General features: G+C 43.3%; 2 protein-coding genes across 3 annotated transcripts; one reads left to right on the forward strand and one right to left on the reverse strand.

The window, feature by feature from the left end:
* Window positions 1-30,032: 30,032 nt before the first annotated feature.
* Window positions 30,033-44,886, forward strand: slc10a1 (solute carrier family 10 member 1; the record flags this gene model as incomplete). Its single annotated transcript, XM_033026842.1, has 5 exons — window positions 30,033-30,274; window positions 34,033-34,234; window positions 38,019-38,197; window positions 42,112-42,298; window positions 44,860-44,886. Coding segments are annotated over exons 1-5 (837 nt in total), but the record flags the coding sequence as incomplete, so codon positions are not given.
* A 3,951-nt stretch (window positions 44,887-48,837) lies between these two features.
* LOC116976854 (serine/arginine-rich splicing factor 5-like) lies at window positions 48,838-60,623 on the reverse strand. Of its 2 annotated transcripts, none has more exons than XM_033026843.1 (8): window positions 60,510-60,623; window positions 59,266-59,409; window positions 58,840-58,910; window positions 58,639-58,755; window positions 57,727-57,796; window positions 55,585-55,658; window positions 50,165-50,275; window positions 48,838-49,347 (listed from the first exon to the last, which is right to left on the reverse strand). In XM_033026843.1, exons 1-8 carry the CDS (start codon window positions 60,543-60,545, stop codon window positions 49,128-49,130), a joined length of 843 nt encoding a protein of 280 aa, XP_032882734.1. In that variant the 5' UTR covers window positions 60,546-60,623; the 3' UTR covers window positions 48,838-49,127. The 2 variants fall into 2 exon arrangements, with proteins under 2 accessions (XP_032882734.1, XP_032882735.1); XM_033026844.1 differs by lacking the exon at window positions 60,510-60,623 and adding an exon at window positions 60,295-60,382.
* Between the last annotated feature and the right edge of the window lie 325 nt (window positions 60,624-60,948).

The raw sequence follows: 60,948 nt of genomic DNA on the forward strand, positions 1-60,948 counted from the left end.
AATGTGCCTTCTTTGCTGGGCATTGATGCTTGTAACGACCTGGGTCTGGTCACCTTCAGTGCATCTATTTGTCAACCGTCTACAACATGTGGCTTCACTCAACAAATCCTGACACAATACAAGCGTCTGCTCGACGACAAGTTGGGCAGGTTGCCTGTCAAGTACACAATTACAACTAACCCCGATGTACTCCCAGTTGTCCGTCCAGCACACCAGATCCCCCATGCTATATGGGACCGTGTACAAGGTGAACTCGACAGAATGGTGGCTATAGGTGTGATTGCCCCCGTCACTGACTCCCTCGGATTGGGTCTCGATCATGGTTGTAGCAACAAAATAGAATAAGGATGAAATACAGATTTGCATCAATCCTAAGGATTTAAACACAGCCATTAAGCGACCACACTATCCCATGCGCACAGTGGAAGAGATTGCAGCGCAGTTGGGCAAAGTGACTGTATTCACAGTACTAGAAAGTAGGCATGCAGGTGCAGCAGGCAGTAAAGAAAGCGAATGGTATGTTGGCATTCATAGCAAAAGGATTTGAGTATAGGAGCAGGGAGGTTCTGCTGCAGTTGTACAGGGTCTTGGTGAGACCACACCTGGAGTATTGCGTACAGTTTTGGTCTCCAAATCTGAGGAAGGACATTATTGCCATAGAGGGAGTGCAGAGAAGGTTCACCAGACTGATTCCTGGGATGTCAGGACTTTCTTATGAAGAAAGACTGGATAGACTCGGATTGTACACGCTAGAATTTAGGAGATTGAGGGGGGATCTTATAGAAACGTACAAAATTCTTAAGGGATTGGACAGACTAGATGCAGGAAGATTGTTCCCGATGTTGTGGAAGTCCAGGACAAGGGTTCACAGCTTAAGGATAGAGGGGAAATCCTTTAGAACCGAGATGAGAAGAACATTTTTCACGCAGAGAGTGGTGGATCTCTGGAACTCTCTGCCACAGAAGGTAGTCGAGGCCAGTTCATTGGCTATATTTAAGAGGGAGTTAGATGTGGCCCTTGTGGCTAAAGGGATCAGGGGGTATGGAGAGAAGGCAGGTACGGGATACTAAGTTGGATGATCAGCCATGATCATTATTGTTCTTCTCATCTCGGTTCTAAAGGATTTCCCCTCCATCCTTAAGCTGTGACCCCTTGTCCTGGAATTCCCCAACATCGGGAACAATCTTCCTGCATCTAGCCTGTCCAATCCCTTAAGATTGGCGGCGCGACTCACCCGTTGCAGTGGCCCCTACAGCCTGTCTGTCTTTTTTTTATTTTTTGTCTAGTTAAATGTAGTGTTGGTGTTTTTTAATACTGATTTTAAATGTGTATATGTGGGGGGCGGGGGGGGGGAGGGGAAAACGGTTTAAAATCTCTTCCCTGTCTGGGAGACCCGACCTTTTCCCTGTCGGGTGTCCGTTGTCGTTGGGGCCTAGCACCGTGGAGCGGCCTCCAACCTGAACGACCCGGGGGCTCGGGAGACTGCGGAGCTGCGGACTACTCACCATCGTGGGGCTGGCCGGCCTCGGAGCGTGGGGAGCGGTGGTGACTCGCTGCTGCGACTCGACTCCTGGGGCTCGGAGGCTCCAGCAACGCAGCCGCAGGTCCGGTGGACTGGGACATCGGGAGCTTGCAGGTCCGGGGGGAGAGACCGCTTCCCGGAGCTCCCACAACGCGACTTCTCCAGCCCGTGTCGCAGGGTTGGAACGACCCGGAGCGGGGACGTACATCGCCCGGCACGGCTTCATGGCCGTGGGACATGCCAGCGCCCGCCAGGGGCTCCAACATTGTGATTTTTAGACCGGGAGCGGGGCCGTAAATCGCCCGGCACGGCCTAAAATGGCCGTGGGACTTAGCATTGCCCGCCTGGGGCTTGGACATCGGGAGAGAAATGGAGAACAGGGGAGAGAAAATACTTTGCCTTCCATCACTGGGTTCACTGTGATGGATGTTTGTGTGAATTAAATTGTGTGTATGTCTGTAGGAAATTGTCTTTGTTTGTATGGCTGTGGAAACGGAATTTCGTTTGAGCCTCACTGAGGCTCAAATGACAATAAATGGTATTGTATTGTATTGTATATTGAATGGCGGTGCAGGCTCGAAGGGCCGAATAGCCTACTCCTGCACCTATTTTCTATGTTTCTATGTTTCTATGTTACTGGATGCCAAGAGTTCATTCTAGCAGATTGCTCTGGAACAAAACTCCTTGTCCTTCGGTTAATTACCTTCAGCATACCATTCGGACGGTACAAATTTCTTCGTAAACCATTCGGCATAAGCTCTGCTAGTAAAGTATTTCAACACGCTATGGAACAATTGTTTGCAGGCTACCCATGCTCCATTGTGGTTGATGATATTCTTGTTGCTGGACAAACTATTCAAGAACACAACGCAAATTTATAAAAGGTTCTGGACTGCGCTAAAGAAATCAACCTCAAGTTAAACCCTCAAAAGTGCAAATTCAGAGTAAATGAAGTGAACTACGTAGGCCATGTGTTCACTAAAGACGGCCTCAAAGCTGATCCATCGAAAACCATTGCTATCAATGAGTTACCAGCACCCACAGACGTGCTCAGCCTGCAGAGATTCCTTGGCATGATAAGCTACTTGGGGAAATTTATTCCTAACTTCAGTGAAATATCGGCCCCACTGCGTGAGCTGACCCACAAAGACACTGTTTGGTCTGGCATGAGCAACAGCAGAGGGCGTTTGACACTTTTAAACAGCAGATGTCTTGTGCCCCCACTCTCGCCTACTTTAATTCTAAATTACCGGTCACACTGACTTGTGACGCCCCACAGTACCGTCTAGGGACAGCCTGTCTCCAAGATGATGGTAACAGCAACAGGCCTGTTGCCTATGCTTCGCGCACCATGACTGACACGGAACAACGCTACGCCCAGATTGAAAAGGAGCGGCTAGCGGTCGTTTCGCATGCAAGAAGTTTAATGACTTTATCTTCGGAAAAATTGTCACGATTGAAACTGACCACCAATCCCTGATCAGCATCTTGAACAAACCAATACATGCCTCTCCAGGGCACCTTCAACAGATGTTACTACAGCTTCAGAAGTATGACATTGTTTTGATCTACAAACATGGCAAGGACATGCACCTGGCTGACACCCTCCTCAAAAGACCTGCAAGGGTTCATCCACACCAAATGACGGTTTTGCGGTAATGACTGTTTCCTTTATTCCCTCGTCCTGTTTGGGGGGCCTGGTTACCCACACTGCTGCTGACGATGCCCTACGTTCACTCTCCTCCGTCATTAAGCGCAGCTTGCCTGACAAGCAATACAATGTACCACTTCCAGTTCGGTCCTTCTTTGCCGTCCGTGATGAACTAGTACTACAAGATTGCATTATCGTAAAATGCCACAAGGCTGTAGATCCTGCCTCTCTACACAGCAGGTATTTTGCCGCTGTCCACGCGGGACACCCAGACACCGAAGCAGTGGTCCTACGAGCTAAAAACATGTTTTACTGGCCTGGCATGACTGATTACATTTATTAGAAAGTGGAATCCTGTGCAGTGTGTAACAGTTTGGCACCACATCAACAAAAGCAACCACTTCTTTCACACCCGGTTCCTGCCCTTCCGTGGTCCACAGTGGCAAATGACATATTTGACTGGCATGGCAAGCAGTACCTGGTCCTTGTTGACTCGTATTCTGGTTGGTTTGACATCGATCTTCTTAGTAGCTCCACTTCTCACGGGGTAGTTCTAAAGCTGGCTCGCCATTTCTCAGACCACGGAGCTCCATGTCAACTATTATCTGATAATGGCAGTCAATTTACCAGCCAGCACTTCAAAGACTTTGCTGCACACTGGGGCTTTTGTAACATCACCAGCAGCCCTGAATATCCTCAGTCAAATGGGCTGGCTGAACGTGCTGTCAGGAGTGCCAAACAATTAGAATAGTATAGCACAGGAAAAGGCCCTTCAGCCCACAATGTCTGTGCAGATTATGACACCAAGATATACTCCTATCTGCATTATATGTTGGTTTGAAGGTGATGGAATTTGCTGCCCTGCCCTTGTTCATTCTGGCCAAATTGGAGCTGCCTGGACACTAAAATTGAGTAAAGGCTTCTGGGCTGCTAGGCCATTTGGTCAATTTAATTGTGCCTTCTGCAGAAATGGGACAAGCTGCAGAATGGTGCCAGCTTGTCGAGAGCCTGGATAAGAGTTGCAGGAAGAGAATGGAACATCTGCAGATTCTTACAATTAGGTGTAAATTGCATGAAACGGATTGGGTGAATGCAAACCAGACATACACATTGTAAATATTGTTGCAAAGCTTTACTTTGCTAGATGTTGATTGGGTTAAGTGTTGAGCCTTGTCTGGGTTTCTTGAATATCCAGGCACATGTTGCATAATTCATCTCTGTTAACTTGCATCTAGAAACTTTGTCAGATACATTGTATTAATAATATAATATATCTTTTATTGTCATTGCACAGAGGTACAACAAGATTTGGAATGCAACTTCCATCCGGTGTAATAACTTAATTAGCTAAAAATTTAGACACCCAGAGAAACAAGATTAAAAAAAACAGTTAAAACAGTATAAAGTGCAAACAGGTCTGTGCCGGGTCAATGTGCGACGTGACCATCCGAGGGAGACAGTTCATGGGGGGGCACTCAGCAGGGTCGGTTCAGAGCAGCTATAGCTCTGGGTATGAAGCTGTTCCTGTCTGGAGATGCGGGCGTAGAAGGCCTTGTAACGTCTGCCGAATGGTAGAAGTTCGAACAGACTATTGCAAGGGTATGAGGAGCCTTTATGAATGCTGATGGCCTTCCTGAGGCACCGTCACTGTATTATTGGGTTAGGATTCTGTGATAATCGATATCTGTTATTGGACTGTATAGAGACCACCCCCATGTGCAGGGCCGGCCTTAGGATGTGCGGGGCCCAATTGGGAACAATTTTGGTGGGCCCCAGGTTCCCAGCCAAGGTGTGTCAGCCCTGTTATTTAGTATATATTATAAAATTGTACACTAGGTGCTAAGGATTCTACACTGTGTGAATCTCTCCTGCTCCCTCCCGTTTGACTGTCAGTAGCTCCGCTGGCTTCCAACCTTTACCGTAGCAGCTAATTACCATAAAACTGCATTATGTGATTGGACACAATGACCTTGGAGACATCGGTTGATTGGACGGGAGGAGACCGAATTGTTGATTGGACGGGAATTGTGGGGCAAGCTGGTTGGTGATTGGACGGGAATTGTGGGGCAAGGTGGTTGGTGATTGGACGGGAAATTTAAGGCAAGCTGGTTGGTGATTGGACGCAACCCCCTTAGAGACAGCGGTTGATTGGCCACCAAATAATCGGGCACAAATTGACAAATAGGAAAATAATAAAATCGCTGGTCGGTGCGAACTCAGTAGACCATCTGTGCTGTATCTCCAAACTAAACAGTATAACATGCAGGTACATTCATTTAAAATACAATTCAGTGATTATTTCACATGATTTCTCATTGTATCTGACCAATCTCTGTTTAAGATGTTTGGTCTGCCTTCGGCATTGACTCTGAACTAAAAACCTAAACCAGACTCAATTGTATCGTCACATTGGTCTCAGTAAACTCACACATCTCTGCATTCAAGAGGCTGCCATGGTTGGAATCACCGGCTCTGAGACCAGAGTGGGTAAAGCAACCTGAGATCAATACATAAGATGATAGCTCTTCTCAATTTAAAAAAAACAGTGAAGTTTTTCACTCTAACCATGATGGCTAGAGCTTCTTGCAAGGTGATCTATGACCTCGGTAAGTAAATATTGTCGTAACGCTCAATGGAGGTCAAATGAAGAAGATATTAACCAGATAACCATATAACAATTACAGCACGGAAAGAGTTTTAAGAAATTCTCTATGTCGTCAATGCATCGATCTAAATTCCTCCGTGTTATTGTGTTTGACCAAGTATTAATGACGTCGCGTTCCTTTGAATAAAATTCACAGGGCGTCATTAATACTTGGTCAAAACACAATTCCATTTACTGTGGAATGTGGATCGATTAATTGATGACACATTGTATAACTACGTGTTAACTACTGGCTGTTGACGTGCTAGTAGGAAACACATCGTTTTTGTCTGATAGCTGGTGCAGTGGTTTTTATCCATGTTCGTTTAAAAAAAAATCCGTATTTAACAAGTCGATTGTTTAAAAAAAAAACGGTATTGAGCAACGCGAATTCGTATTTCCATACGAAATACGGAAAATTAGTGCGGGCCCCCCATTGGCGCGGGGCCCAGTTGGGAGCAATCGGTCCAAACGGCTTAGGGCCGGCCCTGCCCATGTGGTTCGGCCCCTCAAGGTTCGGGGACCTATAAACAGCCGCTCCCACGAGGTCCTGTGTCAATCTTCTGGGAGAACACTTAGGACTGCGTGACCTTCTGGAGTGTCTCTGCTTGCACGAGGCTAAGAGGGCTTGGCCAGGCAGATATAAGGATCGAACCCATGGTGGTTAGGTATAGTAGTGGGGAACTGTTATTGTGTTTTTCCAAAATAAAGTTTAGATGAGCAAGTGCTTGACTCAGTATCTTATTGACTGAAACTAGACTGGGGGGGAAGCTTAGAATGAGCTATTTACACCCTCTCCTAGACACATCCTGCATTATAAATGCCTCCAACATTCAGAACCATTTAAAACAGTTGAAAGCAATTAAAATGCTTTTAAAATTATTATTTTTAAAATATGTTATAAAAAATGGTTTAAAATGCATTATGCTACTGTCAATTACTCTCAACAAAAATATATAGAACAAACCAAGAAAAAATGCTTCCGTTATTTCCTGAATGGTGGTAAAGTAACTGGGTTGCTGCTTGCACCATTTAGAAATGCCGCTGCATTCAGCAAGAAGTTCTGGGACAGATGATAACTGACCGGCCTCCAGTACATTTTGTGCCGCTGCAGAGTGCACTCTGTACAATGCCCCAGAGCAGTTTGACCAGGATGTTCTTGGGATGGTGCTTTTCAGTGATGAGGAGTGACTGGGGAGTCTGCGTTTGTTTCCCGTGGAGCAGTGTACTGAGGGGGCAACCTGACGAGATATACAAGATGGTGTGGGCCAGAGTTAGAGTGAGCAGAAGAAACATTTCCCTGTGGCAGAGGTGTCGAAAACTGAATGTGTCGGAAGGAACGGCAGATGCCTGTTTAAACCGAAGATAGACACAAAATGCTGGAGTAACTCAGCGGGACAGGCAGCATCTTTGGAGAGAAGGAATAGGCGATGTTTCGGGTGGAGACCCTTCTTCAGACTGAACTGGAGAACATTGGTTTAAGTTAGAAAAGATTTGAGAAATATTTTTTTTCACCCAGATTGAAAAATCCAAAATGCACTGCTGGAGGCAGAGATAGATCCTCACAATATTTAAGATGTATTTGGACAAACACTTGACTTACCAGTACATAGTAAGCTATGAACCAATGCTGGTAAATGGGGTTAGTGCAGATAGGTCTTTAACAGTCATTGTAGTTGTGGTAACTCATTGGGTCCTTGCCAGGTCCCAGGTAGTCAATAGTCTCAATAATAACAACAGTCAACAAATACATGCTTAGTGGATATTTAGGACTTGGCGAAGATTAAGGGCATGGGTTCTGTTTGTGCAGAGAGAAGTTGTGTCTACAATCAAGATGTGAACACTATACTGGGCACAAAGCAAATCACTGAGAGGGCATTGTAGGCTGAACAATCTCGACTGATGTATGGACATTGTAGATGGATCATTTTGTTTGAATGGATATAAAAATGCTTCATGACTCACTATCAGCTCTCTAAACAATCAAAGTCGGCATTACAGCCCTTATATCTGCCCCGTAGTTCAGTTCAACTTAGTTTAGTTTGGTTTATTACTGTCATGTGTACCGAGGTGCAGTGAAAAAGCTGTTTGTTGCAAGCTATGCAGTCAGCAAAAAGACTATACCAGGGGTGTCAAACTATCGGCTGAAGAATGGGTCCAATCCGGCCCGCGGGATGATATGGGGAAATTAAAAATACATTCACGGCCATTCATTTACTAGTCCACGTCCCCAGGGGTGCAGTGCTGCCAGATCTCACAGGAGCGCTGCTCTGGCACCTCTGTAAAAAAAAATGCCTAAATAAACAGCGGGGAATTTTAATTAGCAGGTGTGTGGTCGGGGTAACCTGGTTAAAAAAGGGGTTCCCTGTAGGATGGGGGGAGCAGTATGACCCAGAGGAATCAGACCACGTGCTGTTTGCATCGTGGATGTTGTGGGCCTGGAACTCTGGTGAGGTGAAGCCTCCGGCCCGCTGGTGGCCGGTGGAAAGGCGAGGGTTGGCGGAGTCGTTGGTGGAGGCCCGTGGGGGGCTGGAGTAGACATACGGGTCGGCGGCAGCAGCATCGGTGGCCCCGGGAAGACAGTGAAGGTCGCCGACAGTGGCGGTGATCCCGGGCAGGTGGTGAGAGATGGCGACAACAGCGGTCTCCCCAGGGAGACGGTGAGAGTTGGCTCCCGCGGCAGTTTCGTTGGTCCGTGCCTGGGTTTGGCCGGGAAGACGGTGAGGGTCAGAGAGGCGGTGGATGGCCATCTCGGCCTCGTGGTGGTCGGGCAGGCGGCGGCGCGGTCCAGCGGTGGAGCTCCGGGCCCACAGGCGGGCAGTCAAGTCAAGGAGTGTCGGTGGAAGGACGGGTCTGGAGGCGGGCAAGCTCGTGTCCAGGTAGGTGTGTGCATGTGTGCGTGTGTGTGAGTGTGGCGGTTTGTGTGTGAGTGAGTGTGTATGAGTGTGTATGATTGTGTGCGAGTGTGTGCGAGTGTGTGCGAGTGTGAGTGTGTGTGAGTGTGAGTGTGTGTAAGTGTGAGTGTGAGTGTGTGAGTGTGTGAAGGCCCAGAGCTGCAGGAGAGTCAGGGCGAGTTGGTGCCGGGCCGGCACCTCTGTAAAAATAAATGATTGGCGTCTTTTTCTTTACTTGCTTGATAATTATATTTCATGATAATTAGTGAGTGCAACCGTGCAGTATTTTGTAATATTATTAAATTAAGTATTTTATGTTTTATTATACTACTTATACACTGGGATGTAGTGATAGGCTATAAACTTGTTTGACCCTCTTGGGAGACTAGCTTGCCCCTTCCCAAGCAAAACCTGAATGATGCCCCGTTTGACAGCTCCGGCACCTAAAGAATTAGCATTGTAACACTGAGCAAGGCTGAGACTGTTTGCTGCTGTGGTTCAAAATGCTTTCTAAGAAAAGAAAAGAAAAGTTGACATCGAAGGTCGGATATTCAACGATAATTGGGAAGTTCGTTTTTTCTTCTGTGAGGGCAACGGCAAACCTGTGTGTCTGATATGCTCGCAATGTGGCTGCGGCAAAAGAGTACAATATCTAACGACACTATGAGACGTCACATGGAGAAAAATATGACAAGTACGCAGGATGACTCAGAACACAAAAAGTAAACGAGCTTGAAGCAGCTCTGAAAAAACAGCAATCAGTGTTCACCAAAAGTCGAGAGACTCATGCTGGAGCTGTCAAGGCCAGGTATATTATTGCCAACAAAATAGCTGCTGCATCGAAGCCATACTCAGAGGGGGAATTCATCAAAGCAGGCATGCTGACGGCGGCTGAGCTGGTGTGCCCTGAGAAGAGACAGGCTTTTGGTAATATCAGCTTGTCAAGAATTACTGTGGCAGAGAGAATCGGGGACCTTGCAGGAGATTTGATCAGTCAACTAAAGACAAAGTGAAGTCATTTATTGCCTTCTCTATTACAATTGATGAGAGCACCAACGTGACTGATGTAGCTCAATTGGGAATATTTATTCGTGGTGATGATGCATCTTTGACCGTCACCGAGGTGTTTATGGAGATGGTGCCCATGACAAACACCACAACGGCGAGTGATGTTTTCTCCAGCCTCGTCGAGGCCTTGGACAGACTGGGGGTTGACTGGAATCACCGTCCATGGTCGGGAAAAAGCCAGGTGTTGTTGCGAAACTCAGAGAGAAAGTTCAGACAGAGAATCGAGAGCAGGAATCCTGGAATTTTCATTGTATTATACACCAAGAGGCGTTATGTTCCAGGAGCCTGAAAATGGACAATGTCATGAATGTAGTAACCAAAATGGTTAATTTTATTAGATCCAAGGGACTCGACCATCGGCAATTTGACACTCTTTTGTCCGAAAGACATATTGAACACGGCCTACCCTACCACACTGAAGTCCGCTGGTTGAGCAGAGGGGTTGAGCTCAAACATTTTTTTCAATTACGTGTGGAAATTGTATTATTCATGAACAAGAAAGCCAGTGGCAGAGTTGGATGACCCAGACTGGCTTCATGATCTTACATTTTTGCTGGATATAACAGAGCACTTAAATGTGCTTAATGTTAACATGAAAGGCCGCTACAAACTTGTTACGGAATACTACGACAGCATTCGTGCCTTTCAAATTAAACTAGGCCTGTGGGAGATGCAACTATCCCAGAGCAGCCCAACTCATTTCCCCTCTTTGCAGTCTGAGCGTGTCGCTCATGGGAATAATGACAACATGGACAGGTACAAGGACAAAATATCACGGCTGTAAAGTGAGTTTCAGAATCGTTTCCAAGTCTTCACTCAGCTCGAGAAGAAATTCTCACTATTTTGCTCGCCGTTTGCCGTCAATGCAGCATCAGATGTGCCGGAGGAACTCCAGATAGAACTAATTGAAGTTCAGTGTAACTCGGCTTTGAAATATAAATTTGAGATAATGGACAATAGACAATAGACAATAGGTGCAGGAGTAGGCCATTCGGCCCTTCGAGCCAGCACCGCCATTCAATGTGATCATGGCTGATCATCCCCAATCAGTACCACGTTCCTGCCTTCTCCCCATATCCCCTGACTCCGCTATTTTTAAGAGCCCTATCTAGCTCTCTCTTGAAAGCATCCAGAGAACTGGCCTCCACCGCCCTCTGAGGCAGAGAATTCCACAGACTCACCACTCTCTGTGAGAAAAAGAGTTTCCTCGTCTCCGTTGTAAATGGCTTACTCATTATTCTTAAACTGTGGCCCCTGGTTCTGGACTCCCCCAACATCGAGAACATGTTTCCTGCCTCTAGCGTGTCCAAGCTCTTGACAATCTTATATATTTCAATGAGATGCCCTCTCATCCTAAACTCCAGAGTGTACAAGCCCAGCTGCTCCATTCTCTCAGCATATGACAGTCCCGCCATCCCGGGAATTAACCTTGTAAACCTACGCTGCACTCCCTCAATAGCAAGAATGTCCTTCCTCAAATTAGGGGACCAAAACTGCACACAATACTCCAGGTGTGGTCTCACTAGGGCTCTGTACAACTGCAGAAGGACCTCTTTGCTCCTATATTCGATTCCTCTTTTTATAAAAGCCAACATGCTATTCACTTTCTTCACTGCCTGCTGTACCTGCATGCTTACTTTCATAGACTGATGTACAAGGACCCCCAGATCCCGTTGTACTTCCCTTTTTGCCAACTTGACGCCATTTAGATAGTAATCTGCCTTCCTGTTTTTGCTACCAAAGTGGATAACCTCACATTTATCCGCATTAAACTTCATCTGCCATGCATCTGCCCACTCCCCCAAGTCACCCTGCATTCTCATAGCATCCTCCTCACAGTTCACACTGCCACCCAGCTTTGTGTCATCTGCAAATTTGCTAATGTTACTTTGAATCCCTTCATCCAAATCATTGAGGTATATTGTAAATAGCTGCGGTCCCAGCACCGAGCCTTGCGGTACCCCACTAGTCACTGCCTGCCATTCTGAAAGGGACCCGTTAATCCTTACTCTGTTTCCTGTCTGCCAACCACTTCTCTATCCATGTCAGCACTCTACCCCCAATACCATGTGCCCTAATTTTGCCCACTAATCTCCTATGTAGGACCTTATCAAATGCTTTCTGAAAGTCCAGGTACACTACATCCACGGGCTCTCCCTTGTCCATTTTCCTAGTTACATCTTCAAAAAATTCCAGAAGATTAGTCAAGCATGATTTCCCCTTCGTAAATCCATGCTGACTCGGACCGATCCTGTTACTGCTATCAAATGTTCGGCTATCTCATCTTTTATAATTGACTCCAGCATCTTCCCCACCACCGATGTCAGGCTACCTGGTCTATAATTCCCTGGTTTCTCTCTCCCGCCTTTCTTAAAAATTGGGATAACATTAGCTACACTCCAATCCACAGGAACTGATCCTGAGTCTATAGAACATTGGAAAATTATCACCAATGCATCCACGATTTCTAGAGCCACTTCCTTAAGTACCCTGGGATGCAGACCAGCAGGCCCTGGGGATTTATCAGCCTTCAGTCTCATCAGTCTATCCAACACCATTTCCTGCCTAATGTGGATTTCCTTCAGTTCCTCTGTCACCCCAGATCCTCTGGCCACTACCACTGTATATCAGGAAGATTGTTTGTGTCCTCCTTAGTGAAGACAGATCCAAAGTACCTGTTCAACTCATCTGCCATTTCCTTGTTCCCCATAATAAATTCACCTTTATCCGTCTTCACGGGTCCAACTTTGGTCTTAACTAATTTTTTCCTCTTCACATACCTAAAGAAGCTTTTACTATCCTGCTTTATATTCTTGGCTAGCTTACCTTCGTACCTCACCTTTTCTCCCCGTATTGTCTTTTTAATTATCTTCTGTTGTTCTTTAAACATTACCCAATCCTCTTGCTTCCCGCTCATCTTTGCTATGTTGTATTTCTTCGCTTTAATTTTTATACTGTCCCTGACGTCCCTTGTCAGCCATGGTCGTCCCTTTCTCCCCTTGGAATCTTTCTTCCTCCTCGGAATGAACTGATCCTGCACCTTCTGTATTATTCTTAGATTCCTAGAGATTGTGGGTCTGGACTCATTCTATGAATACCTGGGACCGATGTACCCCAAGATGACAGACTTTGTCTCAAAGATCCTTTGCATGTTCGGGACAACATATCTCTGTGACGTTCTCCATAATGAACATTAACAAATGCAAACTGCGCTCACGGCTGACACACAGACATCTAAATGCATTATGAAAATCACAACTGCCCAGAAACTGGTCCCTGATGTTGACAGGCTGGTTAAAGTCAAGAGATGTCAGGTGTCTGGAGGCAGCAAGTGAAAAATGAGTGTCACTGTTCGATGCACTGCAACATGTAAGCAAAATGCATTATGAAATATTGAGTGTCATAATATTGTGATTTATTCATTTTCTGACTAGTCTATTATTGTAAATGTGATCACTTCAATACAAATGTGAGGCTAACTGTATTCATTGTCCGAGTTTGATTGCTGGAATCAGGGTAATAAAAATTAGATGCAGTTGTGTAGCCTACATTTACAATTTGTTTAGTTAGGTCGACATTTGTGTCTGCTAATGTTCGATTTCAAATGGTTTATTAATGGCAAGGGTGTGGCTCCCGAAACAATCTTAGCCAAAATAGCATTGTTTTTTCTAACTCTTATCACAACTTTCTTGTAGCCTACGACTGTAAGTTAATATCAATCATAAAAGTAATACTTGCTCGGCAATCTTCTTCATAAGAAACAAAATTCGTAAAGTGAAACATTTTGTAGTTATAGCAGAGACTGAGACATATAACCATATAACCATATAACAATTACAGCACGGAAACAGGCCATCTCGGCCCTACAAGTCCGTGCCGAACAACTTTTTTCCCTTAGTCCCACCTGCCTGCACTCATACCATAACCCTCCATTCCCTTCTCATCCATATGCCTATCCAATTTATTTTTAAATGATACCAACGAACCTGCCGCCACCACTTCCACTGGAAGCTCATTCCACACCGCTACCACTCTCTGAGTAAAAAAGTTCCCCCTCATGTTACCCCTAAACTTCTGTCCCTTCATTCTGAAGTCATGTCCTCTTGTTTGAATCTTCTCTTTTCTCACAGGGAAAAGCTTGATCACTTCAACTCTGTCTATCCCTCTCATCATTTTAAAGACCTCTATCAAGTCCCCCTTTAACCTTCTGCGCTCCAGAGAATAAAGACCTAACTTATTCAACCTATCTCTGTAACTTAGTTGTTGAAACCCAGGCAACATTCTAGTAAATCTCCTCTGTACTCTCTCTATTTTGTTGACATCCTTCCTATAATTGGGCGACCAAAATTGTACACCATACTCCAGATTTGGTCTCACCAATGCCTTGTACAATTTTAACATTACATCCCAGCTTCTATACTCAATGCTCTGATCTATATGGTTAGCATACCAAAAGCTTTCTTTACCACCCTATCTATATGAGATTCCACCTTCAAGGAACTATGCACGGTTATTCCCAGATCCCTCTGTTCAACTGTATTCTTCAATTCCCTACCATTTATCATGTACGTCCTATTTTGATTTGTCCTGCCAAGGTGTAACACCTCACATTTATCAGCATTAAACTCCATCTGCCATCTTTCAGCCCATTTTTCCAAATGGCCTAAATCACTCTGTAGACTTTGGAAATCCTCTTCATTATCCACAACACCACCTATCTTGGTATCATCTGCATACTTACTAATCCAATTTACCACCCCTTCATCCAGATCATTGATGTACATGACAAACAACAAAGGACCCAACACAGATCCCTGAGGCACCCCACTAGTCACCTGCCTCCAACCCGACAAACAGCCATCCACCATTATCCTCTGGCTTCTCCCATTCAGCCACTGCTGAATCCATCTTGCTATTCCTGCATTTATACCCAACAGTTTAACCTTCTTAACCAACCTTCCATGAGGAACCTTGTCAAAGGCCTTACTAAAGTCCATATAGACAACATCCACTGCTTTACCCTCGTCAATTTCCCTAGTAACCTCTTCAAAAAATTCAAGAAGATTAGTCAAACATGACCTTCCAGGCACAAATCCATGTTGACTGTTCCTAATCAGACCCTGTTTATCCAGATGCTTATATATATTATCTCTAAGTATCTTTTCCATTAATTTGCCCACCACTGAAGTCAAACTAACAGGTCTATAATTGCTAGGTTTACTCTTAGAACCCTTTTTAAACAATGGAACAACATGCGCAGTATGCCAATCCTCGGGGACTATTCCCGTTTCTAATGACATTTGAAATATTTCTGTCATAGCTCCGGCTATTTCTACACTAACTTCCCTCAATGTCCTAGGGAATATCCTGTCAGGTCCTGGAGACTTATCCACTTTTATATTTTTCAAAAGTGTCAGTACTTCTTTTACTTTGAAACTCATAGTATCCATAACTACTCTACTCGTTTCCCTTACCTCACATAATTCAATATCCTTCTCCTTGGTGAATACCGAAGAAAAGAAATTGTTCAATATCTCCCCCATCTCTTTTGGCTCTGCAGATAGCTGCCCACTCTGTTTCTCCAATGGACCAATTTTATCCCTCGTTATCCTTTTGCTATTAATATAGCTGTAGAAACCCTTTGGATTTACTTTCACCTTACTTGCCAAAGCAACCTCATATCTTCTTTTAGCTTTTCTAATTTATTTCTTAAGATTCTTTTTACATTCCTTATACTCCACAAGCACCTCATTTACTTCATGCTGCCTATAATTATTGTAGATCTCCCTGTTTTTCCGAACAAGATGTCCAATTTCCCTTCAAAACCAGGGCTCTTTCCAATATTTACTGTTTCCTTTCAACCGAACAGGAACATAAAGATTCTGTACTCTTAAAATTTCCCCTTTAAATGTCCACCATTTCTCTTCTACATCTTTCCCATAAAACAAAATGTCCCAGTCCACTCCTTTTAAATCATCTCGCATCTCATCAAAGTTAGCCTTTCTCCAATCAAAAATCTCAACCCTAGGTCCAGTTCTGACCTTCTCCATAATTATATTGAAACTAATGGTATTGTGATCACTGGACCCGAAGTGCTCCCCAACGCATACCTCCACCACCTGTCCCGTCTCATTTCCTAACAGGAGGTCCAGCACTGCCCCTCCTCTAGTAGGTACCTCTATGTATTGCTGCAAAAAACTATCCTGCACACATTTTACAAACTCCAAACCGTCCAGCCCATTTACAGAATGTGTTTCCCAGTCTATGTGTGGAAAGTTGAAATCTCCCACAATCACTACCTTGTGCTTACTACTAATATCTGCTATCTCCTTACATATTTGCTCTTCCAATTCTCGTTCCCCATTTGGCGGTCTATAATACACCCCTATAAGTGTTGCTACACCTTTCCCACTTCTCAGTTCCACCCAAATAGCCTCCCTAGATGAACCCTCCAATCTATCCTGCCAAAGCACTGCTGTAATATCTTCCCTGACTAGCAATGCAACACCTCCACCTCTTGTCCCTCCAATTCTATCACACCTGAAGCAACGAAATCCTGGAATATTTAGTTTCCAACCACAGCCCTCATGCAACCATGTTTCACTGATCGCCACAACATCATACTTCCAGGTGTCTATCCAGACTCTAAGCTCATCCACCTTTCTTACAATGCTCCTAGCATTAAAATATGCACATTTAAGAAACCCCCCGTCACTTCTTCTCTGTTTATTTCCTTTTTTTTCTTTCTCCTCTTGTGTCCGAGTGCTTCCCTTTTCTGCTTCCTGTCTCCCATTCTGTCTACTAGCTTTCTCTATTTGAGTCCCTCGCCCCAACCATTCTAGTTTAAAATCTCCCCAGTGACCTTTGCAAATTTCCCCGCCAGGATATTGGTCCCCCTCGGGTTCAAGTGCAACCCATCCTTTCTGTACAGGTCCCACCTTCCCCAAAAGAAGTCCCAATGATCCAGAAACTTGAATCCCTGCCCTCTGCACCAGTCTTTCAGCCACGCATTTATCCTCCACCTCGCTCCATTCCTACTCTCACTGTCGCGTGGTACAGGCAGTAATCCTGAGATTGTTACCTTTTTGGTCCTTTTCCTTAACTCTCCTCCCAACTCCCTAAATCCTCCCTTCAGGACCTCTTCACTTTTTTTACCTATGTCATTGGTACCTATATGTACCACGACCTCAGGCTCCTCTCCCTCTGATTTCAGGATACCTTGGATGCGTTGAGACACGTCCGTGACCTTGGCACCAGGGAGGCAGACCACCATCCTGGTCTCCCGACTGCGTCCACAGAAACGCCTATCCGACCCCCTAACAATAGAGTCCCCAATTACTATTGCCCTCTTCTTTTTTTCCCTACCTTTCGGAGCAACGGGGCCGGTCTCTGTGCTGGAGGCCCGTCCGCTGTTGCTACCCCCGGGTAGGCTGTCATCCTCATCCGTACTCAAACAGGAGTACTTATTTGCAAGGTGTACCGACATTGGAGTACTCCCTCGTTCCTGCCTCTGCCCCTTGCCCTTCCTTAGCGTGACCCACATGTCTCTCTCCCGTGGTTTTGGAGTGACCACCTCCCTATAACTCCCCTCTATGACCTCGTCACTCTCCCTGACCAGACAGAGGTCATCGAGCTGCTGCTCCAGGAACCTAATACGGTCCCTTAGGAGCCCCATCTCTCTGCACCTGGTGCAGATGTGGACGTCTGGAGGGCCATCCGACACCATGACCTTCCACATCTGACATCCAGAACAGTACACTGCTCTGACTGTCATTCTCTCGCCTTACCCTGGATCCGATACCAGTATAATACAATAGAAACTGCTGGGAGAAATCAGCAGGTATCTGACACAAACAGCTGCTCCCTCTTGCCCTTTAAACTGCACCTTTATTATATAAACAAAAAGCACTGTACCTTTACTAAAGCATTATACCTTTAACCAGAAAGCAGAAATGCTAACCTGAGGTTGCACCCAATCAGCTGCTTCCTCTAGTCTGCTTCCGCCAATCAGCGGCTTCCACCAGAACCCTCCCTATGGAGTGTGGAACGTTACAGACTTTGGTAAGCCCTGACCCTCCTCCACTGTCTCCAACGGTCCCGGGCCTCTGTGAAAACAAGCCCCGCGCCCGATATGAGAGCAGGTTGAAAAAACGAAGGCAACAAAAGCTGTGGGAGCATGCGCGCGTGCGTTTGCGTGTGCACAACTGATCCAGCCCGCATGAAGTCGCATTTTGCCCAATCTGGCCCGTGACCAAAAATGAGTTTCACTATACTGTACATGATTACAATCAAGCCATTCACAGTGTACAGATACAGGATAGAGGGTATTACATTTAGTGCAAGATAAAGTCCAGTAAATTCTGATTAAAGATTGTTCGAATGTCTCCAATAATGTAGATGGGAGATCAAGACCACTCTCTAGCTGGTGATAGGATGGTTCAGTTGCCAGACAACAGCTGTGAAGAAACCGTCCCAGAGTCTGGAGGTATGTATTTTTAAACTTCAGTATCTCCTGCCTGATGGACGAAGCAAGACATCTTGCTGACATTGAAGGAGAGGTTATTGGAAACAAGGAATTGCAGATGCTAGTTTATACCAAAGATAGACACAGAGTGCTGGGGTAATTCAGCGGGTCAGACAGCATCTTTGGAGTAAAGAGGATGGGTGATGTTTTGGATTGACCTGTAGGAGCGGCACAGCGGCGCAGCGGTACAGTTGCTGCCTTACAGCGCCAGAGACCCAGGTTCGATCCTGACTTATGGGTGCTTCAATTACGGAGTATGTACGTTCTCCCCGTGACCTGCGTGCGTTTTCTCTGGGATCTCCGCTTTCCTCCCACAATCCAAAGACGTACAGATTTGTAGGTTAATTGGCTTGGTATAATTGTAAAGTTTCCCCTAGTGTGTGTAGGATAGTGTAAGTATGCGGGGATCGCTGGTCGGCACGGACTCTGTGGGCCATAGGGCCTGTTTCTACGCTAACATTATTTGATCTCTGTTCCACTACGATCGTGTCATCAGCAAATTTGTAAATTGAGTTGGATGGTATTTGGCTGCACAGTTGTGGGTGTACAAGGAGCAAAGAAGCGGGCTGTAAACACAACCTTGCAGGGCAAGTGTTCAGGATTATCGTGGAGAATGATTGGTCACCTATCCTGATTGATTGTGGTCATTTGGTCAGAAAGATGAGAATCCTTATCAGCTCAATAGTAACTTTATTGGGCGCGACTCACCCGTTGCAGCGGCCCCTACATAAATTGTATTGTATTGTATTGTATTGTAATTTCTCGAGAAAGGAGGGGCAGCAAAGTTCACCTGGCATTTGGTGTAAACGGGCCAGTGTATTTACATTGCAGTTGCAGTTGAACATGTTTTCCAGCAGAGGGTGTCACAGCTTCAGTGATGCTCAGGTATAAAGTCATTGCAAGTCATTTCCATTGCATTCATTCTGCCTCAGAAAAGAATGTCATGAAGTCAAGAGTCAAGAGTGTTTTATTGTCAAATGTACCGACAGCAGAATAATTAAATCCTTACTTGCAGCAGCAAAGCAGGACTATAAACACAATACACATAGATAATATCTAATAAACAAAAATCAATTAATTCAGTAAAGGTTGAATTATACCGAGAGTCTGAAGAAGGGTCTCAACCTGAAACGTCACCAATCCATGTTGTCCAGAGATCCCGCCTGCCCTGCTGAGTTACTCCAGCACTTTGAGTCCTTTTGTGTATTAAGCAGCCTCTGCAGTTCATTGTTTCTACTGTTTATAAAGTAATAATCCCTTACTCAGTTATAGTGAACAATTGGCAATAACGGACAACTTTCCCACTCCTGCTATGGTCAATCTGAGACCCTGGAATTTTCACTTTTCACTTAGGGCGGCACAGTGGCACCACAATAGAGTTTGCAGTGCCAGAGGCCCGGGTTCGATCCTGACTACAGGTGCTCTTTGTACGGAGTTTGTACACACTCATTGTGACCACGTGGGTTTTCTCGGGGAGCTCGGGTTTCCACCCACACTCCAAAGACATGCAGGCTTGTAGGTTATTTATCTTCTGTAAACTGCCCCTAGTGTGTGTAGGAAGCAAAATTGGGATAACATAGAACTAGTGTGCGGGTGGTCATTGGCCAGCACAGACTCGGTGGGCATAAGTGCCTGTTTCCACACTGTATCTCTAAACTAAGCTAAACTAAACTAAATAGGATGAATGGGATAATTCTGGGAGCTGGTATGGACCTAACTGGTTGAATCACCACTTTCCATGTTGTATTTGTAAGCCAAATAACAAAACAGAAAGCAAACAGAAACAAGAGCAAGCACAAGTGCTTTTGATTAGTCAGTTGTATAGAGAAAGGGAAGTGGGGAATTATGACAGAAATACTTTCTGAAGAAGATGTTTTCTGATCCAGTCTCTCCGTCATTCTATTTGCTTCCAACAAGAACTGTTCGAGGATGCAATGTTTTAAAATGTAAGCTTTGATCCATCTGTTACATTTTTTAGAGTGGTTACAATGTCACAATTGTTGAAAACTGTCCTGCTGTCCTGAGTATTATTCATTTCCCAGGAATTCACTCTGAAGTTTCTGCAAGATCCATTGCCCAATTTTAGTATGTCTTTGTAAAATTGGCTTTGTACTCGAGACATATTTAATTTGCTGTAACTGTTTATGTTGCAAACTTAACAGCAACTCCATTAGAAAGAGTTCAGTCTATTAGAACAGTACAGCACAGGAACGGGCACTTCAACCCACTATGTTTACACTGAACTTGATGCCAGATTTAAATTATCAAAAACCTCTTAAGCCCCACTATCGCATCTGCTTCCACCACCCCTCTGGCAGTGTGCTCTAGGCACTCATCACTCTCAGTGTAAAGCCTTGCCTAGCACATCTCCTTTAAACTTTTCCTCTCTCATCTCAAAGTTGTGCCCTCTAATATTTGACATTTCCACCCTGAATTCGTTTTGAAGAAGAAAATCAACATACTCACATTAGACACAAAAGGCTGGAGTAACTCAGCGAGACAGGCAGCACCTCGGGATTGAAGGAGTAGGTGACGTTTCGTGTCGCGACCCTTCCTTCACCCATTCCTTCTCTCCAGAGAGGCTGCCTGTGCCGCTAAATTACTCCAGCACTTTGTGTCTATCTTCGGCTTAAACCAGCATCTGTAGTTCCTCCCTACTCATGTTACTCTGCTCATCTGCCACTTTTTTCACTTTCAAATACTGACCAAATACTGTTCCAATAAAGTCCCTGTAAAGCTACAGCCAGTAAAAATGTAACTGTTCCATTTCCGGTTCTCATGACAATTAAACACTCTTTGCCCTTGACTACAAATCTCTTTTAAGGTGCCAACAGTCTCTTCCTTCACCACCTTGTTAGGCAAGGCATTCCAAACACCAACCTTTAAATACAGTCTGTGAAATAGTATTCTTCATGTCACCTTTGCTTCTTTTACCAATCCCTGGTTCTCAATGCTTCCACCTGATGGTGCACGGGGCGGCACGGTGGTGCAGCGGTAGAATTGCTGCCTTACAGTGCCAGAGACCCGAATTCCATCCTGACAATGAGTGCTGTCTGTACGGAGTTTGTACGTACTCCCTGTGACCGCGTGGGTTTTCCCCGGGTGCTTCAGTTTCCTCCCACCCTCAAAAGACATACAGGTTTGTAGGTTGTTTAAGAAGGAACTGCGGATGCTGGAAAATCGAAGGTACACAAAAATGCTGGAGAAACTCAGCGGGTGCAGCAGCATCCATGGATACTGCTGCACCCGCTGAGTTTCTCCAGCATTTTTGTGTACCTCAGGTTTGTAGGTTAATTGGCTTCGGTAAAGATTGTAAATTGTCCCTAGTGTGTTGGATAGTGTTAGTGTATGGGGATTGCTGGTCGGCGCAGACTCGGTGGGCCAAAGGATCTGTATCCACGCTGTATCTCTAAACTAAACTAAACTTTCAAGCGTCTACATCTTCTGACTGATAGAGGAGGAAAGAAGAGAGAATGCCAGGGATGGGAGTGGCCCCTAATTATGTTGGCTGCTTTTCCGAGGCAGCATGATGAAACAGTGGGTCAATTTTACCTTCAAAGATGGTTGAAATGGACAACCCAGCAACAAGATACCATGCAGAATGGTTTTACATTGGTGGTTAAAGTTATTGAACTGAGATTACTCTGTTGGAAGATTGAAGTGCAAATATTCCCTTTGGGGATTTAGCAAAGATGCCGACAACTAATTAAGCTGTTCAGTGGCAGCTTACATTAGCTGCGGTACAGTGGTACAGCTGTTGCATCACAACACCATGAGACACAGGCTCGACTTTAGATTTTAGACTTTAGTGATACAGCATGGAAACAGGCCCTTTAGCCCACCGAGTCCGCACCGACTAGTGATCACCCCCCCGGGGGAGGATCTACTATGAAACTAACGAAGCTTAAGCTTCAGAGCCCCTAATCCCAGAGGGGCCCCAGAAGCGACTTTAGTCCAGATATTCTTCCGATTTAAATCGACATAGTCGACATCTTCGGCCACCCCCCGGACAGGGATGGGACACTCGGGAGGGGAGGGGACGGGAACGGTCCAGTAGCAATTCCACATCGTTTGCAGCGCCGGAGACCCAGGTTCGATTCTGACTACAGATGAAACGCAGGTCTGTATACATGCAGCAGCACAGCTGCCGAGAATGTTTATCGCGAGTTACCTGTGACCTGGGCATGCACAGTCGGAATACCAAACTTGCTTATTGGCGATGACAATATTTATAATTATATGTTTTGGAGATTTCGAGATCTTGTGAAAAATAAATTGTGCATCATTATGACATAAGTTTTTAGTTTTTGATTTTATTGATACAGCATGGAAACAGGCCCTTCGGTCCACAAAGTCCACGCTGACCATCAATATACTTTCACACTAGTTCTATGTTATCCCACTCGTTACACATTCGGGGTGATTTACAGAGGCCAATTAACCGACAAACCCAGAGGGCAATTAACCTACAAACGTGAAGTCTTTACGATGTGGGGGAAGCCAGAGCAATTGGAGGAAACCGATGTGGTCACAGGGAGAACGTGCAACTCCACACCGACAGAATTAAACCCAGGTGAGGCTCTACCAGCTGTGCCACTGTGCACACAAGTTTGAGGAAATGGAGTTTCACATTTTTCCATATTTTCTTACAGCGTAGAGCGTGGCTGAATCATCCAATGAAGTCATTGCTGGCTCAAGACCCATCCCATTTTCCTTGTAATCTACTCTCCCCATATTCCTGTCAACTTCACCGAAATTCTGGCACAATAAAGACAATTTACAGAGGCCAATTTGACCCACTAATCCGCACGTCTTTAGGATGTGGGGGGAAATCAGTGCACTGGGAGGAAACCCACCCAGTTGCAGGAAGAATGAGAAAACTCACAAACGCAACGCCGGAGGTGAGGATCAATCCTGGGTTGCTGAACATTGAAGCAGCAGCTGTAATAGGTGTGCCACTATATTGCCCAGCCAGTCCTGATTGAAAGTTTCTGCTGGCCGGGAGTTGAACCCATCTATAGCTCTGGAGTGGTGGGGGGGTGGGGAGGGGAGGGGGTGTTGGTACAAGCTGCTTCTACAGAGGATCGTGAGCATAAATGCACACAATATGAAAGCAAACTGGGAATCATGTTCCAGAAGTAGAACAGCGATGACTGAAGGCCTTGCAGCAGCCTGGGGCTCGACGAGATTAGGTGCTGCTCCAGAAGACCAAGCACTGAGCTGGACTTTGAAAATGGCGCCGAAACCCAATCACTCTTGCATGCAGTCTCAGTGGACTATATACACTTATGATCATATGAACTTATGTCCTCCTCTGGTTCTGAGACAAACACACACAAACACACACACACATTGCTAATTGGGGATTGTGCTCATGTATGATTCAGATTCAGATTGACAGTACTTTACTGAACTATATGCAAAAAAAAATCACTGTGCGTTTGCACATGATTACACCATTGACTATTTTGCGTGTGTTTGTGTGTTTATCATAAAATCATAAGTTCGAGGAGCAGAATTAGCCCATTCAGCCCATCAAGTCCACACTGCCATTCAATCATGGCTGATCTATCTTTCCCTTTCCTGTCTTCTCCCCATAACCCCTGACAACCCGACTAATCAAGACATGTCCCTCCCATTCCATTGGTATTATACTTGATCCGGAATGAGAGGTGTTACCGGAGAAAATCAACAAGAGCGGAAGAACCCTGAGCTCATGCAAAGGGAATATTCATCAAAAAGCAGAACAGGACAAGACAGGCTGTATAATGTAGCAAGTTAGAGACAAGATGGCCGGAGATGATTGGGCAAGACGTCATAAAAGTAGTGTCAGATTTCGTTTACTGTCTTGTTATTTCTTCAAGGAAATGTGTGTCACTGAATGTGCAGCCCACTCAGCTGTCCTGCCATTGGAGGAAGAGGCGAGATGTAGCAACATTCAGCCAGATGCTTCACAAATCCATAACTTCTGCCGTCTGATCCACTGGCCTGTTCATGGTGACCCCTTCAGTACTTCCTCCCTGCCTGTGTAGGACATCAGAGGTACGAGAGGAGCCGAGAGGAACTAGTTTGTCTCTCAGGAGGGGTTTCACTGACAAAGGCACTAACCTTCCTTGAACAGCAGTTTTATATTTTAGAAACAAGGAACTGCCGTTCTCCAGTTCCTCTGGTTCGTAAGAATCCTGAGCCAGAACGTCAGCTATCCACGTTCGCCAGAGATTTACCCCAGGACTTTGTTTAGTATAATTTAGTTTGGTTCAGAGATACAGCGAGGAACAGGCCCTACGGCCCTCCGAGTCCACGCCGCCCAGTGACCCCTGCACACTAACGCTACCCTACACACACTAAGGACTTCTTACACTTATACCAAGCCAATTAACCTACAAACCTGTACGTCTTTGGAGTGTGGGAGGAAACCAAAGATCTCGGAGAAAACCCACGTGGTCAAGGGGAGACGCACAAACTCCATACAGACAGCACCCATAGTCAGGATCGAACCCGGGTCTCCAGCGCTGCAAGACTGTAAGGCAGCAACTCCACCGCTACATCACCTGCGTGTCCAGTTTTATGTTTTCTCTGTTTCGACGCAACAGTTTTGATACAAACTGAGTGGTTGCTAGGTCATATCAGAGAACTGGATAACAGTCAACTACATTGTCGCGAGATAAAAAACAAAAAAAATGCTGGAAATATTGCAGATACTCTGAATCTGAAGTAAGAACAGAAAATGTTGGTAATACCGAACTGGTCAGGCAGCATCCGTAGAGGGAGAAACGGGATTAACATCTCAGGACAATGACCTAACAACAGAACTGGAAAATGGGATAACGTACATGTTTAAAGTTGCAGAGAGCACAAGAGATAAAGATAGAGAAGCAAAGAAGAATTTTGTTTAATGCCATGGCTTACATGTCTTTGAATTTTACTTCCAGCAAAAAATAAATAATCCTTGTTGGCCTGGCCATGTGAGAATGATGCAGCATGCACAACTAACTGGAGACCATCGGACTATCTTTCAACAGACTTTACTGGAGTTTATCTTGCACTAAACATTATTTTCTTCATCCTGTATCTGTACACTGTGGACAGCTTGATTGTAATCATAGTTTTGATTGTAATTACAGTCTTTCTGCTGATTGGATAGCACACAAGAAAAAAGCTTTTTACTGTACCTTGGTACATGTGACAATAATAAACTGAACCAAACTAAACAAAACATAAACAACACTTCCTGTCAGTGAAGGCAGCAAGTAGAACACAGAAACCCCACGTGATGTTTCCAATCTGCTCTATAACTGGGTATTTTTGCACGACTTAAAAATCTACAGGCATTCTCTCATGGTTCTGGATGATTCCCAGTTAGTTTACTTTGCCTGCCAGATTCATCGTTTTGTTTCCTGTAAGTAAAACCGGTTGGAGTTGCCTTTTCTTATGCCCCAGGGGACAGAACAGTGAAGCACTGTCAACCAGCCCCACAACAAATTTCAGGCCAGAGACGTAACCTGGCCTGCAGCACAGTCCGGCTCAAAGGCATTCTAAATACAAAGAGACTGCCCACACCAGGAATAACCCCTTTAAAAATCAAAGCCTTCACAAGTTCTTCCTGACTTTAATATTGTGATGTCTTCCTAATAGAGTGGAAACTTTTATACGTTCACATAAATGTCTGGTGATCACTTTGCTTTAAACAAAGGTCTTAAACAATAGTGCCATACACCAATGCATTTCACTGTCAGATTTTTTTTGGTATGGTTCTTTATTTGTCACATGTGCCAAGGTAGGGTGAAATTAATTTTATTATACAGTTCAGTTTGTTTTATTATCCTTTGGATTATTCTTCATCTGTTACCAACATTTTCCTGAAGATTCTGTGGGGCTGATTTCTAACTTGCCGTCTGAGTGCACAAGCACATGCTTTGGACATCCTCTGAATTCATAGCCAACCTGGTTCTGAAACTTCCTCCAGCCCTACAACCATATAACAGTCCCAGGGAGCAGTGGAAGCAGAAACTTTAAATATATTTAAGACTAAAATAGATGGTTTTTTAGCTGCCAAGGGGATAAGGGGCTACGGGGAGAGGGCAGGGATATGGACCTAGGTATGGTTAGTATAGTAAGACCTGAGTGATCTCCTGGACAAGTGTCGATCGCCTGGATTGGGGTCGGAGAGGAATTTCCCGGATTTTTTTCCCGAATTGGACCTGGGTTTTTATCCGGTTTTTTGCCTCCCCCAGGAGATCACGAGGTTCTTGGGGTGGAGAGGGGTGATAGCGGTATAAAGGGGAGGGTAGTGTCTTGTGTTCTGTGTCTTGTGTCTACTGTTTGTGGGTAAGTGTGTCTGTTTAGTGTTCAGCCATGAGCGAATGGCGGTGCGGGCTTGACGGACCTGGTGGTCTACTCTCGCACCTACTTTCTATGTTTCTATGTTTCTATGTAACAGTCTAGAAATTGCTTTCCTGTCTTTTAGTGGCATTAATATAGCCTCAGAGGTCATTCTGATGAAACATACTGAAGCGCCTTGACAGGATGGATGTGGAGAGGATGTTTACTCTTGTGGGTGGCACAGTGCACAGCGGTAGAGTTGCTGCCTGGAGCCCAGCGCCAGGAACCCAGGTTCGATCCTGACCTCGGGTGCTGCCTTTACAGAGTTTGCACGTTCTCTCTGTGACCTTGTGGGTTTTCTCCAGGTGCTCTGATTTCCTCCAACATTCCACAGACATGCAGGTTTGTAGGTAAATTGTCCCTAGAACGTAGGATAGAACTAGTGTACGGGTGATCGCTGGTCAGCTTAAAATCGATGGACGGAACAGCCAGTTTCCACGCTGTATCTCAAAACTAAGCTGATGAAACCCGAACTAGGAGTCGCCGTTACAAGATAATGATCACTCACTTTAAACAATGATGAGGGGAGATTTTTTCTCACGTGATTTTAAAGAGTTTCCTCCTCAAAGGATGGTGGAATAATGTACAGCACACAAACAGGCCCCTTTTGCCCACCTCATCCATGACAACCATGATGCCTATCTATAATCTCATTTGCCTGCATTAGGACTATATGTTTCGACACCAGTGTGCATAGAAATTTCTGGAATTCTCTGCCCCAGGAAGTTATGGAGACTAGAACACCAAAAGTCAAGAGTGAAGAGGAGGAGCCATCTTGGTGAACGGCTGCTAGCCAGCAGCCGTCCGTCTTAAATTCGTTTTTTTTAATAGTTTTTAGTGAGTCCTGTTTTTTTGTTTGTAGGGGATATGGTCTTTTAATGTGGGGGGTAGGTGTAACTTTATTTATAGGTCCCTACCTGGTCGGTGTGGCAGCCTTTTTTCCGGGCTGCCCGTCGACCCGTCCTCGTGGCCTACCAGCGGGCTTGGAGCGCCGTTTCTTGGCGGGAACCACCCAGCACCTCGGCCTGGGTGGCGGCACAGCATTGGAGCGCTGGAGCGGAGCGGGCGATGCCTTGCCTGGGTCGCCGCGCTGGAGCTCTGGCGAGCTGGACCGCCGTGAGCAACATCTCCGGGCTGCGGGTTTGCGGAGCGGAGAGGCGGCAAGGCGGCAGTGAGGAGAGCGGGCGCCGACTTTTTCATCTGGAGCCTGGGAGCTCCAAACCGGCGCGGCCTTGTCGGCTTCGGCAGCCGCGGGCTCCAACCAAGAAGCGGCCGTTCCAGGTGGCCCAGCCGCCGAAAGGACTCTCCCGACGCCGGGGCAAGACCACCCGGTGAGAACGGCCAGGGACATCGGGCCTCCGTACAGGCAATTGCGGTGGCCTCAATAGGCCTGACTTTGGGGTGATCATGGGGTGGGGACTGGACATTGTGCCTTCCTCCACAGTGCTATCCACTGTGGGGGGATGATTTTTTTTGTCTAATTGTAGTCCTGTAGGTCTGTGTCCAAGATGGCTGCCGTGAAGAGAGAGTGGACGCTGGCGCGCTTTGGCTGCCGCTGCTCTCTTTTCACACTGTGTTTTTGATTTTCTGTTTTTGGATTGAATTCTGTTTTTAATTTGTGTCTCTGTGATGTCTTTATTACTTGTTATATTCCGATTATATGTTTTTATTCTGATTACTATGTAAGGTGTCCTTGAGATGTATGAAAGGCGCCCATTAAATAAAATTTATTATTATTATTAAGAGTGAAGAAAGTCAAAAGTGTTTTGCCATCATATGCACCGGGACCTGAGTAATGTGGATCTGATGTGTCGGTAGACAAATTGTAATGGATCCAGATCATTACTAACGCAGCAATTGATTTGCATTGTCACCAACATCATGAACCACTTCACCACAATGGACATGAGTGGTAGTGGTCGGCTTTTCACTTTGCTCTTTGTGGGCACCGTTTTTATGGATGTCCTTTTGAAGCTAGTGACAGCCTCAGACCTTAGTAATGAGAGGTTGAAGATATCCACGAAAACTCCAGCTACTTATTCCACGCAGGTTTTAAGAATGCGACTTGGAACCCCATCAAATGTGACATCAAGGTACAATTCTGGAAGTACTTAAAGTGAAAGTAGATACATTTTTAATAATCATAGTATGAAGGCTCTGGGAAATGGGCACTGAGGAATATTTGAGGTCTAAGGTAGATGAACCGTAATCATATTAGAAGGTGGGGCAGGTGGCTTACTCCCGCTCCCATTTTCTTATGTTCTCATATCTTTGCATGAAACCAAATTGGCAAATGTATATAAAAGATGAGCATAGATTCCCAGACATAAAATTCCCCAACAGAGTATAGGAAGAACTGATGCAGTAGAGCAGTCATGTATTGAATGGTGTAATATGCTCTCTCTCCTATTTTTATTTTCAAAACAGCCTAGTGTGGACACTGAAGTTAAAGGATAGTGTGCACACTTAGTGTCATGCCCCAAACACTCTCAGTGACATATGTCCCATTATGGGCCAAGTCCCAGTATGGATCAGTTGATGTCCAAGTGTTGTCCAAGATATGCCCAGAAAGAGCTGGAAGACATGGCTTAATGTGGACAAGTAGACGTGGGTCAGTGTGAGTGAGTACTGTAGTTATGTCCCAGTGAGGACTCAATGTCCCAGTGTCGACTACGTTTCGCATTGGAAATTGAAGGAAGAGGAAAAAAAGAATGTTCAAATCTAGAATGACTTGCAAAATTGTTGACAAAAATGTTCTATTTCGTTCCCTGGCATTTTGAGTCATGTGTGCAATGAATTTGATTTGTGGCAGGTGAATACAATTTTTTTGTTTTCCATGCCTTTCCCAATTAATTAAATTGAAATGTTGCACTTAAGAACAGTTAAGTGGGCATCCAAACACAAAAGCTGAATAACTGGTCCTTTGTTACTATTCAAACACTAGACTGAATGGAATTTCTAAAAGACTCTCATTAGTACCCTGAGCCTGAAGTAAAATAAAACATTACCATAGGAACCTCATTCAGCCAGAGTTTAGAAGAAGACTTCCTGCAAATACTTGAAGGAGATACCCTGAAAAACCAGCCCTTAATGCTGTTTATGTTCTGAATACTTCATATCTGGAGGGCATTAGCTTCTCGGCTACCAAGCAGGAAAGATTTTGGAATAATGCTAGAATTCTTGGAGTCAAAATGAACAACACCGACAAGGAGTACTTGTGGAAGGGAACTTGCAATGGCAACTCAACACCTGGTGTAAACATAACATTGGAATGGATGGACGGAGCCATGGGAAAGGCAATAGATCAAGTCATCAGTGTCATTTCAGTCATCATTTTGTTCATCACGATGATCTCCTTGGGCTGCACCATGGAAATATCAAGGATCAAAGTTTACATCTTAAACCCAAAGGGAATCCTGATTGCATTGGTTTCTCAATACGGGATTATGCCATTAACAGCCTTCAGCCTCACCAAGGTATTCAAACTGTCTCCCATTGAAGCTATCTCAGTCCTGATCTGTGGCTGCTGTCCCGGTGGAACCGTTTCCAATATCTTCTCACTTGCATTGAATGGAGATATGAATCTCAGGTAAGAGTTAGTTAATTTTCAAAGATTTTGTGGGCATGTAACTAATTTCTGGCAAAAACAGAATATTGGGAAACGATGTTGCATCAGGTGTTTTGCAGATTTTCTACCTTGCTTTCACTGAAGACCTGTTTAACCTGGAAATCCAAAAAATGCAGCAGATGTAAGAACTCTGAAATAAAAGCAGAAAGTGCTGGAGCATCTGTGGGAGAGAAACTACTAATGTTTCAGGTTGAAGGCTGTCAGATTTAAATGGTGCTGTCCATTTGACTTCTTGCAGCATTTATCTTTAGTCTAAAATAATACTCATAGTGATATAGCTTATGGGCGGCACAATGGCGTAACCTTACAGCACCAGAGTCCCGGGTTCGATCCTGACTATGGGTGCTGTCTGTACGGAGTTTGTACGTTCTCCCCGTGACCTGCATGGGTTTTCTCCAAGATCTTTGGTTTTCTCCCACACTCCAAAGACGTACAAGTTTGGAGATTAATTGGGTTGTATAAAGTTAAATTTGTCCGTAGTGTGTGTAAGATAGCATCAGTGTGCAGGGATCGCTGGTCGTCGTGGACTCGGTGGGCCAAAGGGCCTGTTTCCGCACTGAATCTGTAAACTAAAGTAAACTAAAACAAGCTCTTTGCCCCACTGAGTCCACGCCTAATGTTATATTCATTGAACCTCCCCAGACTCTATCATTCACGTACACACTATCTGACTACCCATTTGGAAATGCAACGACTTAGTTTAACAACACTTCTGAAACTATCTTCATATGAACAATCATTTAAAAAGCCAGCTTTTCTTATTTTATTTATAACTTTGTTGTAGTTTGACATAATCCCCCATCACCACGACAACAAAAGCATGATTATTTTGTTTGATCGTGGCATCGTTGTTGTAACAAATGAAATACTTGCTTTTCCTCAACCTCAATGTGTAAAATATGCCAAATATAATTTTTCATGGGACACCGTGTCACTTTAAAATTCAAACACTTGCTAAAGACAGCATTTAACAATAATTGACAGTCAAATTAACCACACACCACACAGCAGCCCTGCGCCTGATGATGGAAAACGTCAACAGTATTGCACAGCAAATACCATACCATTAAATTATCACTTAGTGTCTTGAAGTAATTTTTGTTTCCCCTCTATTGCCCACTGTTTTAAATGTAAAATTGGATTCATGTATCGTCCCTGTGTAAAATGGAATAACAGGATAATAATGAGAACTTAATTCGATCCTAGTCTTAGAGATTCACTCCGTTTCTTCTATATTTTAATGTCCATTTTAAATTCCCAAGTCCACATTCATCATGAAAATTGCCAAGATAAATTTATTGCATTGTACTTACTATTCCACCTATACGCACAACAATGCCCCTAGAGTGAAGGTAGACACAAAATGCTGGAGTAACTCAGCGGGACTAGCAGCAACTCTGGAGAGAAGGAATGGGTGATGTTTCGGTTCGAGACAACTTCTTCAGACAAAGGATACAAAGGACATTTATTATCACGTACAGCCATTGGTGTAGTGAAATTTGACTTTGCAGCACACGAATAAAGATAAGACACAACATTAAAGAATTTACAGAATTTAACAATAAACATAAAAACATCCCCCCACAATGGTTCCCACTGGGGGAAGGCAGCAAAAGTCCGGCACCATCCCCTGTTCACCCATAGTCGGGCCTATGGAGGCCTCCGCAGTGGCCGCTACGGCAGCCCGATGTTTCAGGCCCTCTCGCCGGATGATGTAGTTCTGGTGTCGGGTGAACACTATCAGCGTTTTATTCTTCCCAGATTCTCATTAACCCTCCCCACATTCTGCCACTCACATAAGCACAATCCTACTGAAGAAACAAGGAACTGCAGAAGCTGAATTACAAAAGAAAAAGACATAATGTGCTGGAGTAACTCAGATTATAGAGTCATAAAGTCACAGTCATAGAGCGTGGAAACAGGCCCTTCAGCCCAACTTGCCCAAACCGACCAACATGTTTCATCTACACTAGTCCCATCTGCCTGTGTTTGGCCCACATCCCTCTAAACCTGTTCTATCCATGTACTAAATATTCTTAATGTTTCTTAAACATTGCGATAGTCCCTGCCTCAACTACCTCCTCCGGCAGCTTGTTCCATACACCCACCACCTTTTGCGTGAAAAGGTTAACCCTCAGGTTCCTATTAAATATTTCCCCCTAAAGATGTCATAGTCATACGGCTTGGTAAATAGGCCCGACAGCCCAATGAGTGCGCACCGTCTATCAGGCACCCATTTACACCAATCCTATGCCAATCCCATTTTATTCTACCCACATTCTCGTCAATTCACCCTAGATTTTATCACACAACGATTAACCTTAATTAACCTACCAACCTGCAGGTCATTGGGATGTGGGTGGAAATTGGAACACCAGAGGGTAAATCCATGCAGTCAAAGGGGATAACATGCAAACTCCAAGGAGACAGTACCAAAGACCAAGCTTGAACTTGGTCACTGGTGCTGAGTGGCAGTGGGTCCAATATCTGTGTCAATGTGCCACCAAGGGTCCAGATATAGTGGTGTCCACATGACATTTGAGGAGCTTGATTTGCAAATACCAACCAGTAAGGTCCTCATTTAAGACAGATGGTTTAGATTAGTTAGTTTAGTTTATTGTTTATTGTCACGTGTACCGAGGTACAGTGAAAAGCTTTTGTTGCGTACTAGCCAGTCAGTGGAAAGACAATACATGATTACAATCAAGCCATCCACAGTGTACAGATACATGATAAAGGGAATAACGTGAATAACCTTTAGTGCAAAATAAACTCCAATAAAGGCTGATCAAAGATAGTCCGATGGGGACATGACTTGAGAATTAAGGGACAGAAGTTTAGGGGTAACATGAGGGGGAACTTCTTTACTCAGAGAGTGGTAGCTGTGTGGAATGAGCTTCCAGTGAAGGTGGTGGAGGCAGGTTCGTTTTTATCATTTAAAAATAAATTGGATAGTTATATGGATGGGAAAGGAATGGAGGGTTATGGTCTGAGCGCAGGTATATGGGACTAGGGGAGATTATGTGTTCGGCACGGACTAGAAGGGTCGAGATGGCATGTTTCCGTGCTGTAATTGTTATATGGTTATATGGTTATATATATGGTCTCCGATGAGGTCGATAGTAGCTCATGACTGCTCTATTGTTGTTGGTAGGATGGTTCAGTTGCCTGCCAACAGCTGGGAAGAAACTGTCCCTGAACCTTTAGTTCAGTTTAGTTTCGTTTAAAGATACAGCATGGAAACAGGCCCTTCAGCCCACCAAGTCTGCGCCGAGCAGTGATCACCTGAACATTAGTTCTATCCTACACACTAGGCACAATTTAGAAGCCAATTAACTAACAAACCTGCATGTTTTTGGAATGTAGGAGGAAACCGGAGCACCTCGATAAAGTCCTCGCGGTCACAGGGAGAACGTACAAAATCTGCAGAATGTTGACCTAGCTAGTCTAGCACAGAGAAGGTTAAAGTAGCAGTCGGTGGGAGTAGAACTGAAACCTTTTGGAAAATAGTCAGAGGCATAAAAGGCACTGGTGGATTGACTTAAAAGCAATTATAGGCTCCTTCTAAATCTACGGACTTGTATCAAATAAATATTACAGGAAGTAGTCCTGTAACACAGATTGCACTATGAGTGAATAGATAAACCTTACCCACCATGTACTTTTAGAACCAACTATATTGTCTTTGCTAAGCTTTTCTGATGTTGTTTTCCTTGCAGTATTGTGATGACCACATGTTCTACTACACTGGCGCTTGGCATGATGCCCCTCCTTCTTTATCTCTACTGCAAAGGCCTGTCATTAGTTAATAAAGTGCCATACAAAGAGATTTCCATAACCCTCGTCTCAACGCTCATTCCTTGCAGCATAGGCATTTTTCTCAATCACAGATATCCGCAGTATTCAAGGACCATAACCAAGGTAGGATATTGCCATATTTATCACTTTGGTTTATTTTCTGTAGCTTCCCAAGATTCCTTGGTTTTCAGTTGATCTTTTTGGTGGCCCTTTCCTGATTTCTTGGTGCCTATGAATGTGTGACTCTATGACTCAGTGACTCTTGCCATGTATTAGATTAGATTAGATTAGATTAGATTAGATTAGATTCCTTTATTGTCATTCAGACCTTTCGGTCTGAACGAAATTTCGTTGCCTGCAGTCATACATAATAGTAATAAATAACAAAACATACAATAAACACAAATTAACATCCACCACAGTGAGTTCACCAAGCACCTCCTCGCTGTGATGGAGGCAAAAGTCTTAAAGTCTCTGCCTCTTCACTCCTTGTTCTCCCTCTGCGCTGAGGCGATCCAGGCCGAAGATGCCGCCCTCCAGTCCAGCGGACGCAGCTGTAGTTGCGGGAGCTCCGGAAACAGGTCACCAACCCGTGACCTCCCGGTCGTCCACTGGGCCCGCGGCCAAACCTCCAAAGTGATGTCGCCGCCGCCTCAGCTCCGAGTCGGGCCGCTGCCGAAAGCCGGAACGCCACCGCAGCTCCGATACATACAGTTCACAGAACCATAGCAAAGATCAAGGGCAATCGGCTCAACCAGCCCTTGTTACCCGCAATATCCACTAATCAATCCACTCACTCTATGCACCTTTTACAGTATCAAGTCCCTTCAGCTCATTTCCATTTATCCTCATTTCGTATGCTGTTTTGAATTTTTGCATGCTCTGCCTTCAGTCCTCAATACCTGGAAAGTAACCCTATTTTCACACAATTTCTTCTGAAAAAAGTGTTCCCTGTGCCAATTGTTTTATATCTGTCACCATTAAAATCTTGACTTTGCAACCATTGGAAATGGCCTCATCTTATCTTTCAAATTTTTTCCACGTATTAATCGTGCAGTACTTTGTGGCTTTCTGAAAGTGAGTTCATGTTTTCATTTCTTTCTTTGCTATACCTACATGTCATGCTGTATCTCATTGAATCTGCAGTGAAGCCTCTCAATGGCTCCTGCATTCTGCCAGTCCATACACCACTCCAAGCCCTTTTCAAATTAGATATATAATTACTATCTTGATTTCAACTTCTTGAATTTTTTAAATATTTTGTACCTTTCAGTTTATTATTGTCACGTGTACCACGCTACAGTGAAAAGCTTTTGTTTGTATGTCGAAAGACAGACTATATACATGAATACAATCAAGCCCGTCCACAATGCAAAGACAAACGATAAACTGTACAATATTTAGTGCAAAGATAGAACTCTAGTCTGATAAAGTTCAATTAAGAAAGTTCAAAAGTTTCCAATGAGGTGTATAGGAGGTCAGGACCGCACTCGAGCTGATGAGATGACCGTTCAGTTGCCTTATAACAGCTGGAAAGAAATTGTTCCTAACTGTCTAAGTATATACTTAGAATTAAATTAGCAGCTCCCTTCACAACCTTCCCAGCTCAAGCTGTTGATGTACTTTGAGTTTTGTGTTCTTAGAGTTTGGATATGTATTGTACTTTGTGTACTATTTACAAAATGTGCTGCAGTTATTCATTTAGGCCACTCACTCCCAACCCACAACTTTACCACCAAGATCACAGCAGGTTTGTGATAAAAATCATATTCATCTCCAAACCGCAAACCATTCTGAAGTGGAAATCTATCGCTGTTGAAGCATTGTCAGATCAAAAACTTACAACTCCCTAAACAACAGTGCTTGGGAAGAGTTGCAATGGTTCAAGAAAATAGCTCACCACCAACTCCTCAAAGGCAAATGGAGATCGCCAATGACTGCTGTTTAGTTTAGTTTAGAGATAGAGAGTGGAAACAGGCCCTTCGGCCCACCGAGTCCGCGCTGATCAGTGATCCCCCACACTCTAACACTATCCTACACACACACGAGAGACAATTAACAATTTTACCAAAGCCAATTAATCTACAAACCTGTACGTCTTTGGAGTGTGGGAGGAAACCGGAGCACCCAGACAAAACCCACGTAGATCATGGGGAGAATGTACAAACTCCGTGAAGACAGCACCCTAGTCAAGATCGAACTCAGGTCTCTGGCGCTGTAAGGCAGCAACTTTATGTCTATGTCTGTATGGGTGCAACGGTTATCACCTTGAATGGGGGTACAAACATACATCACCATAACTAACACTTCAACGGCAGAGCATTGACAAAGAGGATTTTTATTTTTTATTTTTAAATGTTGCTGAAAGAAAAACTAGATAGAGATAGATACAGCATGGAATCAGGCCCTTTGGCCCATCAAATCCACACTGACAATCAGCTGTACACACAAAATGCTGGTGTAACTCAGCGGGTCAGGCGGGATGCAAGATAAAGCCTCCACGTGGCGCATCCCGGGCAATGCCGACGACAGAAACCGTACCACAGTGACTGACTGAAGTGGCCAATTCTGCAACCACCGACCGTCAACCGTCACTGACCGACCGGAAAGACGTGATATAGAAGATGGCCGTGCACGAGGAAGATGAAGAAGCGGATCAGGCAGCATCCCTGGAGAAAATCGGTGACGTTTCGGGTTGGGATCCTTCTTCAGATCCCAATGTGTGGCTGACTATCAGCCACCCATTTACACTAATCCTACACTCATCACTATTTACTCCATAATGTTATCAATTCTGCCCAGATTCTACCAGTCATCCACACAATTAACAGCAGCCAAGTAACCTATCTACCCTAAATGTCTTTGGGACGTGGGGAGAAACAGAGCACCCGGTGAAAACTCACGCGGTCACAAGGAGAACATGTAAACTCAAACAGCGCTAGAGGTCAGGATCAAACCAGGTCTCTGGAGCTGTGAGGCAGCAGCTCTACCAGTTGCTCCACAGTGGCGCAGTAATATTCAGTCATTTTAAGCCCGCATTAGCCTGTGTTAGCTCTCATCTGCTACTGGACCCATTGGACATAAAAAAGTATAAATTTCATCCCACCAATTACTTCCAAAACTTCAAGCAGAAAACTCACTTATATATATAAAACAATGATAGTGCACAGACAAAAACAATGCCTCAAATCTATGTAGTTCAGAGCTTATTTGGAGGTTGAAGTGTTTAATAGCTGATGGTTGTGGGGAAGAAGCTGCACCAGGAAGTTACAGTTTTCAGGCTCCTATACATTCTTCTCGATGGCAGAAGTGAAATGAGAATGTAGCTGGGATGGTGTGGGTCTCTGGTGATGATGGCTGTTTTTTTGAGGTAGCAACTCTTATAGATCCGTTTGATGGTGGGGAGGTCTGTACCCATGATGGACTCGGTGTGTTCACAACTTTTTGCAATCTTCTTCGATACTGGGCATTCAAGTTACTGAACCAGGCTGTGATGCAACCAGTCAATATGCTCTCCATTGTGCACCTGTAGAAGTTCAAGAGAGTATTTGTTGACATACCGAATCTCCTCAATCTTCTAAGGAAGTAGAGGTGTTGATGGCTTTCTTCATGATTTCATCAATGTGCTGGGACCAAAACAGATCTACAGAGGTATGCATGCCCAGGAATCTGAAGTATCGAATCTCATTCACATCCACAATAGCAGTTTTAAAATTTAATTTTTATTCCTGTAGTGGTGAGGCATTGTAGAACTTTCAAAGTTGATCAAAAAAGTTGCAGAACTCATTTGAGTTGAAATCAGGGACTAATTATGGCAAAGATATTACTAAAGATGCAATATTGATATCTGAGACTTTGGTGTATTGATTGAATTTTATTGGAATAATCTCACTTCTTTCTTTTTCAGACTGGCCTGTTTATTCTTCTCATTGCTGCAATAATAATTGCCATCTTGTCAGCAATGTCGATTGGGGATATTTTGTGGACACTTTTCTCTCCTCACCTAATTATCACCACAGTACTGATGCCCATTATTGGATACACTTCAGGATATGCTCTTGCGACCTTATGCAGATTACCTGAAAGGTAACACGTGTTACTCATTGCAGTACAAATAGTTTAGTCACAACAATTGAAATGGTTGTTTCTAATGGCATCATTCTTTACAATTCAACAACCAAAATGTAAATACAATATTACATGCATAAAAATTATAGTGGAAGTACATATTAGAGGCAGAAACAAAAAGCTGGAGTAACTCAGCGGGACATGCAGCATCTTTGGAGAGAAGGAATGGGTGACGTTTCGGACCTGAAGATCAGTCTGAAGAAGGGTCTCGACCCGAAACGTCACTCATTCCTTCTCTCCGGAGATGCTGCCTGTCCCGCTGAGTTACTACAGCATTTTGTGTCTACATTCGATTTAAACCAGCATCTGCAGTTCTTTCCTATACATATTAGAGGCTTTGCTATGCTGTTTGTATATATTGGGTATGCAAGCAAATAATTTCACTGTGCCTTGTCACATGTGACAATGAAGTACTCCATTCCATTAAGAGATAAAAGAGAGATAACCATTGTAATGTAGAAACTATTGTATGGCAGTGTTCATGTACAACATACTGAGGTGTCTGCAAAAGGGTCTTGAGCTAAAGGTCACCTATTCATATTGAGTCTGATGAAGAGTCTCAACCCAAAACATCACCTATCCATAGGTACACAAAATTGCTGGAGGAACTCAGCGGGTGCAGCAGCATCTATGGAGCGAAGGAAATAGGCGACGTTTCGGGCCGAAACCCTTCTTCAGACTGGATCACCTATCCATGTTCTCCAGGGATGCTGAGATACTCCAGCACTTTGTTTCCTTGTGTTTTAAAATAACCAACTCTGAGCACCTGATGATCGAGAACGTTCTGACTTTGTATAAGGAAGAGACAGATATCTCAAAATTCATTTTGACAAAGTAGGCCATTCAGGCCATTGGATCTATGTTGGCTCACTGAACAACCCCATCACTTCTATTTCCCCTCCTATTTACCTGCAATCTTCCCTCCTCTCTCACATGCCCACCAATTCTCAAGCCACCTATAGTACATTAGGGGAAATTTACAGAAACCACTTAATCTTCTAATCATTTCTAAATTGTTTCCAAAAATAAATCACAATCACTGGTAGATAGATGGTCTGTGTGATCATGAGTGGAATTGCTGTAATCCTAATCATATAGCCACGCATACAGATGGTATCAAGTTAGGAATCATAGCCTTGGAATTTCTCCATAGCATTGAGTTTGGATGCAATATCGGTAAAACTGTATATTTTTAAGTGAAAGGTTGCGGATGCGAGGGAAAAGAGATTTAGTTGTCTGACTCCACAAGCCCTTCATGCATAGATATGAGAAACATTCAAAAAGTCACTAGAATCATGGCTTTTAGAAAATGGAAGATGCCATGCCTAATAATTGCTATTGTTTTCAGTGCTAAGTAATCCAAAATGGAGTAAATGACCACATCCTACAGTGCCCTCCATAATGTTTGGGACAAAGACCCATCATTTATTTATTTGCCTCTGTACTCCACAATTTGAGATTTGTAATAGAAAAAATCACATGTGGTTAAAGTGCACATTGTCAGATTTTATTAAAGGGCATTTTTATACATTTGGTTTCACCATGTAGAAATTACAGCAGTGTTTATACATAGTCCCCCCCCATTTCAGGGCACCATAATGTTTGGGACACAGCAATGTCATGTGAATGAAAGTAGTCATGTTTACTATTTTGTTGCATATCCTTTGCATGCAATGACTGTTTGAAGTCTGCGATTCATGGACATCACCAGTTGCTGGGTGTCTTCTCTGGTGATGCTCTGCCAGATCTGTATTGCAGCCATCTTTAGCTTATGCTTGTTTTGGGGGCTAGTCCCCTTCAGTTGTCTCTTCAGCATATAAAAGGCATGCTCAATTGGGTTCAGATCGGGTGATTGACTTGGCCACTCAAGAATTAACCATTTTTTAGCTTTGAAAAAACTCCTTTGTTGCTTTAGCAGTATGTTTGGGATCATTGTCTTGCTGTAGAATGAACCACCGGCCAATGAGGTTTGAGGCATTTGTTTGAACTTGAGCAGATAGGATGTGTCTATACACTTCAGAATTCATTATGCTACTATCATCAGCAGTTGTATCATCAACGAAGATAAGTGAGCCAGTACCTTCATCAGCCATACATGCCCAGGCCATAACACCCCCACCACCGTTTCACAGATGAGATGGTATGCTTTGGATCTTGGGTGGTTCCTTCTCTCCTCCATACTTTGCTCTTGCCGTCACTCTGATATAATCTTCGTCTCATCTGTCCACAAGACCTTATTTTCCAGAACTGTGGTTGGTCTTTTAAGTACTTCTTGGCAAACTATAACCTAGTCATCCTATTTTTGTGGCTAACCAGTGGTTTGCATCGTGCAGTGTAGCCTCTGTATTTCTGTTCATGAAGTCTTCTGCGAACAGTGGTCATTGACAAACCCACAACTGACTCTTAAAGAGTGCTTCTGATCTGTCGGACAGGTGTTCGGGGATTTTTCTTTTTTATAGAGAATTCTTCTGTCATCAGCTGTGGAGGTCTTCCTTGGCCTGCCAGTCCCTTTGCGATTAGTAAGCTCACCAGTGATCTCTTTCTTCTTAATTATGTTCCAAACAGTTGATTTTGGTAAGCCTGAGGTTTGGCTGATGTCTCTAACAGATTTATTCTTGTTTCTCAGTCTCATAATAGCTTATTTGACTTTCATTGGCACAACATTGGTCCTCATGTTGATAAACAGCAATAAAAGTTTCCAAAGGTGATGGAAAGACTGGGGGGAAAACTAGCTGAGAGCTCTCTTATACCTGCATTAAGGAGGCATTTAAACACACCTGAGCAATTACAAGCGCCTGTGAAGCCATGTGTCCCAAACATTATGGTGCGGTGCCCTGAAATGGGGGGACTATGTATAAGCACAGCTGTAATTTCTACATGGTGAAACCAAAATGTATAAAGATGGCCTTTAATAAAATCTGACAATGTGCACTTTAACCACATGTGAGTTTTTCGATTATATATCTCAAATTGTGGAGTACAGAGGCAAATAAATGATGGGTCTTTGTGGTGGCGCAGCGGTAGAGTTGCTGCCTTACAGCCAATGCAGCGCCGGAGACCCGGGTTTGATCCTGACTATGGGTGCTGTTGGTACAGAGTTTGTATGTTCTCCCTGTGACCTGCGTGGGTTTTTCTCCGTGATCTTCGGTTTCCTTCCACGCTCCAAATACGTACGGGTTTGTACGTTAAGTGGCTTGGTAAAATGTTTTTTTTAATTGTCCCTAGTGGGTATAGGATAATGTTAATGTGTGGGGATTGCTGGTCGGCGCGGACCCGGTGGGCCAAAAGGGCCTGTTTCCGCGCTGTATCTCTAAACTAAACTAAAAATTATGGAGGGCACTGTATCTGGCTTTGTAGCCAGTACTCATAGTTGTGTCTTGCTATCTCGTGCAGTAAATCAAATTGGCTGAAGATTGATTTCTGTGATGGTGGGGATTTTGGGAGAAAGCCAAGATGAATCGTCTACTTGGCACTTCTGACTGAAAATGGTTGCAAATTATAGCAAATGTGCCACTGTAGCTGACTCATAATTGTTGTTACAATTACAAATGGACATTAAGTGCTGGCATGCTGTAAATGGTTTTCTAAAAAATATCCTCCCCTGTAATTTCAATGGAAATGTTAAGTTCTTTGATGAGGGCATCACTGACATTAATTTGTATGTTGCTACTTTTTTGAATTCTCCCTGTTTGGAAGCTGAATGCCCTCACATCCGCGCCATTTCATCTGCAGCATATTTGCTGAACCTTTATTGCTCCACTTGCCCCATCTGTATACTTACTTCACATCGTTATGTTCAAGCCACTGGGAGAACCATTAAAAAGATCGCCATCTTGAAACCCGCTTTCAACATGTTTCCCCTCCTATTGCAGGTGTAAACGGACTGTTTCCATGGAAACTGGATGCCAAAATGTTCAGCTGTGTTCCACCATCCTGAAAGTTGCATTCTGCAGAGAGGAGATTGGTGCTCTTTACTTATTTCCATTAATCTTCTTGGTGTTTCAAGTTTCAGAAGCACTAATTCTTGTTGTGATCTATCGAAGCTATGAAAGGATAAAAATGTATCAGCAAAATGGTGAGTAAAACCAGTCGTCCATCACTGATTCAATGAACTTGGCTTTCATAAAGTAATTCCCCTTCTCTACTCTGCTTGCAAGGTAACACCAAGTCAAGGTGATGCTCTTTCCACACTTCAATGAGGAATAATACCTGTGTTCACTGGCACACTTGCTGTTGAATCAATTAACATAGTCTATTACGGTGCCTATTACTCTTAGGAGGTAGTGATAAGATATATATCCCTAATAGCACTGATTGCAGAGGATGCCTTGGATGAAGTGATGGAAGCTATTGGTCAACCAGACAAGGAAACCTGATAGAATCCAATAGCAAGGTCAGAAAGCTAAACCTAAATAAACTACCTTGATACCATCAATTCAAAATATTTGGAGGCACAGACTGCAAATGCTGAAATCTTGAGCAAAAAAACAAACTGCTGGAGACACTCAGCAGGTCAGACAGCATCTATGGAGGGAAATGGACAAACGGCATTTCAAGTCATTACACTTCTTTAGTTAGGAAAGATCATGACCTGAAATGTCAACTGTCCATTTCCCTCCGCAGACGTTGCCTGACTTGCTGAGTTCCACCAGCAGTTTACTTTTCCTCATAATTCAGCTAAATTCATCAACAGGTGTCAGACTTTGCAAGATAGCTTTCAGCACCATATTGGAGACGTCTTTACATTGTTATGTTAATGCTAATACCTACTTGTGAACACAAAAGAATAAACCTGCCACAGTTGCACAGATTTATTGTGTATTTTTCTAGGTACCAATAGGATTTACCTAACTGCAGCGAAGACAACAGATCAACTTCCCCACCCTGAATTTGAAAACCCTTGTGACTCAACAGAAACCGTAAAAATCAATAACATGGAGATCTCCATATAAGCATTGCGAGAATTCACTTAAACTATTTCACAAAATGTGTTTATATATATACTGTATAACCTAGCACATAAAAGATAAGACATTTACAATGTGGCTCGTGGCCCAGATTTTAAAAGATAATGAATTAAATCAAAATAATTCAGACCTGTGTGGTGTGCGTGCATATTTATATTGTCAGATTTTTACACCTTTATTTTCTCCTTTACTTGTCAAAGCAGGTTGATTCCTGCAAATGGGAGGGGAGATGGGGAGATTGACTTGGCCAATAGCATTTTCAAATAATTTAGAATGAGAGATGATTTCCTTGAAATGCACACATTTTATTATCATGTATGATAGGGTGGATGCAGGCATTTATTTGCCATGGCTAGTGCCAAGGACCTAGCAGTCATGATCTCAGAATAAGTGGTCTACCTTTCAGTTTTGGGGGTGGGGGTAGTGAATCTTTGGATTCAAGAAGTTGTGGAGGCTCAGGTGCAATATTATAATGCACTTTATAAAAAATCGAGTAATCTAATAGTTAATTTCATAAAATGTTCCATGAGGATAATTCAACATTAAAATATGATGGAAATGTTTCATATGGACTCAGATTGTGATTAACTGAGGATAAAATGCTAGAGTAACTTTTTAAAAACATCATAATTTTAACTAGTTTCATTTTAATGGATTTTAAATCTCTTATTTTCAAAACCATTGAATAGCCATGGCAGCTTTGACATTGTCAAAGTTGGGGTGTGTCTTACCATCTGTGGGAACTCAGCGGGTCAGGTAGCATCTCTTGTGAAAAAGGATGGGTGACATTTCAGGTCAGGACCTTACTTCCGACTGCTAGTAAATAGGTGGTAACTGGAGGTAAGAATAGGCCGGAACAATGCAGGACCAGCCTGCATGATCAAGGAAGGTTGGAGCCGATAATGGCCCATTGTTGGCTGGGGAAGGGGTGATAACTAAGGGATGCAATAACTAATACAGATTTGCTTAGCATGCAATACTCCTGCAAGTATTGGAACCAACTGAATGAATTAATAAGTTTATTGGCTAAGTATTCACATACAAGGAATTTGCCCTGGTGCTCTGCCCACAAGTGACAACATGACATACATTGACAGTTAGGAATGACATATAAAACATTAAACATTAATAATAAAACATTATCGATTAAACATGTGAATTAAATAAAATACCAGAGCAAAAGGAGGCTACAGATTTTTGGTTATTGAATAGAGCTACTACTCGTGTAAAAAAGCTGTTTTTATGTCTAGCTGTGGCAGCTTTAATAGGCCAGAGTCACCTTCCAGAGGGAAGTGATTCGAAGAGTTTGTGGCCAGGGTGAGAGGGGTCAGAGATGATCTTACCCGCTCGTTTCCTGGCCCTTGTAGTGTACAGTTCGTCAATGGAAGGAAGGTTGCAGCCAATAACCTTCTCTGCTGATTCGCTGCAGCCTCCAGGTGTCGTGCTTGGTGGCTGAGCCAAACCAAACCATAATGGGGAAGGTGAGGACAGATTCTACGATGGCAGTGTAGAATTGGACCATCATTGCCTGTGGCAGATTGTGCTTCCTCAGCTGCCGCAGGAAGTACATCCTCTGTTGTGCCTTTTTGACTGTGGAGTCGATGGTAGCCCCCCACTTAAGTTCCTTGTAGATGGTTCCCAGGAACTTAAGACTCCACAGATGCGACTGTGGTGTTGTTGATGGTGAGTGGGGTGAGGGGAGGGGGCGCTCTCCTAAAGTCTACAATCAATTCCACTGTATTAAGAGCATTGAGCTCCAGGTTGTTGCGATGGCACCAGGACGCCAGCTGTGTCATTTCCAGTCTGTGGCAGATTCCTCCCCATCCTGAATCAGTCAAATCAGGGTCGTGTCGTCCGCAAACTTGAGAAGCTTGACAGAGGAGTCATTGGAGGTGCAGTCATTGGTGTAGAGAGTAGAGGGGAGATTACACAGCCTTGCGATGCTGCTATGCTGAGGGTATGCGGGTCCGAGATGTGCATTCCCAGCCTCACATGCTGCTTCCTGTCTGTCAGGAAATTGGTGATCCACCGACAGAGGGGTTCAGGCACAGTCAACTTGGAAAGTTTGGACTGTAGTAGCTCTGGCACAATGGTGTTGAATACAGAGCTAAAATCAACAAACAAAATCCTCACATAGGTCCCCTGGCAGTCTAGATGCTGGAGGATGAAGTGCAGGCCCATGTTGATTGCGTCATCCACAGATCTATTGGCCCGGTATGCAAACAGCAGAGGATCCAGCAGGAAGTTTGTGATATTTTTCAGCTTGGCCAGCATAAGCCTTTCAAGGGTCTTCATGACTACATAGGTCAGTGCAACAGGCCTGTAGTCATTAAGGTAATCCTTGCCTTTTTTGGGTACAGGGACAATAGTGGAGACTATGAAGCAGGCAGGGACAGTACAGGTTGTTCGGCACAGAGCTTGAGAGGAGGGGGAAACATTGGCTTTTCTGTCTTCAGAACAGCCTCTCCACCTCCTCTATTTTTATTGTTGAGAGGTGATGTTGCGCAGCACGGAGGGAGTGCGTAGTGGACAAGGACGTAGTCTTTTGCAGTCAAGGACGCAGTCTTTTGCAGTCAGGCTGTAATTGGGTGTTAAGCGGTGATTGGAGAGAGGTGGGTGGGAAAGGGTCCAGTCTTTTCAGACTGGAGTCTTGCTTTAAGTAGGTGTGAAGTGGTGATTGGGGAGGAGTGGGTGTAGAAGGGTCCAGTCTTGCAGACTGGGGTCAGGCTGTTAGTGGGTGTGAAGTGTTGGTTGGGGTGGGAAAGGGTCCAGTCTTTTCAGACTGGAGTCTTGCTTTAAGTAGGTGTGAAGTGGTGATTGGGGTGGAGTGGGTGTAGAAGGGTCCAGTCTTGCAGACTGGGGACAGGCTGTGAGTGGGTGTGAAGTGTTGGTTGGGGTGGGAAAGGGTCCAGTCTTTTCAGACTGGAGTCTTGCTTTAAGTAGGTGCGAAGTGGTGGTTGGGGAGGAGTGGGTGTAGAACGGTCCAGTCTTTACAGACTGGGGTCTGGCTGTGTTGGTTGGGGAGGAGATACCAGGGTTATGTTTCTGCTTGTCAAACCTACAGAACTCATTCAAGTCGTTGGTCAGCTGACGATTGTGCACATGAGGCTTTCCTCTTGTAGCTGGTGATTTCTTACAAGCCCTTCCAAACTGAAGTCACTAGCTGAGAACTTGCTCCTCATCTTCTCAGAGTACCTTTCCTTGGCAGCTCTGATTCCTCTTCTCAGCTTGTACTTTGCCTGCCTATAGAGGTCTGCATCCCTGCTCCTGTAGGCTTCCTCTTTGGCTGTATTGTTGACATCAATGGATAACACTAATGCTGCAGTTGTTATTTTGACACTGGTTATTTCACTGCTTATAGGTGTGCAACAGTGCACCAACACTTCTCTGCAGCATTTCTTAATTGAATAGTTTAATCAGATCTTGTGTAAGTTCATGTGTTCCTTTAACCAACTGTTAAAAAGCAAAAACAGAAAATGCTGGAAATATTCTGAAGGTTGGGGAAGGACAGTATTATATTATTAATTGCAACCGCAAAGTCCCATTCACCCATCTCCCCAGTATTCCCTGGCCAATGTTAGTCCCTGGTTCAATTCTCTCCTTGACTTTGTAGTTCCACCAGTAAGTAGTTTGTAGGCAGGAAACATTGCTACACCAGTGGTTGGGAGAGTGAACTTTTAAAATGATGAACACCATCCCAATCAAGTTGTGTGCTTTGTCTTGAATGGCATCTATCTTCAGTGGTATTGAAGCAACATACTCAAAGAAGATGCGAGGTGTTGCAATTTGGGAAGTCTAACATGGGCTCTGGAGAATGTTGTAGTGCAGAGGGATCGAGGAATGCAGGTGCATGGTTCCTTGAAGGTGGTCGCCAGTAGATAGAGTGGTCAAAAAGGCGTTTGACAAATTGACCTTCATCAGTCAGAGTAGTGAGTATAGAAGTTGGGAGGTCATGTTGCAGTTGTATAAGATGTTGGTGAAGTCACATTTAGAGTATTATGTTCAGTTCTGGGCTCCATGTTATAGGAAAGATGTTGTCAAGGTGGGAAGAGTACAGAGAAGATTTACAAGGATGTTGCCAGGGCTAGACAATCTGAGCCAAAGGGAGAGGTTGAGTAGGCTGGGACTCTAATCCTTGGTGCACAGGATGAGGGGTAATCTTATTGAAGTATATAAAATCACGAGGGGAATACATCGGGTAGATGCAGAGTCTCTTGCCCAGAGTAGGGCAATCGAGAACCAGAGGACATAGGTTTAAGATGAAGGGGAAAAGATTTAATAGGAATCTGAGGGGTACCCTTTTCCACACAAAGAGTGGTGGGTGTATGGAACAAGCTGCCCGAGGAGGAGGTTGAGGCAGGGACTATCCCAACATTTAAGAAACAGTTAAGACAGGTACATGGATAGGACAGGTTTGGAGAGATATTGACCAAACGAGGGCAGATGGGACTAGCTGGGACATGTTGGCCAGTGTGGGCAAGTTGGGCCACAGGGCTCGTTTCCACACTGTATCAATCTCTAAGTGAAGAATATCAATCGCACTCCAGATGGTGGAATAGCTTTTATTTTCTGGTTTTAGTTGCTCTGAAGTACCCAGCCTCTGATCTGCTCTTGTATATATGGTCCATAGTGATTTCCAAGAGGCAGGTGACAGGGAATTCAGTAGCAGTACTGCTGTTGAATGCCTAAACATTCTACATTTAGATTGTGGGCGAATGTCCTTGCCTGGCATTTGTGTAGTGTCAAATTCATTTGTTATTCATTCCACTAAGCCTGTAGTACACATATTTAAGATGGGGACATGTTTTAATGCAAAATCTATAAACATCTATAAACAGGAGAGCATTCACTCAATCCATGAGTTAATAATCAAAACAACAATGTTTTACAAGGTGACGAATGCTGCTACTATGAGCATCAGCTACTTTAGAATAGTAAATGCTGGACTCTGGAGCAACAAAGAGTCTGCTGGGGAGCTTAGGAAGCATCGGCGGAGGAAAATAGGCAGCTGATGTCTGGCTTTGGGACCCTTCATTCGGCCTTCCAATTGCAGGCCCTTGACCCGAAATATTGACTATCCATTTCCCTCCACGGATGCTGCCTGACCCGCCAAGTGCCTCCTGCAGATAATCTTTTGTAACAGTTGGAGTATTCAAGCCACATAGACAAATGATTAAATCCTGCTGCATTAAACGAGCCAAATGCACAGCAACTGGCTTGAGTCATTGTTTCTGCAATCCTGTAAACCTTGGTAGTGCAACAGCAAAATATTGCAGATGCAACAAGTTAGAAAGATGAACATTAACAAGTTTAGTATATGGAATTAAAATTCAATGCACTACTGAAAATTAAAAAGCCTTAATCATAGCAACTGAATGTAGTCGGTAGGAGCGGTGAACGTAGCCACTTCAGCAACTTTATATTTTGTTGCACTTTTTTTACAATATACAGTTAATTGATCAACAGGTGCAATGCGTGAACTGTGAACCCCTTCTTGCACTAGGGAAACTGTCAAACTTCCAGTATTGGCCATTATGTTTTAGGTCACCCATACTTTAGGATCTATTATTGTATTTTTGTAAAAAAAGTGCCAGTGTGACAAATTCTAGCAAAAGTTCAAAAACATTAAAATTATCAAACTCAAAGTAACTATGTACATTCTTTATTTAAAAGGAGTACATTAGAGAAATGTAATTTACATCATTACATTTAATACCAAAAGTAAAAAAACATTGGATTCATTGCAAATAAACCAAATCCAATAAAGTAAATGAGTAATTTAAATCTGTAAGTGACAAGTTAAATGAATGCAGTTCAATAAATGCAACTACAGTTTTAACAAATTTAAAATTTGCATTTTTCACACAAATTCAATTCTTTACATCAACCTTCACTCACTCAAGTCCACATCAACAGGCTTATTAGTCTGTACTCTCACCAGAAGGTGATCGGGTACGTGATCTTGCACGATCTCCAGTGGTCATTGAGGAATGGCCTTTCTGCTCCTTAGCAGGAGCAGGTGATCTACTATCAGATCGGGATTTACTGCGACTCCTACTCCTGGAACGGCTGTAGGACTTACGGTCCCTGGAGCGAGACCTGGAAGAGCTTCGGCTACGGGAACGAGACCTACTGCGAGACCTGAAAAAAAAATGTACATTTGAATCGACAGAACAAAATACTACTTATCTCAAACTCAGTCTAGAAGCAGACGTAACAAGTTTAGGTTAATTTAATCCCGTTAATATCCAACAAATATGGTAGCAACTCAAACCAAATGTATACATTTAACCATCTAGCCTGCACTGTGTTAGTTATTAAACAGAACCTTGTCTTTATCTAAGGAAAGATATATTTGTGAAGAAGAGTGCAACAAATAATCACCACATTAATTCCTGGCATCCTCTGACAGATTAAGTAGTCTATATTCTTGTTTCAAAGGATAACAAGTCAGCTCAATAAAATATATCATAGGGTTGATGGGGGAATTGCAGGGATAGTATCTAGAACCAACAGTCTCAGTTTTAAATAAGGGTCTGAAAATTACAAATTAAATTACATTTCTTCACCTACAGAGCAACAAATTTTGGAAATTCACAAAGGCTTCAGACACTTTGTCACTGGGTATATTTAAGACATAAACTAGAAGAATTGTAGCTATCAAGGAGTTAGTTTAATCTTGGATTGTAAAAGTTCTAGAAACAGTAATCAGGATTAGTAGAAACAAAGATGCTAGTTTATACGAAAGAGACACAAAGTGCTGGAGTAACTCAGCGGGTCAGGCAGCAAATCTGGAAGAAAAGGATAGGTGAGGTTTCAGGTCAGTAACTTTCTTCAGACTAATGAGTTCGTCCTGCAATTTCCTAAGATGCATTGCACTGAGACTGATCTACTTAAGTGGATTAAGGCCTTTCAATGCATCCAACAGAACTTGCAATACACCTTTTTGAGCAATTACCTGCGTGGTTTACTTTCCTCAACCACTCTGATCTTCCTTCCATTGAGCTCTGTACCAGAGAGCTTCTCAAGAGCATTTTTCACATCACTGTAGGAGGCAAACTCAACTATTCTAGAAAAATAGAAAAACAGACGTAAGTTTGTATTCACAGACTGGGCTTCAACATTTGAAACAGGAGTAGACTGTTCAAGCCCCTCAACTGCTCCACCAAGCCATAAGATCATGGTTAATTATTTAACATCGCACCACTCTCCTGCATTAACCTCATACAGCTCAATTCCTTTAAACTTGGAATCCATCTTGAATAAACTCAGCAGACTCTTGGGCAGAAAATTCCAATGATTCACTACCTCCTGCATGAAGACATTTTGTCTCACCTCCATCGCAATTGGTTGGCAGAATTGACAAAATAGCCCTTAAACACCAATATCAGATCCCTTCCCCATTTTGACTTTTCCATCATCATCTTAGGGGCATGGGCTTGCAGCCAATATCGATTAAATGTCCAAAGAAATATTGAATTAGCCTCATTTAATATACCCTTCCCCTTCTGCTCCAACTCCATTTACAGATTTGTAGATGACATTGCTGCGGTATGCTGGAACTCTAATACTGGCAAGACAGATCAGGAGGGGGAAAGAGCATGGTGTCAAGGCAACAACCTTGTTCTCAATGTCAGCAAAACTAAGGAGCTGATCTTCAGTTTCAGGAAGGAATTGCCTCAGTCTATTAATGATGCTAAAGTGGAAATAGTCGCGAGCTGCAAGTTTTTAGGTGACAATATCACAAATTATTCGTCCCGGTCCACCAATATTACAATCTAGAAAGCACATCAATGCCTATTTATCCTCGAGGCTAAGAAAATGTAGCATGTCTCTAATGACTGCTAGAGCGGCACAGTGGCATAGCAGTAGAGTTGACGCCGTATGCCCCTGTACCACTTAGGCGATTTTTTAGGCGACTACGCTGTCGCCAAATGGTCGCCAGGGAGTCGCCTGTATGATCGCGAGTAGTCTCCTCAGTCGCCCAAAGAATTTCTGGTCTCCGCTGGATTTTGAAATGTTCAAAACTTTTCGGCGACAGTTGGCTTGACGCCAATGAGCGTAGCTTGACTTCTCCTGACGTAGGTGCGGTCGTAGGTTGTCGCCAGGATGACGTAGGTTGTTGCCACTGCTGACTGTTTTTTTTTGTTGTTAAAGTATGATTCTATTTCAAATTCTATGTAGAAGGGGGGCCCAGTCACCAGTTTTTCAGCGACCTGCTACGACTATGACAGTCACCTAAAAATAGCCTGTGGGACAGACCCATTACACTGCCAGAGACCCAGGTGTGATCCTGACTAAGGGTGCTGTTTATACAGAGTTTGTACATTCTCCCGGTGACAATGTGGGTTTTCTGTGTGGTCCCGTTTCCTCCCATACTCCAAAGATGTGCATGTCTGTAGGTTAATTGGCTTAAGTAAATTGTATAAAATTGGCCCTAGTGTGTAAGTTAGTGTACGGAGATCACTGGTAGGCACGGACTCTGTGGGCTGAAGAGGGTGTTGCCGCGCTGTTTCTCTAAAGTCTAAAATAATCTTAATATCTACAGAAGCATCCTATCTAGCACCACAGCTTGGTATGGCAACTACACTGTCCAAGATCTCAAGAAATTGCAGAGTTGTGAATGCAACTCAGTGCATTACACAAAGCAGCTTTATCTACTACCCTTGCACCCCCATCCCATCCATACTTCACTTTGCCACTGGAGAGCAACAAGGACCATTCATACTCTGGTTATATTTTCTTCCCTCTATTGTTAAGTTGATATAAAAGTTTGAAAGCACAAATCACCACTCAAGAACAGCCTCTTCCCAGCCGTTATCACTCTTGACCAGAACTCTCATATGCTGGGGATGTCGTTCCGATCTTTCAATCTACCTTGTTATGGCTCTTGCACATTTTTTAAATCTGCACTTTCTCTGTAACTGCAACACTATATCCTGAACTGTTTATTTTCTCTTTTGCACTACCTGATGTACGGGATAATTTGCATGAGCGCGCAAAACTACGTTTTTCACTGTATCTCAATATAAAGCCAACCATAAATCACTACCCACTTCCTCAGTCCCTGCCATCATCTGTTCTGATGACTGGATGTTCCACACCAGTGGCTCAGACAATTTTGTTCTTAACTATAGCTTCCCCTTGACCATAATCAACAGGGACCTCACTGCATTTTCTGCACTGACCCGTCTCTTCTGCCAGCAAGTTACAGGGAATCCTTGTCCTCATTTTCCAATCTAGCAGTTTCTACATTCAACAGATCATCCACTCTACTTCTGCCACATTCAACAAGATTCCCACTCCCCTTCCCGCATTCTCAAGAGACTGCGTAATTGACTCCCTGGTTCATTGCTTCTTGCAACTGCAGCAGATGCAGCACCTGCTTCTTAATTTTGGCCATTGCTAGCATTCTGGAATCAAAACATTAATTTCAAGTGGCACAGCATTTCACTTGCACTTGTTTCATAATAGGATTTTGCATTTGATGGTCACAATATAGCTTCCTCGTTAATGAGAAACTAAATGCAGACTGTTTGCAAAGTGGTCACTCATCTACTCAGTCTGCAAGGAAGAATACAAACTTCCATTCACCCTTCACTTTAATTCTCCACCCCACCCCTGCCTCCGTTTTATGCTGTTTTATTCTGTCCAATTCTGTTCCAATCACACCCAATGCAAGACTGAGGAACAGCTATGTTGCATCCTTTGGGACAATACTGAATGCAGATAACTAGCCTCTCCTGCTTGTTAAATTTGGCTAGCTCTGATGAGGTCACCCACTTGTAAAAGTAACTTGTTTTACTGATTTATTGGATTATATGCTTCAAATTTTCAGACACTGCTGTCATGCTTCTCACAATTCCAGCATGTCCTTTTGTTTTTCTTATTCGCTATTTGTTCTCCTTCACCCATTAACTAGACAGCTGTAAATGAATGAAGTCTGGACAATTTCAATCTCCTCCCAATAGTATCCCTTTTTCTCCACCCCTTGCCCACACTGCACGGTAAAATGTTTTGCTTGCTTCTGGTCCTGAAGGGTCATTGATCTGAAATAATAACTGCTTTCCTTTCCATGGGATGCTGACTGATCGGTGAGTATCCCAACAATTTATTTGTTTTTAGATTTGCAGGCATTGGTGCTGACTGTAAGGAGGGTCTAAGACTGCAATATAGAATTGCAAGATGGGAAGTGCAATGACAGATGAAATTTAATTTGGATAAGTATTTATTTTTGAATTATTTATATTTTGGAAGGACTAATAAAGCTAGGGCTTTCAGAATAAATGGCAAATTCCTAGGAAGCATTGAGGAACACACATTATATCGTGTACATGTCCAAAGACACCTGAAGGTGGCAGCACAGGTAGATAAATGGGTGAAGGTACATTTCAATACTAGCCTTCGTTAGTTGGACACAATACAAAAGTTGGGAGGTTATGGGGACAACTTCATAAAACACTGATTAGGATACTGTGTGCAGTTCAGATTGCTACAATACAAGGGGGAAATGGTTGCACAGCATTTTAGTTGGGATCTAGTATTTCAGTTGTGAAACTCTTGATTTGTTTTTCTTGGAGCAGAGGATGCCAAGAAGGAATCTAATTGAGGAAGATAAAATTACAAAGGACATAGAATAGATAATAAGAGTTTTTTGCTCAAAGGTGGATAACATCATAATAAGGGATAAGTGGTTTAGACAGAATCCAAAGAATGTTTTGAGTGGCAGAAATCCTGAACGCCCAGCCTTGAGGGATCATGGAGTCAGTTAAAGTAAAGATGCAACTGGATGATTAACATGGATACGGTGCGCTGAAGCCCGTTTCTCTGCTGGATTAATGATTTTCAGCACCTGAAGCTTTATTTGATTTTCAGCTCTACATTTATCTTATCAACTACTTAAAAATGTTGTATGTTCAATGAGGTCAGTTCTTATTCATCCAAAATGAAGAGAAGATTGGCCCAATATTCAGGAATCAATCTGGTGAATCTTCGCTATACTCCCTCTGCTGCAAAAATATTTTTCCTTACGTGTGTATACAATCTCAAAGACTTATATTAGCCACTTTACTCTTGCACTGAAATCCTCTTGGTATTAAAGGCCAACACATACCGCATGTCTTCCTACTTGCTAAACCGGCATATTAACTTTGTGATTTGCATACAAGCACACTCAAATCCAGCATTTATTACACTCTGCTTTTACTTTTTCTACCAAAGTTAATGCCTTCATTTTCCTACAATATATATCATCTGCCATTTCCTTTTATTTACTCTGTCTATATCCCATAAAGCTTCTCTGTATCCTCTCACAGCTCACATACCACCTAGTTTTATATTAATGAAGTTAATTATTACATTTAGTTTCATCATCCCAATCACTGATATTGATTGTGAACAATTGAGGCCCCAGCACAACCTGACTGATCACAACCTTCCGACACAATAAGGACCATTTTATTCCAACTGCCCTTTGTCTGTTAGCCATCCTCAATCCACACAATTCTTAACACTACACTGTTCAATAATATATTGTGTAGCCTTTTAACATCTAAATACACATCAACTAGTTCACTCTGATGCTAGTTAAACTCTCAAAATGGATTTATCAAACATGATGTCCCTTTTGGTACCTTTTGTGGGGCAGCACAGCGGTGCATAAGTAGAGCTGCTGCCTTACAGTGCCAGAGACTCGGGTTCATCCTGACTAAGGGTGCGCTGTCTGTATGAAATTTATGTTCTCCCCATGACCGAGTGGGGTTTCTCTAGGTATCCGGTTTCCAAAGATGTGTGGGATTGTACATTAATTGGCTTCTGTAAATTGTCCCGACTGTGTGGATAGATCTAGAGTACAGGTGACCGTTGGTCGGCGTGGACTCAGTGGCCTGCTTCCATGCTGTACCTCATAACTAAACGCAACTTGACTTTGCCCAATCCTATTATTTTCCATGTGCCTTGCTAGTTCTTTTTTAATAATGGATTCTAGTGTTATCGGGCTAAATTCCTTATTATTAAGTTTCTCCTGTGTAATATATTTCTGTAAGGAAAATCCCAAACCATCCAGAATGTTCAAGATAAAAATAAAAAAAAACAGGGTAGCAGTTAGTGAATTGTACACGTTTTAAGATTTCCTTACAAATAGGTTTGAAAAATATGACAATCCTGGCATTTATTTCAAAACTTTCTACAACTATCTGATGTATGACCTTTAGTGAAATGTAAAGTAATTTAAAAATGTGCATTAAACTTTCTTAGTAACTATATCAGATGATTACAAACCAGTTTCTTGCATTGGCAGTTTTATAATAGCACAAGAAGATTTCATAACCCTATATTTTCCCTCCCATTTACAAAAGCACAAAGTGTCTTGCAACTTACCCTTCGTTCATTTTGTGCCTGTGCGCATCTGCAAAGGTAACTTCCCCAGCCTGTCTCATGAAATCTTTCAGATCCTGTGCAAGTTAATCGGTTAAATATATCAAAGCACATTCGCATAAATTTCTATATTTCCAATGTATATCACTGGAAAAACAACAAAAAAACATCCAATTTCAAAATTTGTATTACCTTCCTGTACAATTCCCTAGGCTATTCACCCAGCCAAATGTAACAAGTATTCGCAGAGGCACCACCACGAACGAAGACCAGATGGTTCTCTTCACCACCCGCTTGACTGACACTACCCGATCGATGGGAGCCTTCCCGGTCATCACCCTCCCTTAAAGGCCGATTCTGGCATTGCCATAGGATCAAGGATTGCTACTCTTGCGCTGTGACCACGGACGTCTTGCCTCACTCCAATCGAGCTTCCAAAAAAACCCTACCAGCGAATTTCTCCCAATCAAGGACCTCGCATTTTACAGCAGGCTCTCAGAACTCTCGACTTTAGGACACCTTGTTATCATTTTCAGGGATGCAGCAAGGTAATGGCACTAAACCCAGTGCCCACCAGTGTTGGTCAGGCCACCACAACACAGATTTAGATCAGCAACTGACAAAGGTAGGAGCAGATTGGCATTTCAACTAGGCCCAAGAGACCAAGGCACAGCGATTAGGAAAACCAACGGCACTCCACGTCACAAGGCCAACGACACGAGAGGCTGGTAAATAAAGGTTTTAACACTTGGTTAAATTTCAAAAAACACAAAATTTCAGTGAACACATTTTAGTTTCAAGGTTAGTAGGCAATCAAAAGTTATTTATACTTTAACTTAAGCTAATCAAGTTAAAGGAACAGTATATAATTTTGTATAGCAACTACAGGTCAATCATTCTTTAACATAGTTCACATCTATTCTACATGGAGTACCTTATTTCATTTTTGCAATGAAGCCACAGTGGTAGTATTGAAAAGTGCACAATATGACAAAATCGATTATTGTGCAAGTAAATTACATGCTAAAAATAAAGTGTTTTCCGTCCATGGTACTTAACCCTAATTTCACTGTCAAAAGGTGCTGATCCTAACACAGAGTAAAGATTTTTAGATTGGTTGTTCCCAAGTTAATTCTAGAATTAATCATTTGTTGTGAAAATTTACACAAACGTCAGCAAGGAATTGTGCTGTGCGATCGAGCGATATCATAATGCAAACTCTCTTAACTTTTCAAGTGTTATTAACCAGGAGTCAGGGCTTTTTTCTCTCCATTACCCATCCTAGCATCATACATGGGTTAAGATCATCCAAATTAATGCAGATCAGCTATCTATTTATTCTCCCCAGAACCATAATAAATTCTTTAAAACAGCCCAAGGACCCCTAGAGATTTTTTTTAATATAATTGTTGAAGATGGAAAAAATGGAACAGAATTCCTTCATTTTTACGTCTCTAACAAGTTGAAAATCAGCATTGTTGCTTTGAAATTTTTATCGACCTCATTGCAAAAATAAAGTAATGCTCTGACTCAGGCCTAGACATTGACATTAAGTGTAGCACCTTTTACTGAGTTTTTTTCAGTTCATGGAAATATTTGAAAACATTTTTTTAATCAATCAACTATTGGTGACAGGAATTTTAATAAGAATCAATTACACACGATAAGGCTGCATATTAAATATGGACTTATCAGGAATGTTCATATCTTTGTTGAAAACTACCACCTTTATAAATTCAGAAAGTGTTAATCCAGTTTAGGTGTGGGTCAAGTTATTGTACCGTCATAATCACACACACACACAATGTTTCAACTGCAAGAGGATGGGTTTTTTTGGAAGGAACTGCCAAAGTGTTGAGCAATACTCCATTGTTCTCCTACACCATGTTACTATGATTCTCTATAATTATACACACTAAACTTTTTTGAATGTCTCTTTAAATTAACTTAGAACGCGCTGTTTGAAAGTAACACTTGCAGACAGTGTCACAAATCTGCCAAATATTACATTGTGTCCTATACTGTAAAATGACTTAAATTAACCTTGAAGGCTCTAACAATTAAATAATGCTAGCTTCATTCCATTTTATTTTAAACTGGTTTAACAAATTATACTAATGTCATATATAATTATATTCAACATACCTGCCAGCTCACTGTGGAGGATAGATTCTCAACGATAACTCTGTTTTCTGTACGAACTGGTGGTCCATTTCTAAAATGGATAATATATTATGCTCTGTACTTTAGATATTAAACAGGTATTTTGTTCTGAATGTAGGTCAGGAAGAACACACCAAAGAGAAAAACAAAAACTTCCTGTTCCGCTACAATTCCCACTTTCTAAAAATTAAACATTGCCCACATTCTTGAAAACTTGAGTTTTTAAAATGTTTCTGACAAAACTAAAAAAATAATTCTTATCTTTCAAGATGAATGTAGACTTTAGTCATCTGGAGGTTCACTTGAAGAATATTGACCAACTTTCTATTGCCTCCACATAAAAGACATGAGATCACTGGCTTTAAAAGAACATACGGTGACAATATATACAATATATAACCATACCCAAGTGAGAGTCTGGAAATTGAAACAACCAGTCGACCGGCTATTTTTAGGCCTTCAGCTATCAGAATGTTCAGTTTCTATCTATCATTTCATCCGAAACAAATGCATTTTCCTATTCCAGAAGATTTTTAAAGCAATAGCAAACAAAAAGTTAATGGATAAAATCCAAGATCGTCCAGAGCCAACTGCTCAGCATCACAGTATGTTGCTGATTTATGGCAAGCAACATCTCTACTTAAGTAGTAACATCACTACTTAACTAGCAAAAATTAACACGAATTGAATATAAAAAACAGGCAAGAAAGGTTTTGCCATTTACTACTTCTGAATGGGGACAGTACAAGGCTGGATTTAAAAAAAAGAATGTTATATTGAACAAACCTAGACATTTGACAACTTCACTGCAAACCTAGCTGCTAAAAAATTTAATAAGACGAGTTTGCACAGTCGTTACATGTCCAGTTTTAGAAAACAGGTGAATAGACGTACCTTCCCGAATTTCTTTGATAGCTTTGGCTAAAGCGACCTGGATATCGTCCTCCTCCTCCTCCTCCTCCTCCACCTCCTCTCCCTCTATTTCGTGCTCTGGCATGCTCAACTGTCACTCTGCACAAATGAAATTCTCATTAACACAGCTTGAAACATTGCATTACCTTTGTGGAGACAAGATAATGAGACTGAAATGTGTACCTTTCATTGCACAACTCTTTTCCATCTAGTTCATAAACTGCATCCTCTGCATCTCTGTAATCATCAAACTCCTGAAAATAGAACAAAAGATTTGCAAGTGAAAAAAAATCAAAACTGTAGATGCTGTGAATATAGAATAAAAATAGAAAATGCTGCAAACTCTCAGCAGGTCAAGATGCATGTGGGAAAAGTTAACATTTCAGGTTGAAGATTGAGATGGTCTTTGATCCCCAAATATTAATTTGGCTTCACTTCCCACTGATCCAGCAGTTTCTATTTTTTGTAAATAGATATTTACTTTGTTCAAATGATTATCATGTTAGTGTGGATCTAAGACCCCACTTACTGTCCAAGTTTCTTACAAACTCCTTCAAACAGACTGCAAAGTACAACTAATCAAAGCATTAAAATAAAACAATACCTTACCACAAATCCAAATCCATTCTTCAAATCAATTTCCTTAATTCGTCCATATCCTCTGAAGAATCTCTCCACATTCTTTTCAGTGGCATAAGGGCTCAGTCTGCCAATGAATACCCGAGAGCTCATCTTTGCTGACCTAGAATACAACTGTGTACCAAAAAAAAGGCATTCAGAGATTTTGCACTTCTATTGCACCATCCATATAGCAATAAACATTACTTGGAAATGCACAGGTCAAATCCACTGAGCCAAAGTTAAGATAATCATACTCTATAATTCAGGAAGATTTTGAAGTGTCTAAAAAAAATGAGTGGCCTGGAAAAGTTTAGTGGGGCCTTGGCAGATAAAATGACAGGCTGCCCATACTGGGATAAAGGAAGGAGCTCTCAGCACATGGGGTGGACCAGATGAGGGAGTTTACTGCTATAATACTCCAAATATTTGGGAGGCCCGCATTCAGTTAAATGAATAAATTACAATAATCAAGTAAAATAGAAAACAGAAGCAGAATCAGAACCCCAAGCCTCCTCCCCACGCTTCCATTAACAAGTGGGGGTGGGGGGGGTATGGAGAGTAGGATCACCGCAAGATGCTACCATCCATCCGCCACGACTGGACATCGCCAATGGGCGGACCTTCATCCAACTAAATATAACCCCCCCCCCCTCCCCCTCTCTCTAACCCCGCGCCATCCACCCCTCCCCCCATAATCCCTCCCCACTCACCCCTCAATCCCCCTCCCCACTCACCCCTCAATCCCCCTCTTCCCCCCAATCCGAAGGCAGCCCAGGTTGTGGGGAGAGCAGACGGAATGAAGGCGCCGAGGGCCTTGCTAGGCCGGGCCGTCAAGGCTTCCCGGGACGGCGCGAAGCCCATGCCGGGCCATTACCTCCGCCTTACTCCAGCCGCTCGGCGCGGGAGCAGCAAAACCCTAACCGCCCCGGTGCAGTAGTAACAGTAACAATAATAATAATAATAAGAACAGCAACAGCTTCACTCCCGGCGCAGCAGCAGCAACTACAACAGCCTCACCACAGCGCTCGGCGCGGCTCAAAATGGAGGCAGCCTCCACCACTCCCACCTTGAACAACTGTGCCGTCACTTCCCGGGTGCCAGGCAACTCACTTCCTCCGGCCCCGCCTCGTCACCATGGCGACGGTAGTGCGGCCTTGGTCTAAGCCCCGGGCCCGGAGCCTCCACTCACACTCACCCACAACTATAAGATCTTATAACTATAAGATCTTTGCCCACAACACCTCTGAGCTCCGGGGCGATTCCCACATCGGCCCAACCGCGCAGAGTGCCGGCTCCCTCTTGTAGTTCAGCCCCACTTTCTCTTCTAACAAATTGCTCTGGCAACTTTGCAGCCAGTCTAAGTTTTAACTCTGTCAACATTCCCAGTTGTTCTTTCCCAGAAACACCCTCCTGCCTCAGGAAAATATAAAATGTGTTAAAGCAAATTCTAATTGGTCCATGTGGCTTGCAACTTTTCAGTCCCAATGTTTGTGTCAATTTAATTGAAACTACTGTGCCACTTGGCCTCCTTTCAATGTTTCTACCGAGCTCCAAAGAAAGAGCTCAACTATTTGCAGCATACAGCAGTAAACTTAGTCCTCAACATCGTGTCATCAAATTTAATTGCACAATCTCCATTTCTAATTTGCCACGTTCCAGGACCTCAAAACT

The sequence above is a fragment of the Amblyraja radiata genome, chromosome 9, assembly GCF_010909765.2.
Source record: "Amblyraja radiata isolate CabotCenter1 chromosome 9, sAmbRad1.1.pri, whole genome shotgun sequence".
Taxonomy (NCBI): Eukaryota; Metazoa; Chordata; class Chondrichthyes; order Rajiformes; family Rajidae; genus Amblyraja; species Amblyraja radiata.

What these genes read in the sequence shown, in the direction of transcription:
- LOC116976854 (XM_033026843.1), bottom strand. Translation starts at nt 60,545, where the DNA reads ATGTGGGAATCGCCCCGGAGCTCAGAGGTGTTGTGG. An exon ending in CCTCCACAGTGAGCTGGCAG is followed by an intron (nt 55,659 to 57,726) that starts GTATGTTGAATA and finishes TAACTTGCACAG; the next exon opens with GATCTGAAAGATTTCATGAG. An exon ending in AGGCACAAAATGAACGAAGG is followed by an intron (nt 50,276 to 55,584) that starts GTAAGTTGCAAG and finishes CTATTTTTCTAG; the next exon opens with AATAGTTGAGTTTGCCTCCT.